This window comes from Thermobia domestica, chromosome 8 (genome assembly GCF_964235325.1).
Source record: "Thermobia domestica chromosome 8, izTheDome1.hap1.1, whole genome shotgun sequence".
Lineage (NCBI taxonomy): Eukaryota > Metazoa > Arthropoda > Insecta > Zygentoma > Lepismatidae > Thermobia > Thermobia domestica.
Window position 1 is genome coordinate 55,771,792 of NC_137461.1, and position 72,089 is coordinate 55,843,880.

General features: G+C 36.6%; 1 protein-coding gene across 1 annotated transcript; it reads right to left on the reverse strand.

The window, feature by feature from the left end:
* Positions 1-8,985: 8,985 nt before the first annotated feature.
* Positions 8,986-35,999, reverse strand: Mzt1 (Mitotic spindle organizing protein 1). The gene is made up of 2 exons (XM_081768458.1): positions 35,845-35,999; positions 8,986-9,439 (listed from the first exon to the last, which is right to left on the reverse strand). The coding sequence occupies exon 2, from the start codon at positions 9,409-9,411 to the stop codon at positions 9,181-9,183; it is 231 nt and encodes a 76-aa protein (XP_081624584.1). The 5' UTR covers positions 9,412-9,439; positions 35,845-35,999; the 3' UTR covers positions 8,986-9,180.
* Between the last annotated feature and the right edge of the window lie 36,090 nt (positions 36,000-72,089).

Below are 72,089 nucleotides of genomic sequence, written 5' to 3' on the forward strand. Positions count from 1 at the left end.
CTTTTCAGTTTCAGATGTATTTTCTGTTGTGATAGGTAAATGTCTATTATCTATTCTTATATCCAATATTCTCTTAGCTTTCTTTTGCTGTGCTCACCTGTCTCTTCCCTCTGTTCGTGCAAGTAATTTTCGTAGCGTCTCCTGGAACCTTTCACGTAAAGCACCACCCTTCGGATGGTTTGCGTGTGGTCAATACCTCCTTTCTCTTGTATCTGCTTATGAATATGCCTTTGTACTACAATAGTCTCCCCATGCGTATTTTCCAGTAAGAAGGATTTATTGACAGAACCCTCCTTAGATCGTTACATTTCGATGCAAAAATGTGTAACAGCACTCGCTTTTACAGCGTAAACTACTATTAATATTGGTTAAAGAAAAAATATTTGACTTGGCGATAAACAGCATAAGAATAATAGAAAGTTTTGGGAAAACAAGTATAATTTATTACAATAAATTAAGATGAAATATAATAATTTTGAACTATTCTTTTCAAATTTTCGGTTAAATAAGATTTTAAGTGCAAGCAATTATACAATTTCTACGGATTCAAATCTGTCTACTGCTTTATTTTCAAATCTCAAGTTTTGTAATTTACGCCCATGTACAATTTCTGTAATTTTGTAGATTACAATTTTGAAGGTTACACATTAGGGTGGGCCGAAAAAAAAATTTTTTTCTATGTTTGAAACGCTGTACTGCGGATTGTTTTGTTTTGTTTACGTCTGATGGTAGCGCAACGACCCTAAACTTTGAAAAAATCTTGCAACACACTTGAAGCGATAGCTACCGTTGCTCTATCTGATACTCCAAAACGATCACTAGTCAGAGCAGTATATTTCAATTTAATGCGCATCTGCCATGGTGACTTACTCTCAGGCTTAAATTCTTTGAAATCTTCATCTTCAAAGAATTTAAGTATACACTAGATATCTATACACTATCCTCTATCTCTTCAGACGAATCACTGCCTACCTCTTTTGACAGGAGAGTTTCTGTATCTGTATATTTTGAATAAGATGCTATGATAATAAATTAACATTGGATTGGGTTCTTTTATGTTCAACCAACTTCCTTTCATGTCTTCGGGTAATCTCTTTTGTTCCGTCACCTCCAATTTTACCTATGCAAAAATTTCTTTCGGAGTACAAGAATTTTAGTTCAATGATGAGTATCTTTTTTGGTTTTTCACAGTTACAGACAGTAGACAGAGGGCATTCACAGACCTCAGTATCGGTGACCTTTTGGCAATTGCAGTCAAATGTTATTTTGCACTTACATGCAGAGACATCAAAGAGTAACAAAGATTTTCTTTTGAAATGTTCAACTCTCCTTTTGAACTTTTTCTTTTCCTTATCCCGCTTAAAGGACTTCATAAGATTACGATAACTGACATGGTATGCATTAATTAACTGAACAGTTATGTAAAGCGTTGCTGTTGGTATTGAAGCTTTATCAAACATAGATTTAACTTATCTGCCGCAATATTCGAAACTTGAGAAAAACTAATTGACCTGTTTGTTTGTTTTCACTGCTAAGTTGTAATGGAAGAAAACGCTTAAGATGATCAGAAGTTGGAAGTTTATTCAGTTATAACTCTTTTGGGTTGTCAAATAACAGGTAGTTAAACTGTCTGCGAGTAATTTTCTTGTAAACACAAATGACACAGTGGTTAATATAATCAAATCACTAAACAGTTCGTAGGTTTCAATCAGTCATGTATTTCAAAATGTCAATTTTTGTAAATAATAATAATAATAAATAAATAAATTTGTGTTTTTATGTGTAATACGCTACTAAAAAATTGTAAAATGTATTCTATTTAATCTTTTCTATAATTTTCTCTATTGAAATATGACTACAGATACTTGTTATAGAAGTTATTTGAATTTTCTCCATGTATTGGAAAAGTTATGAAAATCGTATATTTTTTCAAAGTGTAGGGTCATTGCGCTACCGCCAGACGTAAAGAAAATATATTTCTTTTGCATTTCATTTATCCACCATAGAGCCAAGTTTTCCGCAGTATAGCGTTTCAAACAAAGAAAAAAATTTTCGGCCCACCCAATTACACATGTCAGCTGGCCGAAACTATTTTTTTTTTTTCTGAATATGAAATGTATACACAGGATGTCTCAAAAGTCCCTAACATAGGGTAGCGCTGTTATCAAAGTTAAACAAAATGTAAGAGGGAAAACCGTCCCCAAATATGTTTTCAATCTAAAGTTTTTTTTTTTTTTTTTTTTTAATTGGACGAGCCGTTTGGGCTGTACACTCTTCATATGTTCTAAATTCAAAGCAGTTGCTTCTCCCAGGAAAGTTTTATGCACTGTATCAGTAATACTACTGATCGATTATTTGGAACCGGGAGAAACCGTGGATACCAAAAAGCTGAGTTGAGTTGATTTTAACGTCCCGTTCAGCAGCGAGGCTATATGAGACTTGGAATCCGAACCACATGAGCTCCCGCCGAGAATTAAACCCGGGGGATACCGAAAGGTATTGCAGGACACTTCTGAAGTTGCGGCATATCATCAGACCAAAACGACCTGATCTCCTCCTTCGCGGTGTGTTCTGGATCATAATGAGACAACCCATTCAGCACAAAAAAAAAAAAAAAAACTGCTGAGTGTATTCAGCGTATACGCTTGAAACGACCAGAGCGTCCCCATACAGCTCTGACCTAGCCCGCAGTGATATTTACCTTTTCCCTTCTTTAAAGTAAAGCATGACTGGCCACCATTATTTGACATGTGATGGTGTCAAAACGGATGCCAAACAGTTGCTACGAATACTTCACGCAGATATCTGTGCAATTGGTATGGAAAACCTCATCTATCTACCGTTGTGATAAGTGCTTGAACGAAAAAGGTGATTACATTAAGGACTAATGTTGAGTGTTCTCTATCAACAGGTATGTTGATCTTCCAGCTATGTTTTACACACAAGCCATAATAGACTTTGTAACTTTATTTTTTATTTATTTATTATTTATTTTATTTTATTTTTTTTTTTTTTCGCTTTTTCCTTGTGGAATGCTGAATTATCTTAGGATCTAATGAAGACTTCTCTGTTGAAGTCTGGCAATCATAGAAGTTGGGATGCAGCGGTAGTTATATAAAAATTCCAGTTTAGGTTGTTCCCTGGCATCTATTTCTATTTGTCTGAGAAAACATCTCCCAGTAAATCCAGTGCCAACATTTTTGCTCACAATAAGATTTTCTGCTTTTGTCACATCAACTTAGTAGTCCTGTATCTGTATTTCAGCAGTCATGGTTTTCACACATCGAATCATTTCATCAAGTACAAGTTTTCCAACAGCATCAAAAACAAATTAGACCGTTCGCCTTGAAGTCTGAAACCTACGCAGAAAGGGATTCAATGACTACCACCTTGCAAAGTCAATTTATACTTTACAAATCAATCGCTTGCTATCTTCTTCAGGGCTTCTATAGTTCTCATGATTGGCAGTTTAGCTTGTAGAAATTTAATTACATCGTCCCAAATTTACAATGCCCACTGAAAACAGCAAACATTGTCCAACCAGTGGACGAGACACAACTTCACAGGAGATTTTGTGCATTCAGTGATTTCAGTAAACTTACCTCGACGAGCTGGAGAGTCATTGAATAAGTAGTGCAAGTGACATAGTAGCTTACACATATTGCAGTCCATACAGATTCAACACCAATTTTTATCGCACCATGGATAACATGCAAGCTGCATGTACCGAAATTTACCAGTTTCACTTCAGGTGCCACCAACCGTTCTAATATGATCCTGGAGACGATAAACGAAGTTTAAATTAAAGTTTGAAGAATCCACGGAAATTTATCACAATTTTGACAGAGTTGGACCATCCATGGAAATTGAACAATCTTGTCATTGGCAAAGGGAAAATTCGTTCCAGAAACCGGTTTAACGGTCCTCCTGTAGAGCTTTTTGTCAGGAACGCACTGGTTAATAACGCGTAACAACTTTTTGACTGTCATTGTCCCAAAGCCTTGCAAGTATATCCATTCGCCGTTTCTGAATATCTATTTAAAGTTGCATCGAAGCAGATAAGAAACTTGCAAGCTTTCGAGCCGTCTACAAATTGCTCTTGGTCTTATCCAATAGTGAATGCCTTAGCAATTTGGCTATCGGGATGACCATCTTGAACACTGAATTTAAATTGTTCAACAAATTGAATAATTATTTTTCACACAAGCACAAGAGCCCAAATAATTTCGGCTTTGCGCAAATCGGCTTCATCATTTATAATAAAACTAATAAGGTTTTCTGAACCACTTTTCTTCATACTTGTACAGACTGTTTTCTTCACATCTGTCTTTCTAATAAATGCTGAAGACTCTAGAGATACAGGTTCTTTTGATATTCTGAGCTTGTAGAAACGGAGGCATTTGGTTCAAAGGCAGCAAAGTTCATTCCATATCCACGGGTGATCGTAGTATTAATCTTTTCAGTGAAAATCAAACTTTGATAACAGCAATTATTAAACCAGTTCTAAAAGCTGACCGACCAAATAATTACAGTATCTTACGAGTACGCACTAAAAGTCACTGAAAAAAACTTACACTATGTGATCAAAAGTACCCGGACACCCCCAAAACATACGTTTTTCATATTAGGTGCATTGTGCTGCCACCTACTCATTATCAGCGACCTCAGTAGTCATTAGACATCGTGAGAAAGCAGAATGGGGCGCTCCGCGGAACTCACGGACTTCGAACGTGGTCAGGTGATTGGGTGTCACTTGTGTCAGAAGTCTGTACGCCAGATTTCCCCACTCCTAAACATCCCTAGGTCCACTGTGTCTGATGTGATAGTGAAATGGAAAGATGAAGGGGCACGTACAGCACAAAAGCGTACAGTCCGACCTCGTCTGTTGAATGACAGAGACCGCCGACAGTTGAAGAGGGTCGTAAAGTGTACTAGGCAGACAACTATCCAGACCATCACAGGAATTCCAAACTGCATCAGGATCCACTTCAAGTACTATGACAGCTAGGCGTGAGGAGAGAAAACTTGGATTTCGTGGTCGAGCGCCTGCTCATAAGCCACACATCACGCAGGTAAATGCCAAACAACGCCTCGCTTGATGTAAGGAGCGTAAACGTTGGACGATTGAATAGTGGAAAAACGTTGTGTGGAGTGACGAACCACAGTACACAATGTGACGATCCGATGACAGGGTGTGGGTATGGCGAATGCCCGGTGAACGTCATCTGTCAGTGTGTGTAGTGCCAACAGTAAACTTCGGAGGTGGTGGTGTTATGATGTGGTCGTTTTTTTTCTCGAAAGGGGCTTGCACCTCTTGTTGTTTTGCGTGGCACTTTCACAGCGCAGGCCTACATTGATGTTTTAAGCACCTTCTTGTTCCCCACTGTTGAAGAGCAATTCGGGGATGGCAACTGCATCTTTCAACACGATTGAGCATCTGTTCATACTGCACGACCTGTGGCGGAGTGGTTACACGACCATAACATCCCTGTATTCTACTGGCCTGCACAGAGTCCTGATTTGAATCCTATAGAACACCTTTGGGATGTTTTGGAACGCCAACTTCGTGCCAGGCCTCACCGACCTACATCGATACTTCTACTCAGTTCAACACTCCGTGAAGAATGGGCTGTCATTCCCAAAGAAACCTCCCAGCACCTGATTGAAAGTATGCCTGCAAGAGTAGAAGCTGTCATCAAGGCTAAGGGTGGGCCAACACCATATTGAACTCCAGCAGTATCGATGGAGGGTGCCACGAACTTGTAAGTCATTTTCAGCCAGGTGTCCAATATTTTTGATCAGTGTATTTAGTGGCAAGTTTTGCTGTTACATATGATAATCCTAAAACACAAATAAAGAGAAACTAGCGAAACAGCTGGGGAAAAGTTGGGACGAAAGAAAGAAAGAAAAAGGGCGGCCTGCATAAGTAAGTGCAAGTAATGTCAGGCTCAATTAGGTACCTTCTGGTCGACATCCATGCATTCACAAGACATGAGCCCTTGGAGGACTTGATATATAAGTGATTCATGGGTGGCATTATCTGTGAATCATTTTTAAGTTCTCCATTTATCAAAACAAAAACGTCCGACGAAACCTCAAAGTTTCCCCAGTCTTTCAATCGGTTTCCGTGACCACATTTAATTTCCCTGACTTTCCAGTTTGTAGGAACCCTGAACAAATACTCTTTGTACAGGTATGTCTCGACATAGAAAATTCACATTTGAACACCCATAATTAAAATATTATGATTGTTACAATTATAGACAATAATAGATACGATCGTAGGATCTGCTACAGAACTACCGTGTATGTAGTGAATACATACGCGGTATATTTTTTTTTTAATAAAAATATTCCAGCGAAATAATAATAAGTATATGGCAACGAACAGCATGCGTTTTAGGGCCAAAAAATTGGTATCTTGTTTTTCTCGAAAACGAAGCATAAGAATTCACTGTCAGGTATGTTATTTTGTCCAAGTTGATGTGATGAATCGATCAATGGACAGTGTTTGTTATGTCTTGTCTTTGGACAATGTTTTAGTTAAATAAAAATTCCAAAGGGTCTGTGACACATCCATAAGGTATCTGGGCCACAACTGACTTCGAAGAAACTTGGTAGACTAATAGGACACTTTGCAAAACTAATGTAACTAGCAGGAATTTGTCGAAAAAGCTATAGTCTGAGATACAATCGATTCATTAAAGACGACATTTGTCGTGATATCTCGGGAACGGCTCCACGGAAAACAAGCAAACTTTGCAAGCCATAGTAGATACATGATCGCTTTAAAACGAAATTAAAACGAATTGTCTGCAACTGCGCAAATAATTGTGCGCATGCGCATATCGCAAAAACGTGAAGATGCGATATATATTTTTCTCTTGCTTAGTTTGAACTACATGACAAGTATAACATAATGCAAGAAAAAAACTAGACTCAAAGGTGAGCGTTTTCAAGCAATTGAGGTGAGATGATGATGGGAGAGTCTGCCCCCGTACACCCGCCTCTAGTTACGCACTCTGTCTGGTTTCTCAGTCATACATTTCCATTACACCTGTGTAGAACTCACATAGTTAACGTTAATAGTCGCCATATTCGGGGCGTAGTGATATCAAGTACTGTTAATCATCAATGTTACACAACAGTAACACAGTATTAAGAGAGCGTAAGGATACACTATCAGGTCTATGGTCAGGTATATTAGAACACATCAGTGTGACGCAGGTAGCTATGCTTCAAAGAAACGTGCCAAAATCATAGGCCATAGGGTTACCTATATATAGTTAGTGTGGCCATGAGACGAAACCTTTGGCGTTGTCTCATCTCGTCGCGTGAAACAGTTTCATCGCAAACATGAGATGCTGGTGTCGTCTTGTGTCTGTCTCGAAGCCTGTGCCCGGTCTCGTAGAACATTACGAGACAAAACTCGTGATAAAATTGAAGGGAAAACCGACTATATGCTAGTCGTGACCCGAACAAGCCTGCGTAACTACCGTCGCGGATTTCTTACGTTAGCCTTCGCTTTACACAACTGGGTAGTATTGCTACAAGACGAGACGGGATATTGGGGCTGTCGCATCTCGTCTCCTTACAACACTGTCGCGTGTCTCGTCTTGCAAATAATAGACAGGTCTCGTCTTGAAGTGTTTGCTCGTTGTCGAGACGAGACTAGAGGAGACATGAAAAAGGGCTCGTCTCGTGGCAACACTAACTATATATAGGCAACCCTATGGCCTATGATTTTGGCACGTTTCTTTGAAGCATAGATGCCTGCATCACACTGGTGTTCCAATAGACCGCGATCATAGGCCTGATAGTGTATCCTTACGCTCTCTTAATACTGTGTTATTGTTGTGTAACATTGATGACTTACAGTACTTGATATCACTACGTCCCGAATATGGTGACTATTAACGTTAACTATATGACTTCTACACGGGTGTAATGAAAATGTATGGCTGAGAAGCCAGGCAGAGTGCGTAACTAGAGGCGGGTGTCCGGGGGCAGACCACCCGAACATCATCTCACCTCATTTGCTTGAAAACGCTCACCTTTGAGTCTAGTTTTTTTCTTGCATCATGTTATACTTGTCATGTAGTTCACACTAAGCAAGAGAAAAATACATCGCAGTCTTCACGTTTACGAGATATGCGCATGCGCACAATTATTTGTGCAGGTGCAGACAATTCGTTTTAATTCCGTTTTAAAGCTATCATGTATCTACTATGGCTTGCAAAGTTTGCTTGTTCCCGAGATATCACGACAAATGTCATTTTTAATGAATCGACTGTATCTCAGAAACCAGCTTTTTCGACAAATTCTGCTAGTTACATTAGTTTTGCAAAGTGCCCTATTAGTCTACCAAGTTTCATCAAAATCGGTTGTTGTGGCCCAGACACCTTATGACATTAACTACAGTATACTGTCCCCTTCATAATGAAGACCTTAATAAGGGTATACTTTATTACAACTTTCATTACAATACGTGTCATTGTTCTTGTGCAGCATCATTTCTTAAGATTTACAAACAAATTACTTTTTCTTCGTATTCTCGAAAACTACACATGAGGTTTTACTCGTACCTTTGTTCAGATCCATCAATTAGTGTACGCATGAGGTTTCACTCATGTAATTTTGTTCAGATCCATAAGATCTATCAATTAGTATGTATCTCATCTTTGGACTTTTTTCTCGTAAGCGCAAATAATATTGTAGAACTATAGGATACTGCTAACTCCCAGCTCATCTGTTAACTAGATATGAATTAACAGTAATTACTTTACAGAATTCTGAAAATAAAATAACTTTATTTATCACAGTAACCTATTAGTAGGAAATTTTATTTTTAAAATATATTAAGCAGGGTACGAATTCCCCCTATCACTCCCACGATTTCGCACCCTGCCTCGCAGAAATATTATAATAATGAGTGAACAATAACTCATCCACGAGAAGTGAAGAGTAAATGAATTGAACCTAAAATTAACGTTTATGTAGTAATATTTTACATTTTATTATTCATATTAAAACATACATGATTATTTACATTTAAAATAATACACAGATCATTGATTGTATTGCAATGACTTAACTAATTTCTCAGTCACATAACTATTTATAAAAAGAGAATTTTACCTTTTAATATTTACATAAAATAATAAAAACAAGAAAAGCCATTTAATTTTGTTCTTCCTCCTCGGCATTTTTGAGAGCAGCCGCTTCTCGCCGTAACTCCTTCACAACATTCGCTAATGCTTCAGGATTCACTCCACTCTCACATAATCTTACACAGAGAGTCAGAGTCTCTGGATCCAGACCTGTATTCAACAGTTTTGACATCTCGAGGAGTGTCTGAAATGTTTCGCGTGCAGCCAAGATTTGGCCCTGCTGCTGTCCAGCATCAGCCATTGCTCCCTCTCTCTGAATAACCACACACCTGAAACATAAACAGCGATTTCCTTTTAAATTTCAAAAAGAATGTTTACAAATACCATTTAGTTGATTATGATTACAAAAGAATTGGTGGAATGAGAATGGGGAGACCGAAAAAATCCACGGACATGATATGTTAACCACAAATTTTCATTACCTGGGATTGAACCAGGGATCCTAAGACCAAGATAAACGCTCTACTACTGATCCACTATGCTTTCATAAAATCTTATTTCTACAACTAATATATTACTTTTAATTGAATACCCACTTCAACATTCAGCTTACCAATATATTGTTAAAGGATGTGGATAGATTTAGGATAGAGCTCCTCGTGGGTATATGGTTAGCACTCGCCTTCAGCGTAAGAGGCCCGAGTTCGATCCCCGATGGGAGCTCATGTTCGGATGACACTAAGGTGTAGATCCACCTCTCATATAACCTCGCTACTGAGAGGGACGCTACATTACAACTAACAACACCCAATCAGTACAACTTTTAGTAATTACATAAATTTGAGCTCTTAAAACCCAGAATACTACTGAAATCCCAATGTGAATGATGCAAATAAATTACTTTTGATATTTCGAACGCACTGACTGTGTTTATCATCAGAGTAGTACTGTGATATTTGTAGAGACGATCAACAGCCATTTCTGATGATAAACACAGTCAGTGCGTTTGAAACGTCAGTTAATGAAACATCATAAGCCATTTATTTAATTACAGATATCTCCAAAATTATGTAGAATATGTATTGTTGCTTTTGTGAACGCGGCACTGAACCTCCGGGTTCCATAGGCCATAGAATTAGTTTTAGTTAGTTAGTTATGTATTGATGCCAATGCATATTTATTTCGAAATCAAGATTTCCACTATGAACCCTTCCATTCCTGATACAAGATTGTGCGTGACACTAGAATTTTTATAGTAGTATCTCCCTAATCTCAACTGAAAGGGTTATTCTTATATTCAAGCCGTTTTACAGGGTGTCGATTAAAATACTAAACTGAAATTTCGTGACCTTTCCATTACCAAACCATAAAATTTCGAAACATTTCAAAGTACCTATATTCTTTAGCAGCTGAAGAACAATCTCAAAAGCGAATTTAGGTGCGATTTAGACCGAATTTTCATGCATGAGATAGAACCGTGCTTTGCTTGCGATTTGATAGCGCCAAAAGTCGACTATAGACATTATGACGGTGAATTTTGACGTTTTATAGAACAAAATTTTCCAGTCTCTACTTATATTTGTACAGATTTAAAAAATCGTGACCCAAAAGCTAAATTTCTTGACTTTCATGACCGTTTTCTGATTTCGTGACTTTTTCATGACTTTCGTGACCGATAGACACCCTGTTCTATCACTTCAATAATGTTAATTTTTTTAAAAAAATGTACTAGTTATGCAATTTTACAGTTGTACACTGCATTATGCAAATAGGAAATAATTCCAGTTTCCATGTGTATCATTTGAGCATCTATTTACTTCATACTAATAAAATGACTTCATGAATAGATTACTGTTAAGTAGGTTCCAGTAATAATTATAGCAGTTTGGCTGGCTGAAGTTTAGGGTCCCTTTCAGAACCGTTTGGCTATTAGACTTGACGACGGCTTAACGTGGGATCCGAACTACACAAGCTCCCACTTATCCCACTTTGAAACTTAATAACTAGAAACTATTCCAACACAGAGACGGAACCGAGTTTATAATGTAGCCTGCTACTCCTAATATGTGACAAATTTTATCCAAATCGACGATGTGATTGTCCTATACGATCCAAAACATTCTGAGGAGAACAGGTGCGAAGTGTTTTTGATTCTGTTCGTGTCTCAGCACACTAGTAGACAAGACAAAATAATGCAGAGAATTATCTGGATGGCAATATGCGTAGCAGTATAATGGACAAATTGGAGGTCGGACAAAATCAGGATCAGACGGATAGGGGCTTGAATATAGTCAGTAGCATGATTTCGCAAGAGTAGAGACGATTAACCCTTTAGGGATCATGGCTTTTTGGGCTATTTTTTAGACTTTCAGTCAAGCAGCTACTGCATCGTCACTATTTATCCTAGGATCATGGTTCATATCTCATTCTCTTCCGAATAGAGCTGGCTTTCAAATGGCACCACTTGCATTCTCATACCATATACCAGAAGCGGGAAAAAAATGTCAAAGTGAAAATTTCGGAGGGAAAAATTTTTTCCTCGAACTTTGCCCCCCTCCTGTGTGAACGTAGCCATCTAAAAAAAAATCTGATAAATAGTACTTGGTATACTGAATGTGTGTGCCAAATTTCAAGTTTCTATCTTGAATAGTAAGGGGGGAGAAATTTTATCAAAAATTTCCACAATGCCCCAAATTACCACAAAACACTATGATCTCAGGGAAAAAAAAATTCCGAGACATCCCTAATTGCCCTAGGGACATGTGTCGCCCGTATTCTCTTCTGAATAGAACTGCCTTTCAGGCGGTACCATTCACATGTCTCCATCATGTATCTAAGGCGGGAAATTCCAGATAAAAGGGATTTTTTTGTCTAAATTTCCCTTTTTTCAACTTTTAGCTCCTCTGGACCCCTCCCCCCTGTTTTAACGCAGAAATCTGAAAAAAAAAAAAATCTGTTAAATGCTACTCGGTGGACTGAATGTTTGTGCACAATTTCAATCTTCTAGGTGCAAAAGTAAGCCCACCAAAAAAAAAAAAAAAATATATACCCACCATGTCCCATTTTTCCCTATATAGAGGTATATTTTTCAAAAAATCCCTGAGACGTCCCTAGTTACCCTAGGATAATGATTCGACCGTCATTCTCTTCAGAATGGAACTGCCTTTCAGACGGTATGACTCACGTGTCCCCATCATGTATGTGAGGCGGGAAAATGACGAAAAACGGGATTTTGGGGGTAAAAATATCCCTTTGCCCCTCTGGTTCCCCCCCCCCCCCTGTTTTAGCATTGACATCGGAACAAAAAATCTGGTAAATACTACTCGGTGGACTGAATGTTTGTACAAAATTTCAATCTTTTACGTGAAAAAATAAGCCCGCCAAAAAGTAATGAACATAGGCTTCATAAGGGAAAATTTATATTTCAAAATTATGACGTCATCACCTATGTCTGGACGCTGGACGGTCTGAAACCATACGTAATGTCTTCTACAATGTCTCTGGACTTGAAAAAAAAAACGGACGAAAAAGCTCAAATAGAAGAAAAATAACGCAATGTACCATGAAAAATGCGTATGGTACAAAATGTACCATAAGATCCCCAAGGGGTTATGAAAACCCAAACATTTGATAACAGTATGAAGAAGGCTGCTCACGTGTCAGATAACGACAATGCATGGCGATGGTCGTTATCTAGTCTCAGTGCTTGCAGACACCAACAATTACACCAAATACATTGACTAGAGATTTCTGGAACACATGTCGAAATACTATGTATGTATACGCTACACGAGGCAACTTTGTATGCGTTCCCCTCATATAACTGCATCCCCAGGTTCGTCTACCATGATGTACTGCTGACCGTACTTGGACTACAGAATAATAAGTTAGTGTACTATTCCCGGCTGAGTTTCATTTTGGTCTGAAAAGTAATTTTTTGGCCTCTGTTTATCAGATGCACACTGGGCGTGTTACAACTCACAAGTAAACCTTACGTTTGGGTGAATCGAGTTGCTGACTGAGACACATATGAGAAAGTAGTACTAAATGTGGTCAGTATTTCAGTGAAGTTGTAGGTGCGAAGCTCCAGGGATTTAGGAGATACAGCTACCAGAACATCACATGGAAGTACAGAATAGTCTTCATACAGTTGGAGGTAAAAGCTCTGTAAGACCTCTTATAACGACAAAAGGTGAATAACAAATATATGGGTACATATTAGGACTAGGGGGAAGTCATACAGTAAGGGTATACCTGACGGCGGCCATCTTGAAATCCGCCATTTTGAATTAAGGTTAAGTTTTTAAAATAGGAATAGGGTCATGTGATACATGATTTAAGGCGCAAATTTAATCAGAAGAACAATGGTGACGTTAATTTTGGTTTACGCGCAATTGATAAAAAGTTACAGGGAAATTAAATATTGTTGCAGCATATGTATTAGTCCTTTACCCCACCTTGTAAATTTTGTGTTAATGATAATAATTAAATAAAAAGCAGGTGGATAAATATTAGGTCTATGGTAAGAGGTGCCTTGATAATGGCCATGTTCAAATCCGCCATTTTGAATCAGACAAAAGTTTTAAACAAAACGCATAACATTGACACCTTATAATTAGCAAATTTTACCATAAATCCAACGGTATAACCGTATAACCAACGGTATTTTTGCTTTACCATTAACCAGCATTTGTTATCGCATAAACAAGTTGCAAATTTAAGGAAAAATGACCAAAGTAGAATTGAGTCATAATAGAACTTGGGTCTTTCTTCCAGAAAAGTCCTCAATTAGTACAATCAATATGTAGTTCAGAAAAGAGTGCATGACTTGCACAAATGCTCTGCTCACAGTAAGCACACCTGACAAAGGCAATCGCGTTACACTTGACACATTTGTCGTTAACAATTCCGTCAAAGCAGTAGTCGTAAGGAGTGATCCAACGTCCAGGTTCTTCATTCAAATATCCAGCCTGATTGAAAGCGAATCGATATATGAAGGAATGCCACTAAAATAGTCATAAATTCCAGGTAAATGAATTGGTTCGTTTGTACATTTGTAGAATATTGTATGAAGCATATAGACAATGGTGAAAACTTACAGTTCACTTTAAATATAAGTTGGGAGGCGGTGGCTCACTGGTAGAGCGTTCACCTTCGGCGCTTGGGTTTCCTGGTTCGATCCCGGCTCGCGCCGTGTGGACTTAGTGGTGGACAAACACCGTGTTCGTGGGTTTTCTCGGGGTTCTCTTGTTTCTTCCCACTTTCTTCATTTCATTCATCACTCATTATCACCGTCTCCTTTAGCCTAACCGGCATAATAGTGGGACGTAAAACTGAAAGATTTCATTTTCATGATTTAAATATAAGTTACTTTTCATGAGTTACTAAAAAAAAAGAATGACAGAGTCAGGGAAAATTATACTTTTGTCAGGGAAAGTCAGGGAATTTGATTATGCTTGCTTGCTAGACACCCTGAGAACAACAGGCATATATATTTAAATCCTCAAATTCCTGGACAGAATTCGTGACAAGAGATTTTGAACTGAATAATAACACGAATTCCATGCTTTTAGTCGACATTTAATTTCTTCGTAAATATAGTTTTCGTCTGTTAATATTGATTCTAGATATTTGAAAGAATCCACTTTATCAACAGTATTATTCGATATTTTAACGCATCCAAAATATGCCCTATTACGGTCCCGAGGAACTTCTATGCTATGTATTTAGTACATAAATTTCGCCTAAAGTTTTTTTTTTTTTTTTTTGTTTCGGAAAGGGGATCGGGCCCCTCTAAATACGCCCCTATTATCTGGAAACAAACAAATAGACGTGGACATAAAAGAATTTTTGTCTTAAATGTCGATGGTGATTTCTCCGTTGGAATAGTTAACGATTTAAAAACCCTATGTTACGAAAAGAAGAAAGCAGGATTCTCCCGTTACCCGTTCAAAACGGGATTTTCCCTAATCATCCTCTGCATGATACTCGTTTTCATACTGTGCTTACATACATTTGAGTCTCATTGTATTATGATTATTATCTTCCATAATCGAAATAACAGAACAGAAACGGGATTTTACTTATTTTCACTTTAAATTAATTTATTTCGGAATTTGATTTAAATCAATGATTTTTATTTAAAAAATGAAGTGATTTAAATCTTGATTAAAATCGTGATTTAAATCAGACTGATTTAAATCAATCCACCCTGTTCCTGACATATTGCATTCTTTTCCGCATCCTTTCGAAGACTTATTCTAAACTTACTGTCTGTCTCCGCGGCACAAACATTTTGTGGATAACGCCTGTACGACGAACATCGCCTTCACCCGGGACTTGCTTTTTTCGGGCGTGGAGAATTCTCCGTGTGTCACTCTGTACTTCACCTTTTTTTTACTCAGGGTAATACTCAAAGACCCATGTCTCGTCATCAATAACTATGTTAACAAAAAAAAAAAAGAAAGAAAGAAAGAAAAAGAAAAATGCAGGTTACTTTCAGAGCGGTCCAACAGTTCACGCGAGACCGCCACATGAGCACTTTGGAGACCATCTTGGCACACATCTTTCCCATGGCTAAATCTTCTGTAAAAATGTGATGCATTATGGTTTGTGGAATATTGCAATCTTCCGCTAACAGACTGAAACTTAGGCATCAGTCAAAATGGATCCTGTCTAACTTTTTTGCACATTTTCGTCGCACTGTGTCGTTGACGGACGACCATAGCGTTCAGCGTCGTCAACGTCTGTCCTCCCAGAACATCTTGTGCCACTGGAAAACCATTCCATGAGATATTGCTTCATTCCCGTAAGCATCGTTAATCATCGTCATGGTCTCCGAACTCGATTTTTCGAGCCTAACACAAAATTTTATCGCATATCGTTGCTCCACTAAAGTTGCATCATGCAGTCATGACGTGAAGCGGAACAGGGGGTTCGGTCTTGGAGCGGTCCGCACACTGTAATGGCGCACAAGCAACCGAGGTGACTTGCGTTGCTTTACCAGTAGCTCCCACCACCACCTTTCATGCCACTCCAACCGTCAGCGGAAACACATCACTACTTATTTTTGCGACAGAACCTGTATCGGATGGCCCTGGCCGCAGAATGCTATAACACATATTTAATATTAAGATCACTCTCTTCAAAAATACAAATTTTTCGACCTAATTGAAATGGAACTATTTCCTGTCTTAAAGTGATCACACCTATCTAACAGATTTAATATATATATATATATATTTGGTCTAGGAATTAATTCGTACGGGTGGACAAGAGATGGCGCAACGAACGGAGCGTCCCACAGTTCCATGTATCCACACATGTGTTGCAAACCCCTGTCATCGCGTATCGTTCGTAGTATAGGGCAGTGGATTAAAGCGTCAACAACACCAGTTTGTAGTTAAGTGAACATGGCGCAATTTGTGCCTGATAAAGTGTTTTTGCGGGATGTCCTGCTGCATTACTTTAACATGCAGAAAAGTGCGACTGAAAGTCATCGTATTTTGGTGGAAGTGTATGGTGACTATGCTCTAGCTGAGCGAACGTGTCAGAAGTGGTTTGCACGGTTTAGAAGTGGTGATTTCGGCTTGGCAGACCAAGAGCGAGTTGGACAGCCAAAAAAAATTTCAAGACGAAGAATTGACAGCATTGCTCGAGCAGGATTCGTGTCAAACGCAGGAACAACTTGCAGCAGCATTAGGCGTTGATCAAACAACAGTCTCCAAACGCTTGAAAGCCATGGGAATGATTCATAAGATGTCACATTGGGTTCCACATGAATTGAAAGACAGAGACGTTGAAAGACGAAAAACCATTTGCGAATTGCTGCTTCAACGACAGAGCAGAAAGGGGTTTCTGCATCGAAATATTACGGGTGATGAGAAGTGGATCCATTACGAGAACCCTAAACGAAAAAAGGCCTGGGTGAAACCAGGTGAACCAGGTCCATCACAACCAAAACGAGATATTCACTGTGCAAAGGTTATGCTGTGCATATGGTGGGATATGAAAGGTGTGGTATACTATGAGCTGCTGCAACCGGGTGAAACTATGAATGGAGAACGTTATCGACGACAATTAATGCGTTTGAAGCAAGCTCTGGTCAGAACACGACCAGAATGGGAGAACAGACATGATAAACTTATTGTTCAACATGATAACGCTCGCCCACATGTCGCAAAACCGGTCAAAACCTATTTAGAAAATGTCGGATGGGAAGTTTTACCCCACCCGCCGTATTCACCAGACGTTGCTCCTTCGGACTACTAATTGTTCGATTGCATGAACAACGATTTGATTGGACAGCGGTTTACTTCTTCAGAAGATATCGAAACATGGGTCTCTGACTGGATCGCTTCCAAGGATGAGGACTTCTTTCGCCACGGAATCCGTACATTGCCTGACAGATGGGCGAAAGTGGTGGCTAGCGATGGACAATATTTTTCTTAAGGTATTTATGTATTTTGTGTTTGTACTACAGCTTCAATGTGTGCGTACCAACCGCACGAATTAATTCCTAGACCAAATATATATATATATATGTCTACCAACAATAGTCAGAAAACAAAACTTCGTTACGCAAGAGAGACGAGGAGCTATAAACACAGGGAAAAACAATCTCTTCACCGGAATGGACAAGCGGGATGATCATAATTCCGAACGAAGGGCTATCATGTTATTGACAACAGAGAATAAAGGACTCAAAATTGTATAATACGCCAATAACTAGACTTATCATTCAGTAAAGAAATCACACAGTTTGGATGCATTAAATTATTCAATAACCTTAAACTAATGAAAAATATTTAGTATTTCTGAAACAATACAGAACCACATCAAATAAAGCTTAATGCCGTTTTATTAGAATAACTCAAATATTACGTTTACATATTGGTAAAAATATGCACTTAATTTTGAAGATAAAAGTATGCTTGAGTACATATTTCCAAATAATTATTTAAAGTCAGGGCTCCCGCGCCCTTTACCTCCTTCGAGACCATATCACTCCCAAATTTTAAACTGTTTCCCAAAATCGGTTAAATTCAGTGAAGGAGGTTTGTTACCAAAAAATTATTGCTTCCAATTTATTACAATTTTGTTTCGTGTATTCTTATTATAATATGAAGACCACTAGTTTTCACACAAGATTATCTGACACAAAAATTCGCAAACATGTCATAATGTTGATAATAAACTTTAGGCCCGCAAGTGGTTATACTAAAACAAGCCGTCGGCGACGACTCGTTTCACAGAACTCAGGTAGAATTACACTGCAGTACAAGATTTTAAACGAAGGGACAATTATTATTATATGATACTCAGCTAATATTTGCCACGCACTTACAATAACATTATCAATTAATATAAAGCCATTCACTCCATTAAGTGCCTCTTCCACGCGGATTCACATCTGCACGGAATATATATATATATATATATTTCTTGCGTTTACAAAACTTCTCAATTTACAAAACATTTAATGCATTAAACTAAACTTAATGGCACTATATAACACACTTCTACACAAATTTGAGAGAATTCAATACGTTCAATAAAGTGTTGGCGGAAAAGAATCAGGTGATCCAGAATTAATCTTGGTCCAGACACTCAAACTTAAACGAATAACTCAAACTAAAGTACAACAAAACAGACGAAATAGACCTAAATTTTTGTTTTACATAACCCTCAAACTTGTCAAGATATCAATTAGCTTTATTATACTTAGATATTTTAGGTGCCTTCCATTTCAATTCAGGCAGAGCATGTACCATCACCATCTCAGATATTGTTGAAACTTTTTTTTATAGCAACTAGACATATTTTTAAGAGACCCATATTTTTTTGTTTTGTCGAAAAAAAATTTCCCGCCAAGTAATGGGCCATCAAAGACGGGGAGTACAATTTATGAATTGTAGAAGACATGGAAAATGGTCAACTTCGGAGCCTCACCATTCAGCTATGGAGACAGGTAGAATTATAATTCTTGTTGTGGTATGTACATAAGGATATAAATAAACTATATTTTATTATAGTTTGGTTTGCGCGTGCGTATCTTTTTGTACATAAATTAACAAATGAACGTAAATTTATCTGAAAACTCGAAGTTTGCGAATTTTTTTCGAGCACTTTCGGTTCGAATTTTAAAATTCTGTTTTCACGGTTGATAAGACCTGGTTACCCGCTTTCCGAAAAAAATTTGTATCGCTTCTGTGTGCAACCGTTTTGTCGCAAAAAATTCGAGAAATTGTAAAATTTTCAAAAATCGCCATTTTTGGGCGCCATTTTCTCGAAAACACCATCTTTTAAAATTCTGAAATTTTGTCAGATGGTTCAACTTTACATGAATATTGAACACACCAAATATCATTCTCGACCAATGCTTCATGAATTAACTGCAGCCTTTTAAATTTAGCGAAGTTTCGTTAACTTTGATGTCACAGTTAGCAACACTGGAAACAATAAAAGTGCAATGATTTGATGATGTTTGTGGTTCACATTCATTAAATGAAGAATAAAAGGTTTTCTTGGCTGTTTTTTTCATTCTCTGAAATAGTAAAATGAGCCTCCTTCGTTTTCTTAGACCGAAATAATCTGAGGTGGAAATTACGATTACGAAACACACAAATTTTAAGTTTACTTGAAATGGCCATCCAATAAATTCTGATGATCTACAAAAAGCCTGAACTATTACCTCAGTGATGATTTGGAATACTCCAGACAAAGTCTCAATTAAGTGCGATGTCATTACAGTGATCGAAAAAGGACAAAAAGTTAAAAAAAAATCGAAACGTTTTCTTACGCGTTCCAAAGAAATTTACTGACTTTTTAAACAGAACAAACCCAACATAAGAATGGGTCACTCTGAATTTTACAGTATTCGACTAAAGTGGGTCAGTCCGCAACCTGCGAGGGAAGTGTGTATGGAAGGAATAAGTGTGGAGGCTTTAATTATTGATCCTGATGAAAATGAAAGTGTTACGTTTGCCAAATGGGAAAACAATAATCTCGTTAAAAAACTGTGCCACTTTCTGTTTTCGTATCGTACATTGCTGGTTTAACTGTAAGAATTGTAATTCATGGCTACATCAAGAAAATCCAAAGAGAATTAATTGCTACCGAAAAGCACCGTAAAAAATTTCAAGATACAAATTCTATTTTACTTCATGTGGACTTCGCTGAAAACTGAACTGTTATTCTGCAAAGTGAAATTCAGAGTTATCACCGGAATATGAAACAACTGACAGTTTTGTTGTAATAAACGACGATAAAACACGATTCGGCTTATGTACTCATAGCCATAGACAAGATTCTAAAATTACTCTAGAAAAGCGAACATATATTTTATATAAAAAGTTTTGAATACGAGAAAATAAGTGTCTATAATCTCCCAAACCGTGTCAGTGATTTCTCATGGTGCTGCATCCCACTTTAAAAATCCCTTTCAGATGTTCGAGATGCAGGCAGGTCTGATAAAGCAGTGCTTTTGCAGTGAAACCGGCCCTGCAAGGGTCTCTGCGACCGTATTGAGGGGGGGGGGGGGGACCAGTATAAAGAATGTGGCAACGCGGCATAACCTTAAGCAAAAACAGATACACAGTATTAAAACCGCAGAAGAAAAAAATGAAATGAAATCTTTAATTTTACGTCCCACGCTTATGCCGGTTAGGCTAAAGAAGACGGTGATTATGAGAAATGAATGAAATTGTGAAATGCAGAAAGTGGGAGTAAACGGTATAACCCCGAGAAAACCCATGAACACGGTGTTTGTCCACCACAAAGCCCACACGGCGCGAGCTGGGATCGAACCAAGGACCCCAAGCACCGGAGGTGAACGCTCTACCACTGAGCCACCGCGCCCCCACTAAAACCGCAGAAGAATTCGTGAGTACAGTGCAAGTAGAAACTCCGAGTATTACTCTCGTTTTGTTGCCTGGAACTGAATTCGATGACTTCCAGAATAAAAAAAAAGGGAAAGTATGCGACCAGTAACTGGTATTCAACGAAGTCATCTTTGGCTTCGGAAAATGGCGAAGTTTTTATGGCAGTAATGGGTCACCATGAACTAACTTCATGCTTCCCCCAAAATCGAACTTCTGCAATTCAAAGTGTAGATTTACGAAATCTCCAAAAAGGAACTTTTGTTACATACATATATGTATGATAACCAGTGGTGCGTAGCAGAAATATTATGAATAAATCATGAATTACGTGAAGTTGAAGTGCTGTTTATGCTTCCACATGGCCCTTCAGCATTTGTGACTATCGACAATGTGCTACGCAGGGGCTGATCCAGGACGGACTTCTGGAAAAGGGGGGGGGGGGGGTAATACTGCTACTTAGAGTTACTTTTAAGAGCTCCAAACTCTGAGATCGGTTTTATTTATATATAAATAAAAAGCTTCTTCCTCCTAGATCCACTCCTGGATGTTGTGAGTGAGCCAACACCTATTGGAGCACCTGCACGGTTACATGCTATTAGCGAAGAAGACACCAACCAAGCAAATGATTGGTCCATGTAAAATATATATATATATAAAAATCAGTGAAATTTTGTTTCCGAAGACCATTTTAAGTAAGTGAACTTGAAATTTGTGCGTTTCGTAATTGTAATTTCCATCTCAGATTATTTCGGTTTAAGAAAACGGAGGAGTAGGGGAGGCTCATTTTACTATTTCAGAGAACCTTCTTGATCAAAATAATGACAAACACAGTCAAGAAAATCTTTTATTCTTCATTTAATGAATGTGAACCACAAACATCATCAAATCATTGCACTTTTATTGTTTCCAGTGTTGCTAACTGTGACATCAAAATTAACGAAACTTTGCTAACTTTAAAAGGCTGCAGTTAATTCATGAAGCATTGGTCGAGAATGGTATTTGGAGTGTTTAATATTCATGTAAAGTTGAACCATCTGATAAAATTTCAGAATTTTAAAAGATGGTGTTTTCGAGAAAATGGCGCCCAAAAATGGCGATTTTTGAAAATTTTACAATTTTTCGAATTTTTTGCGACAAAACGGTTGCACACAGAAGCGATACAAATTTTTTTTCGGAAAGCGGGTAACCAGGTCTTACCAACCGCGAAAACAGAATTTTAAAATTCGAACCGAAAGTGCACGAAAAAAATTCGCAAACTTCGAGTTTTCAGATAAATTTACGTTCATTTGTTAATTTATGTACAAAAAGATACGCACGCGCAAACCAAACTATAATAAAATATAGTTTATTTATATCCCTATGTACATACCACAACAAGAATTATAACTCTACCTGTTTCCATAGCTGAATGGTGAGGCTCCGAAGTTGACCATTTTCCATGTCTTCTACAATTCATAAATTGTACTCCCCGTCTTTGATGGCCCATTACTTGGCGGGAAATTTTTTTTCGACAAAACAAAAAAATATGGGTCTCTTAAAAACATGTCTAGTTGCTATAAAAAAAAGTTTCAACAATATCTGAGATGGTGATGGTACAATTTTATATTTTTTTGCCTGAGTTGAAATGGAAGGCACCTTTACGACTCTTGACGCCCTAGCTTATCACAGCGTTGATAAATTAATTCTATTACCGGACAGCATTAAAACTTTCAAATTTAAGTGAAAAAATGCAAAATTTTCAAAGGACAATGCCTCAATAACCAAACTAAGGTTAATATAATTGTAAAATTTCACCGCGCTGGTCCAGATTGAAAATGGAAGGTAAACACTAAATTACTAGCTATATTGAACGATCACTATGCTCTCTCCGACCCCACACCTAAAATACTGTAAACTCTTCTTATTCATTGCAAGACGCATTATTTTTATAAATATACAGGGTAAGCCTAAATGATTTATCAGGTTTCAAAGCAATGTTTAACGACAAGTAGGCTATACAAAGTACAAAGACGAGTGATACATGAAAAGATAGATACACTCATTAAATTTAAAAAGCTCGTTTCGTGGCTCACGTGCACGCTAGATGACAGGCCTGTGACGGCACTCTACAAGATGGCGGCAATGCAGAAGAAAAGTTTTTGTGTGTTAGAATATGCGAAGTGTTCGTCGGTCGTTCAAATCTGGTCACCAAAGCATTTTGTGTTGGAAAGTCGCCTCGTCGCTGAATATAAGTAACCTCTGCAAACTCATCATCATCTTCCATTGCTGCATTTGGGTACAAAACTCCAATTGGCGGACATAATCATCTAGAGGTAGGTGTTGTAACAATCACAAATGGTAGAGTTTGAAATACGAACGCCGCCACAAAACATCCCACACTGTTTTCTGCGGAATGCCCAGTTCACAGCTTGCACGAACGGTTGATTATTGTGGGCTGCGCGTAAGCGTCTTGTCTCACACGCTCCACGATTTCCTCTAAGACACGCGGTTGTCTTGTGCTTTTTTCCTTAACAACCAATATCAGGAAATTGGCGAAACCAACGCAAAATGCTCTGGTGACCACGTACAGCTTTCCGTATTTGCGTACGAATACACGCTGAAAGCTCGTAACCGACGAAGTTTCGCAAATTCTGACAAAGAAACTAAATATGCATATTCATATCGGGATCAATTCAAAGCACTTTCACGAAATCAATCTATATAGTTATCAAGTAATTATCAAATAAAAACATACGAATGCAGTTATTGATCAAGTTCTCGATGTATTTTCGTAAGGTACAAGTCTTACTTCTTAATTTATTGAAAGCTTAGAAACTACATTATGAATAGTATGGGTTCAAGTAACCACCAGCTGTTGAACAAACTGTCTTAGCCACGTATCATATTACTATCTTTACATATAAAATAAATAAAATAAGATGTCATATTGCATCGAACGTAAGATACTTAAAAAAAAGTTTACTTTCAAAACTAAATTTTCTTAGTCGTCCGTAAAATTAATAGAATTGCAAGATTCCATATTCTTATCTCTTTTATTCTTTTTTTCACAGAACTCAACTCAAGCGGAGGGAAGGGGGAGAATTAGATCCTATATTTAAAAATCACTACATTTTCTTAAATATCTCAGCAAATAATATTGTCTGTAAATAGCTAATAAATGTACTTGAAATTTAACGTTAGTATATCACACCATGAATTGTTCTGAATTGGTAACATCCAGAATCCTGCTCTACGGAAATTTCAGAACACTCACTTGTCAGTTCAGTAAAATATTCACACTGCAAAGGTAGAGTATTTATCTTCCCATCACAAAAGAAAATAAGGACTTGACATTATGGTTACCACACACTTAATGTTACTGCAGCCAACAAAATTCTCAAGCTTAACTTGTAGTTTCACAGATGAAATAAGAAATTTCTTCTAATATGATTATCATTTAGAAAAAAAAAATGCTACGCTCCACAAGCCAATAAACGTTGCAACATAAATTAAACTATATCTCGTAAATCCTTCAGAGCCTTGCTTTTACTATTTATCATTTGGCCCCCCACAATCTTATCATAAATAACAATATTAGAAAAATTATGTCCATTATAACTGAAATATGTACAATCTTTGTAACACAGAAGGTCACATTCGCTTGCACGCCATACCCGCGTTCTAGCAGTCAAAACTACAGACAAGTGCATTAACTAATCAACAATTGTTGAATACTTTTATTAATAGAAGATTCTGTCGTACGAGAAAATTCCATTATACGAAAAAATAAATGGGATATAACTGAGAACTTGACCAATATACTGAAAATTTCCACATAATATAGCGAAAACAAACATACATTACTAAGTAATAAAATATCATTTGTTAATAAAAAAAAGAAAAAAAAAAGGAAATTAAATTACTTCAAACAGAAAATCACGAAAAAAGGTAGAGTTCTGTCGATTACATCCAAACACCGACACACGGAATTGTTTGGAACCTATCCTATGATTGTACAACTTAGGGGAAATAAACTTTAAACATAAAAGTTATTATCTAACAATGGTAATCCTAACTTCGCCAATACAGACCACTGTCGACTCCAGAAGGACACCATACAGATGATCAAAGACACCATACAGATTCATTAAGTTTTCTTGCTGATAAGAAATAAAGCAATATGAAAAGACATTTTCAGTTGAATTGGAGAAGATTTTTGTTCCTAACTACATGTAAGTCATTTTCATTTAATTACGAGTAATAAGATGATCAGCTTTTAGAAGTTCAAGAATTCCTGTAAGAATGACATATATGCACTCTTTATGTAATCATGTGTATGAGTACTTTGTTTGTCTTTCCGTTTATTTCCTTATTATAGATCTATCTGCGGATCTTGTCGCAAATCTGTGTCATTGTTAGATGTATGTGTGTCATGGTTGGAACACAAACAACATCGGATACAATTTGATCGTTAAAAGCGTATTTTTACACAAATAAATAAAACAAAATATCTTCTAGCAGAATGAAAACTACCAATTATTACTAGCAACAAACGACACTTTTGACCTAATGTTTTCGATTATCTTGGAAACTACGCATGTGAATTTATCTCAAACATGTCTTTTTGTTCATGGGGTAATCCAAATGAAATCGACCAATGATGGTTGCTGACAAAATTAAGTTTTTTTTATTAACTTTTAACCTAAGTTCGTATCACATTCAGGGAGTTGAAAACGGGTATTCATTTACTTTTTAGCCGCGCAGGTTTTGTCGTAGCGGCCATTTTGTATATGCGCCTGAGCGTATTTTGAACTTTTTAGTGCATTCCGTCAAACGCTGTAACTTTTTAGGTTTTAAGATAATGAGTAAAAACCTAAACCATATGAAAGATAATGGAATGGACAATATTCTTGTTCTGTGCACATTGAGACGTACTTTATAACGTTGAAAAAAGAAGCTCTCAACATTGAGGTTGAAAACCTAGAAATGGCCATTTTGGAATGTACGTTTTGAAACGAAATAAATGAAATCCATGTGCAGACCATACATCACTCAACTAAAAATAAACTGGTAGAAAGCCCAGTAACGAGCGCGCTGGAAATGAAATGAAATCTTTTGAGTTTTACGTCCTACGATTATGCTAGCTAAGCTAAAGGAGACAGTGATGATAAGAGAAATGAATGAAATGGTGGAATCAAGAAAGTGGGAGGAAACGAGAGAACCAGAGAAAACCCACGAACACGGTGTTTCTTCACCACACAGCTCACTTGGCGGGAGCTGGGATCGAACCAGGGACCCCATGCACCAGAGGTGAACGCTGTACCACTGAGCCACCACGGCCACACGAACGCGTTGGGATCAATGTGCTGACAACACATCACACAACTAAAAGTTGTCCGGTAGACCCCAGTAACAATTGCGTTGGGATCGATGTGTTAACCTCACATTACTCAACTGAAAGTCATCTGGTAGGTTTAGAAATCCAGTAACAACCGCATTGGCGTTAATTTGCTGATCATTCATCACTCAACTAAAACCACTCTAGTAGGCGTAGAAACTCAGTAACAGTCACGTTTCAGTCAATGTGATGGCCACAGAAAACTAAACTAAATGCAAGCTGGTTGTCCTAGAAATCCAGTAAAAATCGCGTTAGGGGTCGATGTAATCAACACACACAACTCAGCTGAAAGTCTTTTGGCAGACCATAGTTCGGGGCTGTATTATTATTATTGGTAAATGAAGTTTGTTTTTAGGAATTGGATGCTGGAAAAGGACTCTATAAACTTCAGATCGACGAACCTACTAATGATGACCTCATAGTGAGTCGATTCTAGGAGCATGCGCACATAAAGCAGGAGGTCCAAACTGCCATAGACGCATGTATTTTCGTGTAGATTTCGTTAGGAATATTGATCATTGATATTACAAATATGTGAAACCTTTCAAATAACATCATAAATAAAATACTAACTGATAGACAAGATTCGGATCGTTATCCAATAAATTTAAGAATTATACATACATACATATATATATATATATATATATATATATATATATATATATATATATATATATATATATATATATATATATATATATATATATATATATATATATATATATATATATATATATATATATATATATCAGGGTTTTCTGGTTTAAACCAAGGTGGTTTAAACCAGCTGTTTTTTTCAAAAAAAAACCAACTGGTTTAAACCAAAAAAAAAAAGAAAAAAGAACGAAAAATACTTTAAATCGTGTGAACTTCGTGGTGACGTTTCCACATATCAAACCATCCGCATTACGTTTATCCACTTTTCACCTTTTAATCAAGGGGTCCCGTGTTAAATTCTCGGTCGAACCACAATTCATCTTTCAAGTGTAAACCAAGTAGCGATTCGAGGTGTCCCTTTCAGCGAAAGTCTTCTCCGTGATAACCTTGGTATTTCACAAGGATGTTAAGCCTAAACATACGAAATGAAACCAAATTATATATTTCTACTTGAATGAATGCCTGTTGTTTTATAAAGAAGCCAAGGTTGCTTAAATATATTGATAGAAATTGACAAAATTTGTCAATTGCCTACAACTTGTCAAAATTTGTAGCTTCCAACATCAACTTGGATTTGACTTTAATTTTACTGAATGATATCTACATACCAAATTTGTAATTTAATACCTCAGATTTAGCATAGTGATTATGATACGTTGACCTTAAAATTTTACATACATATACACTTAAAGTAATAACAGGATTTTCCCAATGGCTAAGGCGGGAGTTTCCCGATTTATATATAATTCTGGTATAATGTTTTTACTTGTATAACTGTTTATCGTTTTGTCCTTCTGAAATAACTCTTGACAATTATATTAACAAGTAGGCCGATGTAAAGATCAGTACAACGTATTTTTATCAGGAGTCCTTTGTGAGTGCGTCGGCAATCGCATTTGTGACCAATTAGTCCCGGTTTCGTGTCCAAATGGACAATTTCTCTTGGATGTAAGTCGAGAAGCGGTTTGGATTCCGCTTTAAGCTTATGTGACCCCTTCCAGCATAATCTTGTTGTTGCATAATAACACCAAGGCAAAACAAACTAATTTCTGTTCATATCTAATATAAATACATAGAGTAAATTATTTAAACCAAAAAAACCGGGTTTAAACAAAAAAAAAAACTGTTTTTTTCAATAAAAACCATGGTTTTTGCCAACCCTGATATATATACCATATACAGTGAAAGCTGTCAACTTGGCCACCTCTCTAAGTTGGCCACCTGCTTATCTTAGCCTAGTTCGTCTTGAACCTTCATTTTCCCATAAGACATTCGTTACTTACTACTCTATAAGTTGGCCACCTGTCTATCTTGGAAGTTGGCCACACTGAAGCAATGTTTACCCTATGATGATAATGATAAATTTACCTGCGTATCTTGGCCACGCAAAATACAGTCTTGTTATTTTTCTTAACTCTTTCGAATTCCCATATGAGAGGCAGACGTTCTGCATTTGTGACTGCACACAAAGAAGCATAGATTCGCACGATTTGTTCTTGGAAGTCAATGGCCAGAACACTACCCTCATAAAGGGGTGGTGAAGGAAGATGTGAATAAGAAAAAGCACGTACAGGAATTCAGGAAATGGTTTACGTACTTGTTTACCCTGTATGTTTTGGTAAAACCATTAGCTATATCAACTCCTCTCATCAGTGGGGAGCTTTAGTAATTCTGGAAAATTCTCAAGGTTAAAACTAACCATCTCAATTGTCAAATATTGGCACCTGTCGGCTTGTCAAAAGATAGCGGAGTTTTTTAGATATGAATTCCCTCAAGATTTTCTCAAAACATCTTTTGCTCCGAGGGAAACACTTCTAGCTCATTAACAATATTAGAATGTGCATATCTGCCAAAAAGAATACAACAAATACGTCTAGAATGAACCACCATTCAGTAACAACTGAAAAGAAGTCATATAAATTACATATGAATTTCTCAACTTATAACTTAGCTTTCCTTGTTTTCAATTTGAATAACTCAGTGTGCTATAATATCAATTTCAATAAACTGCGTACATACACTTCTATATCATGGTTGTTTGTGTTATTGTGTTTTCAATCCGTATAATCCAATGTACCAGACTAGTTTTCAGGAAGAGAAAGGTATGCACATATATTAAACATACTATAGTAATATTTTCCAGTACTGTATATTTTTATGATTACTCTATATACATTATATATAAGTAGCTGTCGTGCCACTGCTTATTAAAATTTTACAATCAAGTTATACTAGAAATCCTATTTTAAAAATACACAAATCACACTTATTTTCTGTAAGTTGGCCACCTGCCTAAGTTGGCCACTTTTCGAATGAACCGATGGTGGCCAACATAGACAGGTTTCACTGTACCTAATGCAGATAAGAAAAAGTGTTATAGCAGCAACTCCACAGTTGAGATGTGTTCTCAAGAGTAGATTTCCTATTATGAGCAGATATGCTTCAGCTAGAGAGAAAATATCTATTTCTTCGAGTGTACCTCATGAGTGTTTGTCATCAAATTTCGAATAGCATGCGTCCCAACAGTAAATCTCTACCATTTCACTTTGAAGATGCAACTTGGAGGAAGAAAGTGCGAATATACATTGAAAATTACCGTTCTTAGAGTTATTCGTTTGTCTCCTCTTCCTCAGGCTCACATACAGTATATCTAGTAATATTGGACCGTCACGAACAGAATGTAATCTTTTAAAAATGTACTACATGATTATTTTTCTCCCTTTCCTGGTGGCCCATATTCTATCAAGCTGAGCTGTCCAAGGTGCCTAATGCAAATACTTTGCAAAAGGATGAAGAAATAATTAGAAACATTCTATTCTATTTTCTGAACAATTATTTCTGGTGGTGTGTTTAAACTTAACCTGATCGAAAAAGATAACAGACTTTTAGGCAGTGCTGGACACAGTTTGCGCAGAAAACGGTTCGGTTCACTTCTCAAACATCACATTTTACAAAATGAAAAGGTGAAACTAAACACTACATAAACTATGCAGGCGACTTAAGCAAATGAACACTACTAAATAATAAAGTAGCAAATGGAATGTAAATTTATTTTGCATTACCATTCTTCTCTGGCAAGACAAACTTGCATTGGGGCAGAACTCTGTAAATTTTCGTGAGAAATCTTAACATATACTAAACGAACTTCATCGTTTTGCTCAGTAAAAGCTACAATGTTATAATTTTTTAGAAATTGAAGAGGCCTTGAGCATACTGAACAATTTAAGAAACAGGCTATTATTAAAGTCCTTCAAAATTGTGATCAGGAAGTACCAGTAACGAATAGCAGGTAATGGCAAAGAGAATTATAGGTGTGGTACAGATTAGGAATATGAAGTCAGCTGTTCGGAAATTTACCTGTAAAATTCATTCATTCACAAAGAAGTCATGAATAAGAACTTTTATGAAGGCGGAGGACATGGGAGTCCACTATGAACATGATAGCGTAGAAACTGTCGTTCTATAATGCAAAACTAGCTTGTGGTGATTACGTTTTACTTTCACTCGTCTTCCTTTGCGCTCATACCCAAGATGCTACCGCGCCTGCTCCTACGCGCACGGTCCCTCCAGCTTCACCCTGTTCTGAATCGGCATAAACTCAAAACTACTTTGTAGGGACCACCAAGTACGTGTTTGAGAGTGAATTTTAAACTTGTCTTATTTTACGCGCACATTCATCATTGCTGGGGTCCTCAACTTCCCTTGTACAAAGTGGGATACTGTGATGGGGCTCACTACAAACATTTTGCAGAAGCATAAGGAGATTACTTGGTTAAGCAATTTTATTTTTTCAACAATCACTTCAAATGGTCCCTCTAAGCTTCACCTTTCTCAAGTGGAGTATTGTTATATCACCTTTTGCAACTATTTTAAGGAACATTAGGAAATAATTGGAGAAAAAATTTTATTTTTTCAACAACTACTTCGAGTAATGTTATTAAACTTGGACGCAGAAAACTGTATTTATAGCCATTCCGGTTATGCCATAAATAAGCACCGAGAAACGGCACATTGCATCTAAAATACCACTTTTGAAGGTTGTAAGTTTTCTGCACCGGTTACTTAGTAATTTCTTACCCTGGATTGTGTTACCTGGGTTCCTTATATTTTTACGTCGCATTTATTGTTGAACATTAGACTGGAATTCGTATATTAAAAAATGGCATTTTCGGAAGAATTTTAGAAATCTCAAGGATCAAATCTCCAAATTAACTGCTTGAAGTAGAACGTTGCAGTAGATGCAGATTTACAATACATCGCCACAAAAGTTGTAATTTTATGGTGAAAATGAGCGAGTGAATATCAAAAAGGACTTCCACTAGCGGAGTACTTCTCCCAATGTAGGAAACCAGTATTTTATGTTTACAAGTGTCAACCCATTAGAAGTTCTATACTACGGTTAAAGTGAGTGAGTGCATTTGAAAGATTACAGTGCAACATATTACGGAGTATGTTTAGTAGAAGGTACAGGAGAAATGAATGATATAAGTACTTAGACGTAACATAACGTAATCAAATCTAATCTAACCTAACCTAAGGTAACCTGAACTAACCTAATAGCATTAGTAGAAGTAAGCGAAATTCTATTATTTTTTGGAAAATCATGCTAGGCCCCTACACTAACATAACATAAACTAACCTAACCCAATGTGAACAGATATTACCAAAATTGTAACATTTTTTAGAAAAAATCACTGGACCACTTCTGCTAAACATAGGCCCATATTATAGAATAGAATAGAATAGAATAGAATATTTTTATTGTCGTTAAACAACATTTGTTGCAATAGACAACGTCAAGAGATTATACAAAATATATACATTGAATATATAAGTACATAACTAGTCACTTTTTATTTTTTAACTCTTTCTCAAATTCTAAAACGCTATACACAGCTGTTTCAATGAGCCAAGATTTACAGTGTTTCTCGAAGTTTCTATTACACATACCACGAATTTCTGTAGGTAGAAGATTATAAATCTTCATCGCAGTGTATTTATAACTCTTTTGTGTTTTATTTAACCTGAAATATGGTGTATCGAGGTCGTCTCCGTATCTTGTGTCATAGCAATGAATTTTATTTCGGGTACTGATATTTTCCAAGTTTTCTTTAATATACATGAGACAGCTATAGATATATATTGAGGGCACTATCATGATTTGCATCTCTCTAAAGAAAGGTCTGCAAGAGTCATTATCACGTAGTCCCTTTAACACTCTTATTGCCTTTTTTTGCCATTTAAAAACGGTTTGAGCACCAGTTGAATTACCCCATAATAATATACCGTAGAGCAATAGAGAATGAAAGAAAGCATAATAAGCTGACAGAAGTATTTTTTCACTAACAACAGTTTTTAGTTTACGTAATAAATATATAACTCTAGATAGTCTTCTACATAGATTTTCAGTATGTATGTTCCAGTTTATTAATTTCCATCAGCCGAATATTTCTGTACAATACAAGACACATGTATGTTATTTACAAGTACCGTATAGAGTTACCGGTGTGAAACCATAATATGTACTCTAACCTATACAGCGCGGTTTTTTATGCGATATAACTTTTTTTTTCACAATCCTCATCTGTGAGCATACTCTGCGTCGCTGACGTGCCTGCTCCCTACGACCACATTTTCGCGCGGGTCTCTCCTGCCCTTTTACCCTCACTCGGTTAGATAGTATTTATTCCGTTAAGACCTGTCAACAATCCAATATGACGATAATTTATTATGAATAGGTTAGTGTTATTTTGGTTTCTTTTACTTAGTACATACGTTTGGCCCTGGTGCGCTTATCAGAACTTAACCCTTCGTGCTTTTTTGTAGCCAGAACGTGTTAGGAAATCATTTAGAGCCCAAAAAGTGGGCTAAACTGTCACAGATAGCCCCGGCCCCGGATAAGACCCACATAAGCCTCTTTTCAACGTTATATTACTATTTATTTGTTCTTTCTTTAATGATGACCATCGAGGTTGGCTGGTTTAAACCAGCTGTTAAAAAAAAACTCGTTTACCCCCCCCCCTAACAAAAAAAAAACGAACGAAAAATGCTTTAAATTGTGTGAACTTCATGGTGACGTTTTCACATATTAAACCATCTGCATTAGTTTTATCTCTGAATACCACTCATTCTAGCTTTGAAACTTCTTGTACAAAATAAAAGATAAATTCTGACCAAAGCATATATAATCTAATAAATAATAGTGTTACAGTTTCGGCAAAATATTTTTGCCTTCATCAGACACATTATCTCATGCATGATACATCAGACACATCAGATATTGTGTCTGATGAAGGCAAAGATATTTTGCCGAAACTGTAACGCTATTATTTATTAGATTATATATGCCTTGGTCAGAACTTATCTTTTATTGTATAGTTTTATCTCCTTTTCAACTTTTAATCAAGGCGTCCCATGTTCAATTCTCGGTCGAACCAAAACACTTCTTTCAAGTGTAAACCAAAGTAGCGGTTCGGATGTTACTTTAAGTGAGTCTTCTCCTTGATAACCTAAGTATTCCATAAGGATGTTACGCTTAAACATACAAAACGAAACCAAACTGTATATTTCTGCTTGCCTGAATGGCTGTTGTTTTATAAAAAGGCCAAGGTTGCTTAAATATATTGACAGAAATTGGCAGAAAAAATTATTGACTGCCTATATAGCTTCCAACATTAGCTGGGACTGGACTTTCAGTTTTAATTTTATTGAATGATATCTACATACTAAATTTATACCGGTAATATAAAACCTCAGTTTTAGCGTACTGATTATGATAAGTTGACCGTAAAATTTTACATGCAAATCAATAACAAGATTTTTCCGTTATTGCTTTGCATTTAAAATAATAACAGGATTTTCCCGGTGGCTAAGGCAGGAGTTTCCCGATTTAAGAAATTTACTAACCGGACTACCCAATTTTATAATGAAACGATACAATCCCGATTTCTGAATAAGCGAATATACTGTTGGCATCGGAGTGAAGTGGGTGGAACTTTCATTCTGCTGTTCCAAGTCCAAGTGGAGGACAACTTCTCTCGGATGTAAACCGAGAAGCGGTTTGGATTCCGCTTTAAAAATGAAATGAAATCCTTGAGTTTTACGTCCCACTGTTATGCCGGTGAGGCTAAAGGAGACGGTGATGATGAGTAATGAATGAAATGGTGGAATGAAGAAAGTGGGAGGAAACGGGAGAACCGCGAGAAAATCCACGCACACGGTGTTTGTCCACCACAAAGTTCACTTGGCGGGGGCTGGGATCGAACCCGGGACCCCTAGCACCAGAGGAGGATTCCGCTTTAAGTTTATATGACCCCTTCCAGCATAACTCCGTTGTTGTATAATAACACCAAGGAGAAAAAAACTTAATTCTGTCCATATGTAATATAAATACATAGAGAAAATTATTTTAACCCCCAAAAACCTGGTTTAAACAAAACAAAACAAAAAAAAAACAAAAAAAAAAACATGGTTTTTGCCAACCCTGATGACCATTCACTTTCGCTATCTTTTAGTTTCTCCCCCAATCTTGCACACATAACATCTCCAGTGTCACTTACCTCACAAAATATAGCTAAGCGAGCGAAGGGGATTAGAAGCCCCGCAGGGCTTGCTGTTTTCTGCCTTTATCACAAGTTATACAAAAACAAGGTACCGCGGTTCTGGAGGCATGAAAGAGTTGGGAAAGATTCTAAATGCTATCCTTCACGTTTTCTTATTCTCATGCTGACATTTCGTCTGATTCTGTTTATTTTCCCGTAAATTGTGTATTTCGGGGCCATCACCTGCGGAAGTTAACCCAAAAAGTGAAACCTTTTTCTTTAATTTCGCAGTGTATTATACATCTGCGCGTATATATATTTAAAGAAAGGTTAAGTTCCGAACTTGGTCGTCCGTTTCTAGCAAAATTTTGAGAATTTACCGAAAAAAAATGAATAATTGCTTATTTGAGTGCTTGATAATGTATAAGGAGAGCAAAAGTTGTGTTTATTTTCTTATATAAACGGTTCTAAACATGGAACTATTTGGCAAGCATAGGGAACTACTTGGCGCAAGGCTACTCATGGTAGGATTATGGGAATGTAATGAGCATGTGTTTTGTAAACATGACTGGTGATAATCAGCAAAATTTGTTAAAAGTAAGTAAAAGTCATGGTTTAATAAATCTAGAAATAAATTATAGAAAAAGCGGTAAGCAAACAATTGTAAAGATACGTGGAGAGAGTTACACTTTTCAATGTAACGGTAAGTAACATAACCAACATGGCAGCAAGGTTCTGGAAAACAGGTCCCCGTTCATATTTAGCCGTAATAAAGACAGGAAACAACGTGCTCTGCGGGGCTCTAACCCGCCTTCACTCACTGACGCTCGTTCGGCAATACTATATGCATTAAATATTAAACTTTTGTACAGAAATGAACCAATTATTATACTTTTTGCCAAAAACTAGGCGGACGACGAACTGCGGGGCTAAGATTTTACTTCAGGCATTTCAAATACTCACGGTAAACTTCTTTTGAATGGATATCTACCATGTTATGACACTACATACATGGAACTACCACATATATTGAAAGCATTAATTTAGCGTTCTATACAATAGCCAAACCATATTCTTCAAGTTCAGCTCAAACTAAACTAGCTATTACAACAAAAATAGAGATACAAACTTCTCAGTACAACTTAATCATTAATGGTTTATCTTAGTTGTCAAAATTTGCATTGCTATTAGTCCACTTATGACAATACAATTTACATGTTCAGCAGAATACACTTATATTGTAAAAATGTTTTGATCATTCAAATACTACATACCATAGAATTTGTCGTATTCTGAAAACAATTTTATGTTTTTCCTTTAAATACTTCGTAAACTATACTATTTAAATAAATCTTAACACCCGCCCGCACATATTTATTTCTTTCCTATTGATCTTCTTTTATTTTCAATGTTACCAGTTTCAAAATATTGCTGAAGCACACTTGTGAAATGAAAATGTTACAAGTTCAAACGAATCTCAATGCGCAAACACTACAAATGAGAATATCTAAACATTAAAAAATACTGTACACAGGGCCGGCGCGAGGGGGGGTCGAGCCGTGCCACCGCCCAGGGCGGCAAGTATAATGGGCGGCAAAAATGGAAAAGGAAAAGAATACTATCAAAATATAATGCTTCGTAATGGGCCCACATGGAAAAATAAAATTGTGTTCATCTAAGAATATAATTGAACTTACTTCACTCACATTTAGGAAAATACTCACTCAGGAAATTCAAAGCATTTTTCCTCATTTTCAATTATCTAACTACTAGCCACAGGTATCGTTCAATATTTCTCTTGCAGCGACGTAGATAAGATTTTCAGTTAGGGTGGATAAGATTATCAAGGTATATTTTATTTTATTTTTTTTTTTTTTTTTTTTTTTTTTTTTTATCTATTCAACAATGTTCTAACGCTCCACTCCAAGTATGCTAAAGCTACACTCCCACTTGAGACCCATGGGAGGACGAAATTAATACCACCATTACTTAGGAAAAGATGTTCAAAATTGAATTATTCAGATTCTTAGTGAACATATAGAAAGTCAAATGCTGTCTTTGTTGAGAGTTGCAAAATATTATACACTCTGTAAAGAAAAAATAGCGACACCTCGATTCTAAAGGTAACTTACACAGAAAACCATAGTTGCAGCCGGCTAGAAGAGGAATAGAAGGAAATGAAGAGTTGGATAGTTCATTGCATTATCTGTGATACCTATGCTGCACAACGGCGCTTACTAATTATTTATGTATCAGTAACATTTTCTACAGATATCACCTGAGAGCGTCTCGTAAGTTATTGGGGTGAGAATTCTGTATTGAGTTTCTGATGTGTAGGCCCAGGTAATTAGCATTTTGTGATTGTTTTCTGCTTTGTCATTGTTTGAACATTGTCAAGTAGCAATATTGTTGTTGTGCAGCGTTGTTTTTGTATGAAATTGTTTCTACATGTGGACTGTAAACAAATATGATTGATAAGAAATGTGACTTTTCGCCACGTGAACAAGACATAATTCTTGCTTTGCACAGCTAAGTTAAATCTCTAAGGGAAATGGCTAGAATATTCAAAATCCACCATTCACAAGCAAAAATAATATAAGAAATCATCCCTTCGTCAACAGTGTGATAGAAAAAAGAAAGCATCACACAGAGAGATCGCCAAATTAAATCAATAGCACTGCAGAATTAAGGAATGATTTCCGCAAAAATCGTTTCTATAATTTGAGATGATCTTGGAAATGTAGTTACTCGTACGACTGTATTGTCTTAACTGTATGAAGAGGATATTACGAAGAAAAAACAACCTGGAAAATCGAAACAGACAAAAACAGAAGACTTCAACACGTAGGTTTGTGAGGCGATATGGTACTTGGACTTATAACAACTGGAAGCATGTGCTTTTCTCCGTTGAAAAGGTTTAGAATAGTGGGAAACGATAGTGGTGTGAAGTTGTGGATACGAATGAGCGAAAAAGTTGATACAGAGTTTGTTTAAGAAATAAAAATAATCAGTTACTGAGTGATGGTATGGGCTTGCTTCAGCGCCAAAGACCTCAGAACAATGGATATAAGTGAAGAGTCATTTCATGCACAAAAACGTCTTCAAATTCTCGTACGTAAAATTCTTACAACAGCTAAAGATAACTTTCCTGAAGAAAATGTGGACTGCTTCGTTTTCCAGGACGTTAATGCTTCATGTCACCGAGTGAAAATTTTCAATACGTGGTGCAAGAATATGACTATTCAAAGACTCATGTGGCCTCCCAACTCACCTGACATGAATCTAATTGTAAAGTTTGGGTCAGTATGACCAGAAGACTCAATATCAAGACAACTATCTCGGATAGAATAGAACTTACGGAACAGATAATCAAGAGTGATTCCATGAAATCAAGGTCACATAATGCAATAGCCTTGCCATCAAAAGCCCTCGACGATTCCCTGCATTTCGTAAAGCTCATGATCCACATACTAAATCTTGTTTGATGTATTGTACCTCTCAATGTTCGTACACAATATATCTTACTCTTAAGAAATAACATTTTTTTTTGTTTTGTGCTATTATTGTTGATCTTTCATACTTTTATGTATAATTCTTCCCACAGCCGTTTTTGCTGAAAACACACATAGCTACTAATATATGCATATAAATTCATTATATGCATATAAAAAACCTGAAACTGCGGCGCAAGTATTAAGAATGAACTGTTCATTAAGAATATGCATTGTAATATTATCAGCAATTCATGTAAAAACTCCTATTGGTTAATGTACATTGTGAAAATCATATCCGAGCAAGTGTCACTATTTTTTCTTTACAGAGTGTAGTATAATACTAGACTGTACGCCAGATATTTCTGGTACCGAGCAAATTATAATAATCGTTCATGTATGATACAAATGACATACAGTAATGGAGAATGCCTTGTAAAAATTTGAGAACACTTTCTTGGTTTCGTAGCGGTAACAGACACCACTAGTCTAGGACTGACAGAAGTAATAATTAAACAGATAAAGGAAATTAACATTCCTATCGAAGACATAAGGGGCCAAGGATATGACAATGTTTCCAATATGAAAGGCAAACATTCAGGTATTCAGAAGAGAATTTTAGAAATAAATTCCCGAGTCTTCTATGTTCTTTGTAATAGTCATTCACTAAACCTTGTCGTTAATGATGCAGCCACAGCATTTCAGTACGCCGTTCCATTTTTCTTGTATAGCTGAAAAGGTTAGATTTTTTTTTTTTTTTTTTTTTTTTGCATCGGTTTAGCATTGGGCCATACTAAAGGAACATATTAGCAGTCTCACTTTAAAACCATTAAGTACCACAAGGTGCGAGAGCCGAATTGATGCTCTGACTCTATTCAGAGACAAGTCCCTCGTATCAAACAAGGAAAGTTTGTGATGCCTTACACGGCAATAGAACAGATAGAATGGTCACCCTCGATGCTCTGTGTATGGCAAACCAGCTGCATAACTTTTCTTTCCTTTACTCACTAGTTATTTGGTATGATTTTTTATTCCACGTAAACATAGTAAGTAAAAGTCTCCAAAGCATTGATTCTCATGTGTTGGATGCAGTTGGTGTCTCTTGACAATATATCTGAATACTTTGAGAGGAGCAGAAATGATGCCAAGATTCAATCTTACTTAGTTGATATGATGGAGTTGTCATCAGCATTAGACATGGATGACCCACGGATAGGAAATGCAGTGCAAGCTCGAAGTCGAAAGAAAAAGAGACAATTTCAGTACGAGGCAGAGGATGAAGCTATTGAAGATCCACAAACAAGATACAAGAGCGATTTTTATTACAAAGTTCTAGACGTGATTTTGTTAGGTTTAAGAGAAAAGTTTGAGCAACTTAAACATCGTATCGAGTATTTCGATTTTCATTACGATATAATTAATCTTAAAGATATGTTACCTGAACTTTTGTCTGGAAAGTTACTGAACTTGCCGGCATTTTAACACACGAAGAATCGAAAGATATTAACCCCAGTGATTTGAAAGATGAACTGAAATTGTTATCCGCTATAGTTAAGCGTAAAAGTTCAACAAAAGAAACTTAGAAATTAATTAAGGAACATGACTTTACTCCCAATGTTACTGTTGCACTTAGGATTTTGTTAACCTTACCGGTAACCGTGGCAAGTGGAGAAAGAAGGTTTTCGAAACTTAAGCTTATTAAAAACTATCTACGTCTTCCACGTCTGAAACACGCTTGAGTGGTCTAGCGATGATATCAATACAACACGAATTGGCTGAAACATTGGGCTACGCGAATGTTATAAAGAAATTTGCTCATATCAAAGCAAGAAAAGTTTCTTTCAATTAAGGTATGTTAAATTCATGTATCACTATTGTGTTCTATCACTATAAGGCTTAGGCTAATCACTTACTTTTGTCGTAATATCTGATTCACTATTATTTTCATGCTCCATACTCTATTGGAAACAACTTTGGCGTGGAAGACCCGGGGTCGATTCCCGGTGGGAGCTCACGTGGTTTGGATTCCACGTTAATCAGTAGGTCCACGTCTCATATAGCCTCGCTGACGAAAGGGACGCTAAACTAAAAATCAACGCAATCAATCAACTCTATTGGAAACACCTTTTGATATAAAATAAGTTTAAAAATTAAAATTCTTAGTCGTGACTAAAGCACTTTTTTAAAAAAAATTATACTCAATATTGTGACATGTATGGAGTCATTTAAATATTGCTTAAGCATTCGAGAGAGGTAGTTCAATTTTTTGTTTACTTTTCCATTTCATACATGTTTTTAAACGGGGCATCCTACTTTTTCGTGACACTTGAACGTTTTCTGTCCAAATAAAGTTTGCGGATTAAAGGGGCGGCATGTGAAAGTACCGCCCAGGGCGGCAAAACTGCTAGCGCCGGCCCTGACTGTACATTACCGTTTTCGGAAGTCCAGGGCCGGATTTCCCAATAGGCCCGGGCCTATGGGCGCAAGCTCTCAGGGGGCGCTCGGCCGAGAGAAAAAAATTTAAAAAATATCCAGAAATAAAAATAAATAACCATAACTTAACATATTTTTTGAATTGATTTTAAAAATCAGGCTAATAAAGCATTCAGATTTTGAAGTTCATTGGAACAAATAATTGTTGGTAAAGTTAAACTATTTTTCAACATTATGCATCAACTTCGTTACAACATTGATCTCAAACACGGGAGAACTGGCTGTAGGGATGTCGTTGAGCGGCAATCTCGTAATCGAACGGAATAATGTTATTTTTTATACTGGTACAATTTACTATTTGTACATACAAAATATCTAGTTTTACTTTAAAAGACAGTTTTTGTGTCATGTTATCAAAATACTTCATGTAAGCTGTGTTTCTGAGATTAAAACTATTTTATAATGTATTACAGAGTTTTGTTTTATTTATTTTCCCAAACGGCTAAATTGAACAAAACCAAAGTTATTCACCAATCTTTTGTTAATATATTAACGGTATTTTGTTAAGCCCAGAACCAAGTAAATTCCTCAAAAAAACTTGCAATGATAAAATTGCATCGTGGAGTGGTGTTTAACCAATTAACATATTAGCCTGATAAAATTTTTTAATAAAGATTTTTAGGAAAGTAACTTTAACCAGATTAGGGGGCGGAAAAAATTATTGGGCCTAGGGGCGCCAAAATGCTAAATCCGGCCCTGAGGAAGTCGCTGTACGTAGAAGCACTGTACGCACTATACAGATACTCCAAAACCTTACATACACTCTGAGCCGAATTTAAGTTTGATGATGACCTAAACTATTGAAAATAATGGGACATTTCAAATGTCCAGCTGTCCTTTGTCACTGATAAACCATCGCTGTTTTCTGTTGAATAGCTATATGTTAAGTGCTAATTTATAAACCTAATAGATAGGCAACCAGTCCGTGCAGAACATAGGTACCCTATTTATACAGAAACGAGTAAACTTGTGATGTTTTAGGGTCGTATTCTAAATCCGGCCCTGAGGAAGTCGCTGTACGTAGAAGCACTGTACGCACTATACAGATACTCCAAAACCTTACATACACTCTGAGCCGAATTTAAGTTTGATGATGACCTAAACTATTGAAAATAATGGGACATTTCAAATGTCCAGCTGTCCTTTGTCACTGATAAACCATCGCTGTTTTCTGTTGAATAGCTATATGTTAAGTGCTAATTTATAAACCTAATAGATATGCAACCAGTCCGTGCAGAACATAGGTACCCTATTTATACAGAAACGAGTAAACTTGTGATGTTTTAGGGTCGTATTCATAGATAATGCCCATTCAAGATTGTGGTTTGAGTAAAATTTAACAGAAATTCATTTCTCAAGACATTAAGATTTACAGCTCTTAGGAAGCGGGTTAGCAAAGGGGCTCCATTACTTACATCGAAAGAACTTACACAACACAAAATACTGGTGCTGTATGTAGGTTTTACTTTGTTTGTTTTTTATCTTATAGTTTAGAAAGGTATACCCATTTGTTTCCTTTAATTTATTGGTAACCCCAAAGAGACTAAGGATCCAAGCTATAACTTGTTTAAATTATGCATAAATCAAATACTGTATAAACCACCTCAAGTTCTTTTAAGTTTCACTAACTTCAAAACAGTGGCGTATTTTGTGGGTTACCGGGCCTACCGGCGGTAGTCCTAGAATATTACAAAATAAAGTTATCTAATATAAACTACCTAGGTAATTTATATTGATAATTTTATACTTTAGTATCTTCTTTCATCGATAAAAGTTCGAGAACTTTATGAATTTAGAAACATCCACTAGATTATTTACACGCAGTCTGTTTCGCTTCTTAAGAGATCGACATGACAAGCCAGCAGAAACCTCTTGTCTAGTTACTCCAGCAAGAATCGTAGTTATCGAGGATGTTATAAAATAGAGAATTTGCCCATATGCACTGTATCTTCATCATATGAACTCAATGAAGCCGAAAAACAATCGAGCATCGTCTGAGCCGGCACGTCTGATTGGCTACTCTCGTTTCCACCATAATTGTTGGCTCGAAACATTGCGATCTTAGTGGCTCGGAGTGGGCAGAGTAGGTGTGGCGAAGCTGTGACGTATGGTTTCACGGTTTTGTTTTATGGGCAGACACTCTATTTTATAACATCCTTTGGTAGTTATAGTCACCGGCACGTAGCATGTCTGCTAAAGGTCACAATGTGCTGGCCGTGTCTGTAGGCAGGCGATCGGTAGAAAGAGCCAAACCAAAACACTGAATAAAGACATCCTCAAGCATCGTGGCTTACACCATGTTGCCAAGTCTCTCACAAACATCAATCAAGGTTCCAAACTCCATGTTAAAATAACTATTTTTTCTTCGGTCGTTCCTCATCCGTATACAGGAAAAAATATCCATATTTTTTCTTAATTATTTTTCTTCGTATTAACTGGGAAGGACGTGACTTTGTGATTATATTATAGAGCCTCCCCTGATCAGTCTACTTTGAGTTGGTCGTATTCTTTTACTGTATGCCCATATGCACACCCAAGCATGTTTTTACTTTCGAGCAACGAAAGGAGAGGAAAATTTGTGATCATAAAAAAAATCGAATTCGAGATTTGAACGGATTTGCACGCTTCATGGCCCACGTTCGCTCGTTCTGAAGTTCCTTTCTTATCCAGGGGTCATGCCGTTCATTGTATCTCAACCAGATTTTAATCTTAAGGTCTTTTATGTGATTCTGTAGAGGAGTTTTTCGAAGTTTCTTCTTATCTTAAAAATTGGAATAGTTTACTAAAGGGTAAAAATAAAAAAGGGTAAAAATAAACTATATTCTCAAAACTCCATTATGTGGTATAAGTAAATTCTCCCAGGAAAGTCGGGAAGGGGTAGTTTATTCTTGGGATGAGTTTTCTTTCGCATGATTTTCTCAAAAACGACTCAGACAATTTTACTCATGTTTTACAAATAAGTATTTCACTAATAACCTGCAATATAATATAACTCATTTGTCCTGAGAAATGTATGAGAAGTAGTTTGTTCTTGGGGGTGACTTTTTTCGGACGATTTTCTCAGAAACGACTCAGTCAATTTTGTTCATACATTACAAAAATATTTCATTAACAACATGACAATATGGCATAGCTAATTTATTGTGGAAAAAATGTACGAGGAGTAGTTTATTCTTAGGAATATGAGTTTTTTTCGGACAATTCTCTCAAATACGACTCTCACGATTTTCTTCGTATTTAATAAATAAATATTTCATTAGTAACTTGACAATATAGTATAATCAATTCATATATGCACAAAAAATCTACCGAGAGTAGTTGATTCAGTTTTTTTTTTTTTTTTTTTTTTTTACAATTTTCTAAAAACGACTTTGGCGATTTTATCCGTATTTCATAAATAAATATTTCATTAATAACCAGAGCCGTAGCTAGAGATGCGCTTCGGCGCCCGGGATGAAGTAGAATTCGGCACCCCCTACATCCACCATATATATAAGAGAAGCAGCTTTTGTTGTTATGCTACGCTGAATTTTTATCAAGCTGCTTGGACAGGGAGTCGTCCTACTTGCGACAGTCTTATTAGCGACAGGAACTGTTAACTGTCCTATGAGCGACTGACTACCTGTTAACTGCCCTATCAAGCATCGATTCGTTCATACTAAGATAATGGAAAAAGATAAGCTCTCTTGTTTAACTTGTTTCATGCTAATGTGATTTAGAAACTAACAAAATGTACTATGAAAAATTTCGCTCCACCTGAATTTAATACGTGAGAATGCTCACATTGCATTAACAATCTTTTATACGTTCTTCCTAATATTATATTATACTTTTGAAGTAATTTGTATGAATACATTGAATACATCAAGAGGAAAACTAACTAAATATTTAGAGTAGCTCCCTTTTGTCTATGATTCCAGTGTAATTTAAAATTTCATGTTAAAATGATACGGAGCATAAGTTTAGCTTGAATATGTTTATGCCTTAAGAAAGAAATCAGAAATAGGTAGGGGCGCCCGAAGAAAATTTTCTATTAGGGTCATCTCCTTGGTTACTATACCATGTCCTTGGTATTTCTGGTATTTAATATACGTGGTTTGCTGTATTGCGCATACATTTTCGTGAGCAAGGGGGTCGCCCCTGCCTTGCCTTTGGGCGCCCTTGGAAAGAAGGTATTCACCACTTGAGGATATCAAAGAAATCTAAAAACACAGTGTATTCAAAGGAATTATTACACAAGTTACAAATCTCTCGCAGGACTTAACAGTTCGTCTAGTCATAAGGGATTATATCATTTCTATACAAGCTTTTATGTATGTCAAACCAAGGGAGGAAGACAAATTAAGCAATTAGTTTACGTTTTAGTAGCTTACAATAGGGGGAAAGGTAGTTTAAAGAGTTTCTTTACCTTTTGGATTGTTTAGAGTGAACTGCATTGTAATTGGAGGATTGGTTGAGACAGGGGTGCCCATCCCCCCCAAAGCTGATGGCGCACTCCCCCCAAAACTAATAATCTCTTCCCTCCTCAAAACTCAAGTCCTCTAAAAACAATTGCCCAGTGTAGAGTAGTTTTTATAGTACTAGTAATTGTTATTTTTGTTGTTGTTTTTATTTCCTGTAGTAGTATTATAGAATGCTTGTAGTAGTAGTAGGGGCAGTAGTAATTATAAAAATGGCATTACTTTTATTAGTAGTCTTGGTAGTGTACAATACTAAATATGTTCTATAAGGATATTGAAGGGTATAAAAACTTCTACACACTGTGTATGGCACATGTATTCTTTTTTTTTACAATTAGTAGTATTATTTTTTTCTTTACAAAATATTGATATAATTCCCTTGTACATGAAAAGTAAGACGCAAGTTACAAGTTATTGAGTTTGATACCAAAAGAAAATGTTATCCTCGAAGTTAGCCTACAAAAAGAAGTGATATCCAACAAAAAAACATTCCTGTAAAAGAGCCAAGTACGAGTGGCCTTAAAAAGAATTGAAATCACAAAAATAGGAGCCAAGTTCTGGTGGACAACAGTTACAAACACTCACTGACTCACTTCAAATTTAGATTTGAAACTTGGCTGTTGTCTGTATGGTTACCACTACCTCACAATTATGTCAACCTACTTTATAATTTTCAACAGACAACATAGGCAAGTTTCAAATCTAAATTTGAAAGTGATTCCTTGAGTGTTTGTAACTGTTGTTCGCCAGAACTTGGCGCCATCCTTTCATATAGCAACTTTCGCGGTACTTCATTCATAGAGTTTCTAAGCAGGGGGTAGGGGGATTCATTCTCAAGATTTAAAAAAAATCGCATCGTGTTCCAATGTTATTCTGACGACAGCAAAATTACTTATTCGACATTAGAGTAAACTTCTTCCCCAATTTTTTTATTCCCCCATTTTTTTCTCGATGGCACAACTTGCGCCATTCATCCCTCCTGTGGGCGGTCTTTCTCTCTTAGGCCCGTTACACAGTCACGCGGAGCTCCGCGCGCGGAGTCCCGCGTGGCAAGATTGTTCTATTGATTCTTATGGGTGCATACATAGTCACGCGGAGGCCTCCGCGCGCGGAGCAGCCTCCGCGTGGCCCTATCCTCGCTCCGCGCTCCGCGAGGCAGATAAGGCCATTAAGCAAATGGGTGCTTACATAGTCAAGCGGAACTCCGCGCGCGGAGCAGCCACTTCTCTTTAAAATTTAAAAAGAAACGTGCATGGTAGCAAAAGCAAAATGCAAATTGATCCAGATTTCTTTCCTTATTTTTGATAGTGAGTTGCTAAATAATATTTTATACTGTTCTATAATACTATTTTCATATTGTTTAGTGTTATTTTTAATTTAGCTATATTGTCTTCGTTTAATTGGAACTTTCAATTAATGTCTTTGCTTGATTGGAACTGTACATGTGGTGCCTCTAATATACCACTGTTAACAGTACGTGACTATTGTAATTTTTGGACTTTCTTTCAACAAATTTCAGTTTCAGTTTCAATTATCACGGAGGTTAAATTAACACCATGTTAATGGGATCCCTCTTGTGAGGAACACAAAAAGCGTGACATTCGTGAACAGGCATGGAACGAGATATATAAAAGATTTTTTTGTAAAAAATGAAGGTATGGACAATGAAAAAAGATAAATTGAGGCAAATAATTTATCTCTACTATTAAATAGTTGATTGAATGTGAAGTTCTAACCAAATGTACAAACATAGGTTATTTTCATTTGTTAAAAAACAGTATCTGTTAAGTGTTGTATTTTAAGAGCGTGCATATGAATTTTATTTAAATTGCATTTTTATAATTTCGATGGATTTTTTTTCAATTAGGTCATAAAACGACTGAATTGACGTACAGAAATTATTGAAGTACTTCTCGTCTTCTCGCAAATCTATATACAAAGACTAAAGCTCCCTTCAAACTTCTTTGAGAAACTAAGGGATGAATCTTGAGACATTTATTTTTCTGTGTTCTTCGTTTTCTCTTCTTACAGAAATATTAAGATGCCACTATTGTCGTTTCGAACTTTTTATGTTGACTCGCAACACTGACTGAGAAGAATCCTGTATATAATCACGTGACGCGTAGCGCGTAGCTACGGATGACTGTGTAAGCACACACGCGTAGTGCGGAGGGCGGAAGACGGGACACGGAGCTCCGCTTGACTGTGTAACGGGCCTTAGACCCGTTACACAGTCACGCGGAGCTCCGCGCGCGGAGTCCCGCGTGGCAAGATTGTTCTATTGATTCTTATGGCTGCATACATAGTCATGCCGAGGCCTCCGCGTGGCCCTATCCTCGCTCCGCGCTCTGCGAGGCAGATAGGGCCATTGAGCAAATGGGTGCTTACACAGTCAAGCGGAACTCCGCGCGCGGAGCAGCCACTTCTCTTTAATATTTAAAAAGAAACGTGCATGGTAGCAAAAGCAAAATGAAAATTGATCCAGATTTCTTTTCTTATTTTTGATAGTGAGTTGCTTTTTTGTTAAACATGACAAAACTACCTCTGGTTGTATACAAATCCATTTGGAGAACAGTTATGGAAATTTGCAACTATTTACAACGTTTCACAATATCGATAAGAAATGAACTTATTAGTAACTATGTGCTTTTAAAATGTTCGAAATAGGTGACAACATTGATTTCCAGTAATAATTGTAAAATTTTGTAATTATATTCTGTATGTGACAGCACAAATAGCATTTAATTTCAATTATTTTAATATCAGCAATTAAACGGGTTGTATATTTTAATGATAGACTGTTTTATTACTCTTAAGGGTTAATGGTGTGATATTTTTGTTTTAAATGTACACGCCTCAACAGAAGATAAGGCTGACGATATAAAAAACCGTTTTTGCGAAAAAGTAGAACGGGTATTTGGCCAACTACTATACTATATGAAAATTATACGAGGGGATTTCAATCCGAGTTAGGACGAGAGGATATTTTCAAACCGATTATATTGCAAGGATCCCCACATCGCGACAGACGCACGTGTCAACTCAACACGTGCTATTGTTTATAATCAACCCAGCAGACAACAAACCGACACGGAAGACACCGAGAAACACCGAAAGAAGACGGACCCCATGAAAGACCCAAAAAGAACAAGTAAAAGGAGGACCACACAGGGACCCAGCATCAGCCTCCAACTGATCGAGTCACCTACACCGCCCTGAGGTCGCACTGGACTAGGGGTACACCTAGCCTTCCCGAGGTCGCACTGGACTAGAGGTTCCTTTCTACAACCAAGCCTCGCGAAGCTGCCTTGAGCTGAGGGGGCTATCCTTCCAGACTCACCGAACCGGCAGGTGCCTTGGAGACTGCCTTGAGAGAAGGGGCACCGTGCAAAACACCTATTTCCCTCTATTTGGACATTAACGAGAAAACAGTATTGTACTCTTTGTAATCAAGGGCGTTTTGAATTTATCAAATTTTATAATAAATTGGTGAAGGGAATAAATCTCGGTCCATTATTGATTCTACCAAATCATTACATGGTGATAGGCACCGGAGTTTTGTACGGGACGCTCTTTTTATTAACTTTTTAACAGGCACAAGGTCAGTATCAGAATCTATTTCATCTAAGTTTTACTATCAAAATTCTAAGTTTAATTATCAAATTTTTCTCTCTTCCTTTCCTTAAGTGCGATTTATGCCGGAAAATAAAGATTGGGTAAACAGACACATAGATCAGGAGAGAATAACACGAATATGACAGAGGATGCATCCAATTTATCCTTTAATATGCCACACTTAACGAAGTATGCGGGACACATGCACGAGGACCCGGACAGGTTTTTCGTGCTATTCGACCATATGGCAGCATGATCACCGGCTAAGAAAAAGGAAATTCTATCAATATATTTACAAGACACGGCACTAGATCTCGTATTACAGCTTAAAAATCAAAACCAATTTGATACAATGACTTTTGATAATCTAAAATCTAAGTTAGTAGCTTGATGTAGGCCAAAGGTCCCATCGTATAAAGCAGAACAGGAATTGTTCGAAGTACAACAGGGAATGGACGAGCCAATAGACTCATACTTTTTACGTAAACTTCGAGCAATAAGACAGTTAATACCGGAAGCGACTGAAGAACAAACGATCCACCATTTATCTTTGGGCTTGCAGAGGGATTTCCTTAATAAGATAGCATTAGAAAGGTTTGCAACGGTAGAAGCGCTACAGAATAAATTAAACACACTGAAAGCCGCTAATGACCTTTTACGGAAGAGAGAACACGCAGAACTATCTCAAATATTACATATGTTATACTGGCAGAACAATATACCTAACCTGCAGAATACATCCTATGGCCTATCAACCGAGCCAAAGTCAATATATCCTGGACAACAGTTATATCATCATACCTACCCTGTACAAATGCAACCTGTTACACCACCAATAAACAGTTATATACCAACAACAAAGTAATCCTTCCATGGCAATTCCTCAACTCAACCCTCAAGAATTTCAAATTTCAAGCCAGGAACCTAATACCGTTCCCCACCAAGACCAAAATTCTCCAAAAAGTAGTCTCTCCACCTTGGCCAATAAAATGGCAGAATTGTCGCTGGTGATAGCCCAGACAAATTAAAAAAGCTATCCAAGGAATAGGAACCAGGGAAACAGAAGGGGAAATAACAATAATAATAGGAAGAAAAAACAGGGACAAGCCCGGAATAATCAATAAGCTGCTCCCACGGAAGACCAAATTTTGGTGTGCGCAATATGCCGGAAGCGCGGGCATGGGGCATCTATTTGCTACAAGCGTCAAAAAACGCATAAGGCAGCCCCTTAACAAGGGGACCGACAGTTACCATCACAGGGAACGAGGAGACCTAAAAGAAACTGACAAAAACTAAGAAATTCCTGTAATAAACGAACAATGAGGACAATTGGCAGAAAGACAGGAAAACATTGCATTAGAGTACGAAAATAACAGATCGCATTTAACAATTAAAACTAAATTAGGCCTTCAGAATGCGATAATTGGCACAGGGAGTACGGCTTCCCTATGGCCAGCCCAAACCGTTCCCCCTGGGACAAGTCTAATTCCATTTCAGAAAATAATAAAAGGAATATCAGGCAATAACATTCATTTGAACATAATAGCATTAATAAAATTTAAAATAGGTCAGACAACATTCACTCATTACTTTAGAGTAATTGACAAGACAATGCTAATAATTATAAGAATCGACTTTCTCCAACGTTTGCATTCCACCATCGATTTAAACAAGAATACAATCTCATTTTTTAAACGACCGAGGAAACCGCAGTTACCAGTTCAAAGCACAGAGAATACATTGTCAGCTTTAACGACTCAGATAGTATCGCAGACGGACCACAATTGTTTATACCTGACTAAGCAAATAACTTTGCCTCCAAGATCGCATTCATATGTAGAAGTAGCAGGAAAGAAAAAATAGCTGACAGAATATCCATATGTATCACTGCTTCCTGGATTACGCGAGAAGTATAGGTTAAATTCTCTCAATCAAAAGATAGAAACAAGCAAAATGATAATTTTAATTTCAAATCCAAATGACAAAAGCGTAACTATAAAGAGAAAACGCCAGTGGCGGCTCTTGAGCAAGGGCACGAAATTTTCTTTAACACCCTAGAAGAACCACATTTATTTGAAAAAGCTTATCAATTTAAGACAAAAAAGGAAACGGAAGAACGTTTAAAGTACACAAAAACTTCAATAAAGAGCTCTTTGACATTAACCCCGACCTTGACAGAAAACAAAAGCAAGCAGTTTATGACTTGTTATTTAAATATAGAGACGTTTTTACATATGCCCCTGATGATATCGGATATTTTAGGCGATAAAATCAGAATTTTTAAGTCCGCCGTGTTCCACGACCGCTCCCCACCTATGCCACTAAATATTAGGAGTCCAGTAGATAAACAAATTCAAGACCTTATCAAGTCAAACATAATCAGGCCCACAGGCAGTAACGAATTCGCTTCTCCACTTCTAGTGCTCAAGAAGCCTAATACGAAGGAATTTCGAATAGTTCTCAATCTGCAGAAATGTAACAGTTACACCAAGTATTTGTCGGTGCCATTTCAATCAACAGAGGACGTTCTAAACTATAAAACGGAAAACTTTCATAACAACTGTCGATCTTTCGAATTATTACTTTCAAATCTTGTTGCATCCTAAGAGCCGTAAATATATTACTTTCGAGCTCAATCATAATAGAAAATCATATGAAATTTTGAGATGCACAATGGGGGCCAGAACAAGTTCCCAAAGCCTCAGTGTGGCCACGAGAATGATTTTGGAAGGACTACCAGACAGAATTACAAGTTTTGCCGACGATTTTGTTACTAATTCGTATAATTTTTTACAGCACTTGCAGGATTTAGAATTATTATTCCAGAAGCTTAGGAAACACGATTTTCGAGCATCACCCAAGAAGACACATATTGGCTATCAGGAACTTAAGGTATCAGGACACCTTGTTAGTGAGGAATTCATTAAAATATCTCCAAAGATAGCTAAGAAGATACGAAATTTCACGAGACCTACTACAAAGCGGATTCTCAAAAGCTTTATCGGCCTATGCTCATATCTTAGGGCCCACATTAAAAACTTAACGTTAAAACTCGAGCCTTTCCAGCAGTTAGTAACATCGAAATCTAAATTTAAATGGACAGAGAATCACGATGTTTTATTTGAATAATTAAAAGAAGACATACTAAACACTCCATCACTTGCTCACTTTGACGATTCGCTGGAAATCCGCGTCTATAGCGATAGTAGTCAAACTCAGGTAGGAGAACTACTCGCCTACTATGACCCAAAAACTGACACTGAGAAGGTGGTTGCTTATTGTTTCCGGAGGCTAACTAAAAGTGAAGAGAAAGCTAGCATATGGCCAAAAGAGTTGTACGCTCTCATATACACATTGCGCAAATTTCGCTACTTTCTACTAAATAGAAAATTTAATTTATATGTAGACGCAAAGTGTATCGCGACCATGAACACCCAGCCGGACGAAGTTGGGAAGTACACAAGATATAAGCTATTTTTAGCTGATTATGATTTTGATATACAATATTTGCCTGGGTCCAGACACCCAGCGGATATAATCAGTAGGCTAGAACAGACTCAAGATATTAAGAAAGAAGGTGAAAAAGAAGAAAATGACGAAGAAAAGGGGGAGGACTACTATGCTTTTAAATCAAATAGCCTTCAAGTCAATACCGTAGAAACAGGAAATAACGAGCCTTTACCGAATATCGCAAGGGAACAAAGTAAGAATGAGAATTACGAAGACATCATTTCCGTTTTAGAGGGAAGGGAGCCGGAAAAGATCTCCACAGTCAGATCAGCAAAATTTTTTGTCTTAAAAGCGGAATCTTATATCTAAAACAAAACCACTCCGATTATGGATTACTACATCTTTTATGCATACCGAAGTCCCTAGCTAATATGTGGTTTACAACCTTCCACCGCCAGGCGACCAATCCGCATTTTGGATTTTCAAAATCATACAAAACCGCTATCAAGAAATTTTATATGCCATATCTAAAAAACTATCGTGCTCATAAAATACTCACGAGTGCACATTGCCAACGTCTAAAGAAACTACCACAAAAGAAAAAGCCGAACTATTACATCATCCGGTGGGAGAGATAGCAACAATGTGGATATATGACGAGCTAGGGCCCTTCCCAAACAGAGAAGGAAGAAATAAGTACATACTGTAGCCACTGAACTAGCCACTCGATATGTCATTGCAAAGACGCCAAAAACGCGGAAAACATAGAGAAATTTTTGGAGCACGATATTATCCTCAAATTTGCAGCTTTTACAACATTATATTGGGACCGACACCCAGTACATGGAGCAAGTCGTTTACAAAATTTGGCACAGAAGTACAATTTCGTATATAAGTACTCACCCGCATATAATCATGCTTCTATTGGGTTAGTAGAACAAACTAATAAAATCATACAGAATTGTCTAGTTTTTCGGCCAAGAACACCATACGGATTCGGAAAGATGGTTACCGCACGTTATTTTTGGTATCAATACGTACGTACAAGGAGGGACCAAATATTCTTCAAGTTTCTTATTGTTTGGTTACGAAGCCAGGACCCCGCCAGAATGTACGCTAGAATCAAGACAACATATACAAATTGACAGAAAAAAACTAGCGGCCATCAGGAAGAAAGTACGAAACAACCTGGAACAGGCGTATAACAGACAAAAGCAGTTTTACGATAAGCGCCATAGACAGACAACTTATAATCCAGGGGACCTTGTTTTGGTATATTATCCCACAAGGAAAATAGGCTTACCCGAACACTTCACAGTTCACTACGACGGCTCGGCACGCGTCCTGGAGAAGATTAATTCAAATTTATATCGAGTAGAATTACCGTCTAAATTCAAGGACAGAATTCAAGAAATTGCGATCGATCGCTTAAAACCGTATCATGAGAATCAAACAGAGGGAAGACAAAATTAAGGAGAAAGAGGCACAAATCCAAAAAAGAAGAATTTAACAAAATTCCACGTACTTACCGGGACAAGAAGATGAACTAACACCAGAAGAAACGGAAAAAAAGAGAGATGCACTGACATAAATTCGCACTTCTTTATTTCAACTATAAACTATATCATTCTATTATTCAACTTCGTTACAATTTGTTTCCGTTCTCGCAAAATGCAAGATCAACATTTTTTCTCTTTCTTTTTTAGTTTCAAAAGTCATTAATCCTTGCAAGGTCGAAATACAATGCTTTCTTCTCTCCAACATCACTTCTTCAATATGAACTTACATGAATACTTAATACGTCTTTTTTTCTCCTTATACGATGTTCATAACATAAGGCTCTTGATAACATTATACAGAGTGACCAGAAATTCACATTCTCTATTTTTTACTAATTCCAAAACCTATTATTCTCTTTTCATTCGTTCTAATAATAATTAATTTGTGCCTCGCCTTTCATAAGTCCCGTTACAAAACAAAACGTAACCAATTGGCTAAACATATCTTCATCATTACGAAAACCCAATTCACTGGCGCCTACTCATACTACGAAAGAGACTCCACCGATATAGACTACCCATACCGGATGTAACCGATCCTTAATAACTGATATATTTATTCATCACAGTGATATCACTTCTGCTCACTTTGAGGGAAATGATAAACTATTTTCATCCTGCTTAGTTGGGACGGTACTACAGTGTTATTACTATTATTTATATATTTCACAAGTTTTTCATAGTGATCTTGGTGTATGATAGTGTTTATAATGTTTTCTTGTGTCCAAACAGTATCTCAAGTGTGTCAGTGTTGGTGCAGTTACCTTTTACTAATTACAAGTGTGTATTTTCTCAAAATAATCTTCCAGATTCTTTTTTTTTCAGTGCGGGGTGTGCAAGGATCGCCCCAACTCACGACAGACGCACGTGTCAACTCAACACGTGCTATTGTTTATAATCAACCCAGCAGACAACAAACCGACACGGAAGACACCGAGAAACACCGAAAGAAGACGGACCCCACGGAAGGACCCGAAGAGTACAAATAAAAGGAGGACCACCGAGGGACCCAGCATCAGTCGTCCAACTGATCGAATCACCTACACCGCCCTGAAGTCGCACTGGACTAGGGGTACACCTAGCCTTCCCGAGGTCGCACTGGACTAGAGGTTCCTTTCTACAACCAAGCCTCGCGAAGTTGCCTTGAGCTGAGGGGGCTATCCTTCCAGACTCACCGAACCGGCAGGTGCCTTGGAGACTGCCTTGAGAGAAGGGACACCGTGCAAAACACCTATTCCCCTCTACTTGGACATTAACGAGAAAACAGTATTGTTCTTTTTGTAATCAAAGACGTTTTGTATTTATCAAATTTTATAATAAATTGGTGGAGGGAATAAATCTCGGTCCATTATTGATTCTACCAAAATCATTACAATATATAGGAAATGAAAGTCTGCATAAGGAAAGTAATGACAACGGCGTTAGACTCGTCAACTTTGCAACATCCGAAAACCTTATCGTGAAGAGTATAAAATTCCCACATCGCGATGTTCATAAATACACATGGACCTAACCAGATGGAAGAACACATAACCAAATAGATCATTTTAGTAGATACATTTTAGTAGATAGAAGAAAACAGTCTTGTTCCGAGAAGCTGACTGTGACAGTGATCATTATCTGGTGATCACTAGCAGCGATAATAAGAGAGAGATTATCGTTGAATAAAGAGAATATTCAACATCTCCAAACGGAGAGATTTAAGTTAAAGAAATTAGAGGAGAACCAGGCGAAAGGGGAATACCAGATTGAAGTGTCGAATAGATTCTCGGTTTTAGAAAGAGTTTGAGGGCACTAGTATTGAGGATACTTGGGTTCAAATTAGGGATAGCATTAAAATTTCAGTAAGAGAAAAGTTGGATCACGCAGAAATACGTAGGAACAAACCATGGTTCGATAAGGAATGCGCCAAACTAGCAGGAAAGGGACAAGGGCGCCGATCCTGGGGGTCGGGGGAGCCGCCCCCCAAAGCTCATGTGGACCCTGCATTGTATTTATGAATATACAATATTTGGCATAACTTGAATTCAATTTGTCTGAGAAACCTCATATATGTTCCCCCAAAGTTACAGAGAAATCGGCGCCCTTGGAAAGGAAAACAGGCGAAACTGCGTTTTTATACACTAGAATTCGAGATATGCATATGAGCATCAACGAATTTTAATCTCGCGCGAGGACAGGGAAAAGCACGCAGCTGAACCATATATTCTAGAGCCTAACCGAACAAATGTAAACATTACTATAAAGAAATTAAAGAAACAAATCTCTAGGTGTAGACGACATTCCTGTTGAGTTAATTTTAGCTGGAGGCAAAAATCATGGAATAAGAACGGTCATTCTCCTCATCTGGAGCAAGGAGAAATTGTGGAAAGAATTAATCATTGTTCCAATTCACAAAAAAGCGATATTGTTGATTGTAATAATTATCGAGCTATCTCTCTTTTGTCAACATTTGTCCTATAAAATCCTTTCAAACATTCTATTGGCAAAATTGATTCTATATGCAGATGAAATTACTGGAGATTATCAGTGTGGATTTAGACGAAATCAACCAACTATCGATCAGATATTTATCATTCGACAAATATTCGGAAAGAAATGGGAATGAAATACCACGGTACATCAATGATTTATTGATTTTAGAGAGAGTTATTACTCTATTAAGAGGAAACATTATACAATATTCTTGCAGAATTTGGAATAATGAATAAGCTTGTTAGATTAATTATGATAAAGGACCGACAGGAATTTTAGAAAAAATCGTAGACATTTACGTTGGCGGCCCTAGTACCCCTTCTAATTGTCACAGAGACATGAACTATATCTCGTTCTTAAGTTCATGGAACACAGATTGCAACGAGCCCCCCGTGCCAAACTCGTAGATTTTTTTTAACTGAAATTTTCGTTTTTGGACATTTGTAAGAAGCTGGCAATAGTGTTACTTGTCGTACACAAGAAAAATATTTTTACATGTATGCCAGACATTGGGTACAATCATGTAAAAAAGTATAAAGGGCGAAACTTGAATACCAAATAAGAAAAAATTCCGAACGTGTTTCCTACGAGAGCCACCTTGTACATATTTTTCGAAATATTTTGGTCTACCCTGACGTTGGTAGCTCTAACGACGCCCTTAATTGTTACAGAGATATAAGCCATACCTCGTTGGAAAACTTATGGAATATAGATTCCAACGAGGCAACTTCTGTGCCCCCACCCCCACATCTGTAGCCAACCCGCGAAAGAACAACAAGAAGAAATTCAAACATTTGAAAAAATACTTTTTTTAGAAGTTTGTGGGACTATTGCAACACTGTTATTTGTCGTACGCAAGAAAAAATATACACCAGACATTTGTGACCATTGTACAAAAGATGAAGGGCGTAGATGCAATAGCAATGAAGAAAAGCATTCAGAACATCGTACCTACGTGAATCATCCTGTATATTTTTCGTTGAACTGTCGTCTAGCCTGACGTTGGCAGCCCTAGCGACGCACCTAATTGTCACTATTCGAAAGTATAAATCCCAAAGTAAGTTTACCAAACACTGTTACAGTCATCAAGTCTCGAAGGCTCAGGTGGGCAGGTCATGTACAAGAATGGAAGAAAGTAGGAACGCTTTCAAAATTTTGACTGGAAATCCAGCCGGAAAACGTCCAGTAGGACGACCTAGGCGCAGATGGAAAAGTCTCGCAGAAATAGAAATAGAAAATAGAAACTGGATCCAGTTGGCTAAGGACAGAAGTCATTGGAGAGCTTCAATGGAATAAATAAATCACTGGTAGTGATGAGTGTTTGAAAAAGACGAAATTCGTTGGGTTAAGTTCTGACTACTTAAGCCTCTATTCTACAACTGGTTCAAATTCTAAAATATTATTATTCCCCTTGTTTACCTTCATTTTTAATATTCCCGCACAAACAGGAGCTTACTTTACCTTCATCCTCACCATCGTGATTAATCCGACTGTGTACAAAAGTGTCATTAACTAAGCAAATTCATCACCGTTACAACGCCGAACATGTATTTCAGATTTTGACTAGTTCCAATTTTGAAAACGCTCCTGGGTACACTATAAGAAATTACTCGTCACCTTATATATCACATCAACATTAACAAATCATATATAATAACTTTCTTTAAGTAATAAGTAAAAGCTTGTCGTCACTCTTGTTGAAGAGTGTGGATTGGGAGCAAGAAATTTTTAACAAATCTATTTCTTTGCAAACCGAAAACAATATTGATTTAATAATTTTTCGGGGCGACACGAAGTTTACTCATTTCCAACATTTTTTTCTTCTTGCTCGTTCGGCGCCCTCTTGCTATCAGCGCCTGGGGCGACTGACCCGTTCTCCCCCCTTCCCTGTAGCTACGGTTCTGATTCAATGTTACCTAAAGAAAGGATGTGAAAAAGTTGTTTTACAATCAACATTAACGTACAATACAACAATCAGACTTAAAAAACGCGAAAACTCTAAGCAAGTTAAGAGTAGATTGTTTTATTATCCGAAAGACAAATTTTGTTTTACCACAGTAATTTACGTACTTTCGACACCTAGCGGTATATATAACATTTTATTGCTTGTATCCAGACATCTCTAGTGCATCCAGACCCTAGAAACCTCGCGCCAAGTAGATTTTTTTTGTGGTGGATAAACACCATGTGTGTGGGTTCTTCCAAAAGCGGCGCCAAGATTTGGTATGGGAAGGGACAATACACCCTAACATTGTTGCCAGAATTCTCTGCACTTGAGCATTAAGATCTCAAAAATATCCCTAAGTTTTACTTTTAAAAAAACACTGTGTGGTAGCAAGTAACTTATGAGAGACTTAAGAAGCCACTCAAATATATCCAAACATGGGAAACAATAAATATACAAAATAGAAAGCATTATTGTAGGAAATCTGATAATCAAAGTTAATGTGGGTGCAGCTGCATTTACTGCACCCACTGTGGCGCCGCGCATGGGTTTTACACGAGGTTTCTCCTGTTTCTTATCACGTTCTTCATTCCAACATATCTTTCATTCCCATCATCACCATCTCCCTTAGCCTCAGAATATAAACGTAGGAAGTTAAAAAGAACTACGCATTTTTATCGATTTGCTTTCAAATTGTACACAATAAAGCAAAGAAAAGAGCATTATTACAATCATTTTAAAAAGTAAAATTAAAATCAGTTTGCACCAGAGTAGAATAGACCGTAGATCTCACCAACTCAGTCCGGAAATTTCACCAAAATGGGCCTAAAATCCGCCATTTTGTACCAAAATTTACCCAGAGACCGGAAATCTCACCAAAATTGCTTCAAATTCCCCTCATTTTTCACGAGAATTAGTGTACAGACCGCAAATCTCACCAAAATGGATGCAAATTTCCTGCATTCTCACAAGAATTGATCAACAGTGCAAATTTCTCACGAAAATGGGTGTAAATTTCCTCTGGTATGTTTTATCATATATTTTAATACCATTTATGTTAATTTATACAATTTATGCTGATTACTTACCGTTTTCCCCAATCCTTTAAGAAACTTGTTTCTTCCTTTCTTATTTCTCCCTCAAGTGGTGAAAATAACTGAAGGAACTTCAGAGCATGTCCACACAGGTCTTTTTTGTTAATCTTGAACACAGTTGGTTTTGGTATTCAAGAAACTAATTTTAAAGAAAGAACACACATATAATGAAAGAATGGGATGTCGTAAGGTGAGGTAACCATAAGGGGAAGGCGGAAAACAAAGGATAAAAAAGTAGCTGTATTGCTATATGTAAACATTCCTAACAGCGTGATACCTTTGTTAAATCAATAGGAACCTTTTGTATACGTAATTGAGAAGCTCTTATGTAACTGTCACGTAATTTCATCATTTTGTCATTTAAAGAAAGAAGAAACTGTCACTTAAAAGTGACATATAGATGTGTGAGAATAGTCTAACCGTGGGAGGTGAGAAAAACATGTGAAATAACTTAGTTTCAAAATGTAAGCTAAGAATGATGGGAGGGAGAGAACCCTTTGATGCGTAGTAAAGAAAGGAACATAGACGCAGCTGTGTTGTAATTTTGGGTGGCCCAGGGTGTTGGAGGGGGCGAAGTGTGCTCTCCTGGGGAGTAAAAGACCTTGTTTAATTTGGGCTGTGACTTGTACCTTATGAAGACTGAAAATATGTGGGAAAAAGAAATAGAACTTATTATTCTGAGGATAGAGATTTTAAGAAACAGATAGTTAAATGTCACATGTCACTTTGTAAAAAGTTAATGTATTGCCCCCATACTGTTGGAGCAGACATAAGATTGGAGGGAACTGTGTTTTTATTTTGAGCAAAGGACCACTTTTAAATTAGCGTTTGACTTGTTACGCATTTTGTTAAGGACCTTGCCACATACGTAGAGGGAGAGAAAGACTGACCCTTCTTACCTGAGTTTCGAAGGGGAAAAAGAGTGAATGAAATTTTACGCAAGGGAACTTTCCCTTTTTTTTGCTTTTGGAAGAAGTCTTTAAACAAGATTTCTTTAAGGTATTTCCGCATAAATGATTTTATTCTTTTAAAAACTAGAGTATTGAATTGATTATTTATGAATAATAATGAGATGATAATGAATATTAATGAGGTGGTAACGAAAGGGGTTACAAAGAATGATTTTTTGTGTTTTTCTTATATTTAGAGGTATATTGCGGATATATGTAATATAGAGCACTACATATTGTACATAAATGTATGAGATAATGTGAGAGGAAATGGGCGCAACTGTAAGAAACGTATTTTATGTATTGATATTGTATTTTCAGTAGCTGATATGGGATTTTAGCATAGAATATCATCTTTTGGATACTGTATGGGTCTAATGGTGTACGAAGCTTAGACGAATAACAAATTACATGTATATATGAATATGTGATTAGTTTGTAAGTGGGTATATGTATGTATATTGGTTTTCGATATCGGGACATGAATATATGTATCATATTGTAGACATATTATCTGATGTTTTCATGTAAGTGTTTTAAGCATGTGTTGTTGGTTGCGTGGCTTTAGGGGCTATACTAGGCTGGATGCAAACACCTGAAGTGTTTGTATTGTATTAATATTGGTTGTATTGTATTAATATTGGATTGTAGCCTTATTTTATTGTAATGTAGAGTTGTATATCTTGTTATGGTGATATGCTAGGTGAATGCAAACGCCTGAACTGATTGTATTATATTAATATTGGATTATATTGTAGACTTATATTGTGACTCCTTATGTATATAGATTACCTTGAATACCATATTAGAATGTATATATTGTGATTTTTTACGTACGTAGATGCTTGTTAGACATGTCCTAGTGGTATTTTAAGTACAAAGGATATCACTGTGGTATAAGCCATTTACATATAGATATGTTTTCACTAGAGTATTCTAATGATATTTATTGGTACCTTTACTTACTTCTAAGATGCTTGTTCACCTTGTAGAAGACATTATGGCGTCAACATGGTTTTCCAACTTAGGATGATTTATTGTAGGAACATAAAATATGATAAATACGTATAAATAACCTTATATGAAGCATACGTATTCTTCCTTTATCTTATATAGAATACAGATACTTCGTATTATATCAATATTTGTTTGGATATAGTCATAAGAATAAAACATATTATTGTAAATTGTAACGCTTTATTGTATTTATATAATCTACAATATTCTATTTCCAATATTGGCATATTTATATACATATATAAATACAATAAATACAATAATTATTTAAATATAATATATTTAAATAAGATATTTACTATACTTAGAATATTTTTAATAACTTATTGACATATTTACATTATATATACGTAGAAGTACCAACTGATAGGTCTTGTGAAAACTTATGGACATACTTGATGATATTATGACTATGTTATGACATCATGGTACCTTTAGACAGTCTACTATTTACATATTTACTTACATATATACAGAATACCAATCATTTAACACACTTAATACTTTGATAACCATATGGCAATGTTCTATAGTCAGTAATACTGTTATGATTTAATCGTCGTCTTTTATTTTGAACTTTCTGATGTGTATTAGTTACAGACTTGGATACGATGACAAACCCAGGCTTACGAACAATTCTTCCTGGATTGTGTAACTGTTTTTTCTCAGCTTTATCCCGAACTAGTTGATAAAAATGATCAAAGTTAATTTCTTGTCGTGTACGATGATTTAAAGTTATTCTTCTAATTTTAAATACATAATCTACTTTCCCTGTTTGAACTTCTTTCATTCTATAGGCATAATTTTTTGGCCCTAAGCCTATAAATGCATCAATTTCCCAGCCATCAGGAACTTCATTAGTTAGTTGACCCAAATAGGAACCCAAAGAAAGTGGAGGCTTTTCATTACGTGGTTGTACAAACATAATACTATCAGTGTCGCAGTACAATACACGATCAGGATCTATAGCTGTTAGTAACTCGTAAAGTTTTAGACGCGCCCACGAGGTGATGAAGGCTGCAAGGACAACATTGGAAAATTTCCATGGTTTGTTTTTGTTCTCAATGTTTTTATGATACAATGAGATGTTGCTCTCCAATAGGCAATATAGTTTGTACCTCATATTGTGGTGCCCATAGATAACTTAAAAATTTTTCTGGAGTATCTACAATTACAGATTGAGATAAATCTGTTCGCTGTCCCCATTTTCCGTATAAGGAATTGAGAAATATTTTGGAAATATATCTTAGACCAGGATTTGATTCAATGTTATTTTCCGTTAACTGAATGCATTCATGAACATAATAGTCTGCAATATATTTCTCTTGATCTTGTTTAGTTTTGCACCAGCTAGGAAATCCTGAAGACTCCTGTTTCATTTTTAAGAAGGAATTGACATAATCTTTAAACAGATTATTTTCTGAATCGGATAATTTGAATTCCCAAATTTCGATAATTTGTAGAATTTTGTATCCGAGATCTAAAGCCACATGAAGTTCAGGAGTACAGTATGTACCAGTAAGGACACGCTCAGTATCATTATGCATGCAATTGTTGGCACTTTGTTCCATACACGTACGGCATAACCCAAACAAAAGGCGATCATTACACGTATATGGTAAAATTGGAAAATATAAGTCTTTGGGAGGTAAGATACTACATTTGACTAATCCATGAATACTTTGCACTTGTGGAAAGTCAGGCCCCTTGTATATTATAGGTTTACCTATAGGCAATGGCTTACGTGCCATTACCCAGGGGTAAAGACTGGTAACATCATAATATGCTACAAACTCTTCGCTGGTACATTCGTACAAGGCATTAAAACATTCTGTACGTCCACCATGAAAACTATCTTTAGGTACCAGATGATCAACAAGATCATGACACTGTTTGAATAAACTGTTGTAATTTTTTATCATTTTTTACCATGTGGTCCCAATCACATTCCCACATTTCAATGACATTAAGATTTAATTTTTTAAGAAATGCTATTTTTGTGGTGGTGTTTTCATACCGATCTTGTAGTGATGTACCTTGCTTAGAGGTAGAATCTAGGGACACGTGTCGTAGTGTAGGATAACAGTTTAAACACCCGTGATAGTAACATCCATGAAATTCGTAAACTGTATTTGTGTTACTTTGAAATCCATCAACCTTATACCTCCCAAATTGTTTTTCCAAGCCATTCCCAGAATGGAGAATTTCACTACCAGTAGTACGTTCTAAGTATCGTAGCCAATACATTGCCTTTAGACTTTGACGATCACGATGGTCAAACCCATAGGGTGGAATAATTGGAATAATTTGTTTGGGTAAATATAAGGTACGATATGTTAGTATTGCCAAACTAGCAATAGTTGACGCGACGATAAAACATTGGATACCATTTGTTTTGTCTTCAATTAAGTTTGAAAATTTAATGACAGCCTCTGCTAAAATTTTAACATCATTCCGACAATATTCAATCATTTCCTTTTGGAGATTATACTCCTCATTACTTGCAACACGTTCTTTGTGCCATATGATAAGTTGCTCTCGATCTTCAGTGCTTCTTGAATCAGGATCAAAATATTTTAGATCAGGAATTTTGCCTATATAATTTTGGTTTTCTAATGTATTAAGGAAGTATGGGAAATCTCCCTTTCGTAAATTTGCAGAAAGACCTAACGTCTTAGGTAATTTAGATAATTTAACTCCCATATACAAATATGTGTCACGGAAGTAAATCTTTTGTCCTAAGCGCATTTCAATAATTTTTTGCCCTGACATTATTACTTCAGGTGTAAAATGATTGTTTATTATCAAAGTTTTAGCACAGAATTGCATATCATAATTACTGAAATTATGGGAAAGCACAATGATTTTTTTAAACATTGGTCGAGTTATTAATACATGATTAACAAATTCTTCAATGTTGTTGAAATCAAATGAACGAAATCCATTTTTATCACCGCATACAAAGCATGTATCATCAAGCTTCATGTCCTTACACTTGTAACAAGCATGAATACAATTTACAAAATTTACGTGATGTTCTTGTTCTCCTTGTTCATTTTTAGGAAGCAACATTGTTTCTACATCAAAGATAATGTACAAAAATGTATCTACATGCTGCATCATAGCCGTTTGAACAAAACATCGCTTACATATGTGTAACATGTTTTACAATAACGTTCACCACATTCATGTTCAGACTTGCGTGAACGCATGTCAATTATAGTACCACAATGGACACAAATTTTCTTTGTTTCGCATAAACTCTTTCCGGAAACATTTATCGTTTTATGATTGTCAAAACATTCATCCTTAGAAAACAGTCTATGACAATCAATGCACTCGAGTTTAATATTATTATCATTATTACAAACATTGTGATACTTTTCGCACATTGGACATTTGAAGTTACACTTATGATTTTCGGTATGATGATAACCTTAGTTCGACAATTTTCGGAACTATTCGTGTGATACATTTACCACCATGTACAAAATTCTACAAATTATCGAAATTTGGGAATTCAAATTATCCGATTCAGAAAATAATCTGTTTAAAGATTATGCCAATTCCTTCTTAAAAATGAAACAGGAGTCTTCAGGATTTCCTAGCTGGTGCAAAACTAAACAAGATCAAGAGAAATATATTGCAGACTATTATGTTCATGAATGCATTCAGTTAACGGAAAATAACATTGAATCAAATCCTGGTCTAAGATATATTTCCAAAATATTTCTCAATTCCTTATACGGAAAATGGGGACAGCGAACAGATTTATCTCAATCTGTAATTGTAGATACTCCAGAAAAATTTTTAAGTTATCTATGGGCATCACAATATGAGGTACAAACTATATTGCCTATTGGAGAGCAACATCTCATTGTATCATATAAAAACAATGAGAACAGAAAGAAACCGTGGAAATTTTCCAATGTTGTCCTTGCAGCCTTCATCACCTCGTGGGCGCGTCTAAAACTTTACGAGTTACTAACAGCTATAGATCCTGATCGTGTATTGTACTGCGACACTGATAGTATTATGTTTGTACAACCACGTAATGAAAAGCCTCCACTTTCTTTGGGTTCCTATTTGGGTCAACTAACTAATGAAGTTCCTGATGGCTGGGAAATTGATGCATTTATAGGCTTAGGGCCAAAAAATTATGCCTATAGAATGAAAGAAGTTCAAACAGGGAAAGTAGATTATGTATTTAAAATTAGAAGAATAACTTTAAATCATCGTACACGACAAGAAATTAACTTTGATCATTTTTATCAACTAGTTCGGGATAAAGCTGAGAAAAAACAGTTACACAATCCAGGAAGAATTGTTCGTAAGCCTGGGTTTGTCATCGTATCCAAGTCTGAAACTAAAACACATCAGAAAGTTCAAAATAAAAGATGACGATTAAATCATAACAGTATTACTGACTATAGAACATTGCCATATGGTTATCAAAGTATTATGTGTGTTAAATGATTGGTATTCTGTATATATGTAAGTAAATATGTAAATAGTAGACTGTCTAAAGGTACCATGATGTCATAACATAGTCATAATATCATCAAGTATGTCCATAAGTTTTCACAAGATCTATCAGTTGGTACTTCTACATATATATAATGTAAATATGTCAATAAGTTATTAAAAATATTCTAAGTATAGTAAATATCTTATTTAAATATATTATATTTAAATAATTATTGTATTTATTGTATTTATATATGTATATAAATATGCCAATATTGGAAATAGAATATTGTAGATTATATAAATACAATAAAGCGTTACAATTTACAATAATATGTTTTATTCTTATGACTATATCCAAACAAATATTGATATAATACGAAGTATCTGTATTCTATATAAGATAAAGGAAGAATACGTATGCTTCATATAAGGTTATTTATACGTATTTATCATATTTTATGTTCCTACAATAAATCATCCTAAGTTGGAAAACCATGTTGACGCCATAATGTCTTCTACAAGGTGAACAAGCATCTTAGAAGTAAGTAAAGGTACCAATAAATATCATTAGAATACTCTAGTGAAAACATATCTATATGTAAATGGCTTATACCACAGTGATATCCTTTGTACTTAAAATACCACTAGGACATGTCTAACAAGCATCTACGTACGTAAAAAATCACAATATATACATTCTAATATGGTATTCAAGGTAATCTATATACATAAGGAGTCACAATATAAGTCTACAATATAATCCAATATTAATACAATACAATCAGTTCAGGCGTTTGCATTCACCTAGCATATCACCATAACAAGATATACAACTCTACATTACAATAAAATAAGGCTACAATCCAATATTAATACAATACAACCAATATTAATACAATACAAACACTTCAGGTGTTTGCATCCAGCCTAGTATAGCCCCTAAAGCCACGCAACCAACAACACATGCTTAAAACACTTACATGAAAACATCAGATAATATGTCTACAATATGATACATATATTCATGTCCCGATATCGAAAACCAATATACATACATATACCCACTTACAAACTAATCACATATTCATATATACATGTAATTTGTTATTCGTCTAAGCTTCGTACACCATTAGACCCATACAGTATCCAAAAGATGATATTCTATGTTAAAATCCCATATCAGCTACACATACATGTACCCACTTACAAACTAATCATATATTCATATATACATGTAATTTGTCATTCGTCTAAACTTCGTACACCATTAGACCCATACAGTATCCAAAACATGATATTCTATGCTAAAATCCCATTTCAGCTACACATACATGTACCCACTTACAAACTAATCATATATCCATATATACATGTAATTTGTCATTCGTCTAAGCTTCGTACACCATTAGACCCATACAGTATCCAAAAGATGATATTCTATGCTAAAATCCCATATCAGCTACTGAAAATACAATATCAATACATAAAATACGTTTCTTACAGTTGCGCCCATTTCCTCTCACATTATCTCATACATTTATGTACAATATGTAGTGCTCTATATTACATATATCCGCAATATACCTCTAAATATAAGAAAAACACAAAAAATCATTCTTTGTAACCCCTTTCGTTACCACCTCATTAATATTCATTATCATCTCATTATTATTCATAAATAATCAATTCAATACTCTAGTTTTTAAAAGAATAAAATCATTTATGCGGAAATACCTTAAAGAAATCTTGTTTAAAGACTTCTTCCAAAAGCAAAAAAAGGGAAAGTTCCCTTGCGTAAAATTTCATTCACTCTTTTTCCCCTTCGAAACTCAGGTAAGAAGGGTCAGTCTTTCTCTCCCTCTACGTATGTGGCAAGGTCCTTAACAAAATGCGTAACAAGTCAAACGCTAATTTAAAAGTGGTCCTTTGCTCAAAATAAAAACACAGTTCCCTCCAATCTTATGTCTGCTCCAACAGTATGGGGGCAATACATTAACTTTTTACAAAGTGACATGTGACATTTAACTATCTGTTTCTTAAAATCTCTATCCTCAGAATAATAAGTTCTATTTCTTTTTCCCACATATTTTCAGTCTTCATAAGGTACAAGTCACAGCCCAAATTAAACAAGGTCTTTTACTCCCCAGGAGAGCACACTTCGCCCCCTCCAACACCCTGGGCCACCCAAAATTACAACACAGCTGCGTCTATGTTCCTTTCTTTACTACGCATCAAAGGGTTCTCTCCCTCCCATCATTCTTAGCTTACATTTTGAAACTAAGTTATTTCACATGTTTTTCTCACCTCCCACGGTTAGACTATTCTCACACATCTATATGTCACTTTTAAGTGACAGTTTCTTCTTTCTTTAAATGACAAAATGATGAAATTACGTGACAGTTACATAAGAGCTTCTCAATTACGTATACAAAAGGTTCCTATTGATTTAACAAAGGTATCACGCTGTTAGGAATGTTTACATATAGCAATACAGCTACTTTTTTATCCTTTGTTTTCCGCCTTCCCCTTATGGTTACCTCACCTTACGACATCCCATTCTTTCATTATATGTGTGTTCTTTCTTTAAAATTAGTTTCTTGAATACCAAAACCAACTGTGTTCAAGATTAACAAAAAAGACCTGTGTGGACATGCTCTGAAGTTCCTTCAGTTATTTTCACCACTTGAGGGAGAAATAAGAAAGGAAGAAACAAGTTTCTTAAAGGATTGGGGAAAACGGTAAGTAATCAGCATAAATTGTATAAATTAACATAAATGGTATTAAAATATATGATAAAACATACCAGAGGAAATTTACACCCATTTTCGTGAGAAATTTGCACTGTTGATCAATTCTTGTGAGAATGCAGGAAATTTGCATCCATTTTGGTGAGATTTGCGGTCTGTACACTAATTCTCGTGAAAAATGAGGGGAATTTGAAGCAATTTTGGTGAGATTTCCGGTCTCTGGGTAAATTTTGGTACAAAATGGCGGATTTTAGGCCCATTTTGGTGAAATTTCCGGACTGAGTTGGTGAGATCTACGGTCTATTCTACTCACCACAGTTCCAACCAGTGGCATATGTAAGGAGTTTGGGATTTAAACCCCCTTTGAGCTAGATAGCATGGAACAATAAACATTTACTATAGTAACTTATATACCGTGTATACAAAAATCACGCTTGGCCTAAAAGGATGAAATTGTTTGCACGAACACCCCTCGATGACATTAGTACAAGCTACTGGCTGAAACTACCTGGGTATTGTGATGAATCTTTAATATTACCAGGACAATATGAAAAAAAAATAATAAATTCATTTTATTTAAAAATTGGAAAATGGAAATCATCGTTCGGTTAACACAGGTTATTCTTGTGTATCTAGTCCAGGTAGAAAGAGAAATCAGGATCTAGCATTCTCTTTTAGCTCTCAGTAGCTAAATCTGAAATAGAAATCCGTTTGCTAGAAAGTAGAGTTCCGCAAACGCCAACTATATAAACAAAGAGAATGTGGGTCAAGAGGTCTCATTTACAATATTCACACTCGTAGAGTTACTGTGTGAGGAACCCCGAAATTCTCAAGATTACTCAACAGTTGAATTTGTCTTTCGAGTATTCATCCACAGCAAGAGGCTACTAGACGACGTACGTAATACTCCAAGACGGCTCCATGTACTAGGTCTAGTGTGCTAGACAACTACTCACATCTGAGAGGTCCTGGGTTCGTTTTAGCCATTCTGCCGGTAGCAGTCTGGGCCACCAAGACCATGAATTAACAGCGTTCCACCACAGAGGAAAATAGGAGAAGAACTTGTGAAGAAACTGTGGGATGTAATCGCCCGAAAGAACAATAAATTGTAATAAGTGCGCGAAGGCATTATTTTCAATCGTGTGTGTTTCATGAAGCTGGGACCAAACCAAGCGAAACTGTAAGTAATTCTTGCAATGTAGATTTCTGAATTCTAAAGGATACACTCTGAAAGAGGTTTCTCTCATAAATCACCGCCAAATGACCTAAGGAGTGTCTGGCAATTATTTTGTTTTGTTCTACTTTAATTAATTTAATTAACAATTAACGTGACAATTAATCTATAACTTTGGCATAAGGGTATCTAAAGGCTCTTTGTGAGGATCGTGGAATCTCCATGTTAATGTAGTTTTTTTGTATGAGGCATTCACAGGGCCTAACTATACAAGAAATGTGAATAAACACACATTATCACCAAATTAAATAGTGAGTCGAGTATTTCTTAAGACAATCACCCGAAGGTTGAAGAAAGGTACAAATCTAGTAGTAATTAGTGCGATAGAGCTCAGTATTCGTAAAAATAGATTTCCTTTAAGTGTGTATTGTCGGTGACCAAGGGTTCGGTCACTCTGAAAGAAAGATTTATTTACATTTAGAGCAGCGTTGCTTGTTGCCTAATTTAAAGGAGATAGTTCTTACACAGCCAAAGTAGTATATCATAACCTGGTCTCTCGCAGACTAATATTACCACTGTAAAATTAATAAAAGTAATATTTCAGTATACAGGAGACAACTCATGGACTGTCACACGCGTATCCACTGACGGATCCACGAAGAGGGAGGTGCGGACGACTTCCGAAATGTAACCTTTTAATAGGCGTATATATAAAATAATACACTTATTTATTCTTATATGATGTAAAATTCTGTATTTTAAACATATATTATTCGTCCTGGATGCGATCCTCCCCCTTCAAATGAGTCTTCTCGATTCGCTGGTGTGCAGATTCATCTCAATACACAGACCAATTGTTTAGAATACACAATATGTATTCGCTGTCAAGGTAACAAGTTTAATTCGGTTTTTCATCTTTATTACACTCAGTGATGATTTCAAGATTTCCCTCGGGTAAGTTTACCATTCAATTCAGAATTAAAGCATGTGTCCAGGATTAACTAGTGCACAGGACTTTCGGGTTAGTCAATGGAAAGCCAGGAAATTTCGCTCTATTTGGTCAAGTTGTTGTCTTGCAAAGCTGTCTTGAGTAATTTTTTTAATGAAAAAAATCAAGAATGGTAAACTCGAAAAATACTTTAATCAGAAAATATTTTTTTAATCAGAAACTAATTAAGACAATTATGAAAAATGTATTTTATGTAAAGAAAATGAGTAAAAACATTTTTGGAATTTAAAATTAGAACATTCTAACTTCTCAAAATCCTCACCCCATTCTCAGTAGTGCTATTCAGCCGGTTCGCTAGAACCGGTTGTTAAAATATTTCGAGTTCGCAGAACTGTTTGTTATAGACAGACATAAACACTCACATGTGTATATATAACGCATGGCCCAACGTAGAGTGAAAGGAAGAAGCTAAATAAAAGCCATCTCCAAACAATGCATTGCTGACTCCCTACTTTCTTGAACGGTGAGTATCAGGGTCGATATGGGTATGTACAGAACCGGTAGGTTCTGTAGGTCGCAAACAGGTTGGTCTCGATGTCTCAAAGTGAGGTGTGTTCGAACATGAGTCGAAAAACCGATCGACGGTCTGGACAGTGTTGTAGTCACTTCTCGCGTCACCACGCGCCACTGGAGAGGTTTACGGTAGAGATATATGGGTCTATCCTCATTTCATGATTCTGCTGCGTAATACTATGCCGCACATTACCCATGAAACTACAGAGATCCAGCTGTATCCTCATAAGAAGTGACGAGAACTGGACCAGAAGCACGGATTGTTTACTTGTGGAGGCTCGTATCTTCGATGACCTACGATCCCCTCGGGCAATGTGGGTATAGGGAGAACGGGCAGACATGCTTGTTTCCGAATCTGGAAACCCCGATGTCGCATTTGAATTTGCTCTAGTGCCAGAGCTCAAAACGACCAGACACTGCTGATCGCTCTCTGCTATTTCGAGCCACGTGTCAGCTGAGCTTGGTTTGGTTTCAGTTGAAACCCGTTGTTGGGTTTGGCTGTGATACCCAGGGGGCCCGTAGCTAGGAGTGTTTTATGGGGAAGGCACAGGTCAATTTGTTAACTGACACACACACACACAAACCAAGCTCACCTGACGCATGGGTAGAAATAGCCAGGAGCAATCGGCAGTGTCTGATTGTTTTGAGCCGTGGCAGAGGAACAATTTCAAATATGTCATCGGGGTTTGCATATTGGGAATCTAGCGTGTCTGCACGTTGTCCCCATACCCACATTGCCCGAGGGGCCCTTTGGTGACCGGAAATACGAGCCCCAACATGTAAACAACCCGTGCTTTTGGGGCGGTTCTCGTCACTTCTTATGAGGATCCAGCTGGATCTCTGTAGTTTCATGGGTAATGTGCGGCACACAATTACGCAGCAGAATCATGAAATGAGGATAGACCCATATATCTCTACCGAAAGCCTTTCCAGTGGCGCACGGTGACCCGAGAAGTGACTACAACACTGTCCGGACTGTCTATCGGTTTTTCGGCTCCTGTTCGAACACACCTCACTTTGTGACATCGAGACCAACGTATTCGTGACCTACTGAGCC

What these genes read in the sequence shown, in the direction of transcription:
- Mzt1 (XM_081768458.1), bottom strand. Translation starts at nt 9,411, where the DNA reads ATGGCTGATGCTGGACAGCAGCAGGGCCAAATCTTGGCTGCACGCGAA.